Source organism: Apis laboriosa, unplaced genomic scaffold, assembly GCF_014066325.1.
Source record: "Apis laboriosa isolate Shangri-la unplaced genomic scaffold, ASM1406632v1 scaffold30_cov140, whole genome shotgun sequence".
Classification (NCBI taxonomy): domain Eukaryota; kingdom Metazoa; phylum Arthropoda; class Insecta; order Hymenoptera; family Apidae; genus Apis; species Apis laboriosa.
Window position 1 is genome coordinate 2,464,384 of NW_025222776.1, and position 72,089 is coordinate 2,536,472.

The 72,089-nt window shown below is 19.5% G+C and overlaps 1 long non-coding RNA gene across 1 annotated transcript; it reads left to right on the forward strand.

The window, feature by feature from the left end:
* The first annotated feature begins 16,026 nt into the window (after positions 1–16,026).
* Positions 16,027–45,811, forward strand: LOC122714511. The gene is made up of 4 exons (XR_006346655.1): positions 16,027–16,680; positions 30,950–31,251; positions 45,143–45,301; positions 45,678–45,811. It is a non-coding gene; the product is annotated as an uncharacterized LOC122714511 (long non-coding RNA).
* The last annotated feature ends 26,278 nt before the right edge of the window (positions 45,812–72,089 follow it).

Sequence of the window (72,089 nt, forward strand, 5' to 3'; positions counted from 1 at the left end):
CGATATGTGGTTCTTTAATACGACAAATATGTCAATATTCAAAAAGACATAGAAGAAATTGTTGAAGGGACCAAATTAGAATCAACACATAGCTTATCTTGTCGAGTTCAAAAACGCGTATTTTAATACAATGTCCACAATAGAAGATTTTATAGAAGATACATGCGTGCAAAAAAAAGAAAAGAGTGTCCCTTCAATAGAATCGAACACCCCTCTCTCCCATACCTAGCATCTATCTCCGGCAATTTTGTCTCAAATAAATTTGCTGACTTTTGACCGTTCTTCTAAGAATTGGATTAGTTTCAGAGATACGTTTGTTTTACTAGTTCAGAATAATGAATCTTTATCGGATTTTTTCATTTGTGGACATCGTTAAAGGATAAAGTTGCTCGCATGATCTAGTCCTTAGACATATCCGAAGCAAATTACAGGATGAGAATGATATGAGAAAATTGTGAATCTTTCTATTTTCTATTCAGTTGCACTTCTAGATCTGCCATCGATCAAAATCAGATCGTCCAGCGTTTTAAGAGCGTTTTGCTGATGATGCAAAAAATTATCTTCGCGCGTTAGAGAAATTAGGTAATACCATGATTGTGGGATAACATGATTCTGATAATTTTTGCAAGAAAACTAGATTTAGCAATATTAGGTGAATGGGAAGAGCGAGTGTTGATTTTAGAGCGCAATTTTCAAAGATTTTTATGAATTCTTAGAAGCATGGGATTTACAATCAGGACATCGCGTGAAGGCGTGTACGCGTCAACTTTGTAAGACATGTGGACGCAAGTATCACATGTTATTGCATCGAGATAATATTAAAATAGAAGAACTCAAGACTTCTTCAACGGAAAGTCTTGAGCTGGGAAAGAATAGTTCAGTAAAGAATCCCATCAGTTTTATCTTACGTCACAAATGTTGCGACCTATTCCTCTTCCAAAAAATATGCCGTATTATCAATCGCGGTCGTTTTTGTGAAGGATAATCAAAGGAAAAAACAGAAATGCCGAATTTTATTAGATTCAGATTCACAATATAACTTTATTACCCAGGAATTTTGTAAGAGACTGAGAATAAAATGCAAACGTACGAAATTGAGCATTTCGAATATCGGAGTTTCAGTTAATCCGGTTAATCCTCTATCAAGAGAAACAGTTTACATTTTTTCTGGATATAATTTATTCTGGTTTTAGCACCAGCATCTCTTGTTTAGCCACAGTTAAAATTACCATAGATTTACCAAATTTCTCACTGACGAAGGAAGATTTAAAAATACTGCCATACATTAACCGTACATTAGCTGATCCTCAATTCAATCAATATAGAAAAATAGATATGTTTATTAGGACATTTTGGGCATTGTTATGTGTAGGTCAACACCGGGCAAGTTCTCGCTTGTTGTAATAAAAGACTCAACTCAATTGGGTATTCGGCGGCACTTTCACTTGGCGTAACTAACTGGATCCGACACGCGTTAGGTGTCATCTAGCTAGAAACAATGATTTAGATACATAGCTTGTCAAATTTTGGGAAATAGAGAAGATATCCGCGAAATTTGCAAGGAGAAAATTATTGTGAAATCCACTTCTCAGAAAATACGCAACTGACAATAGATGGACGTTACGTAGTTAGTATACTGTTTCGAAATAACGTATTTCAATTAGGTGATTCGCGCAACAGACGGAAAAATGTTTATATTTGCTTAAGAGAAAATTAGCCAGGCAAGCCAAAATCTATTCTAGATTATTCCATTATGTGCATTTTTAGATGAAGATGAAATTATCAGAATAGGTAGCAAATTGCGAAATGCATTCATATACTTTCAGAAAAGATACCCTGTAATATTGCCCTCCAAGCATTCGTTTATAGAAGTCATAATAAGGAATGAACATATTAGATTATTACATGCGGAATGCCAATAATAGCGTTATGTCAAGCGATATTGGCCCATAGCCTGCAAATCCTCGGTAAGGAAAATCGTACGAAAATGCATAAAGTGTCAAGGCAAGGCCACGACCTTAGAATATGTAATGGGCCAGCTATCTCTGGCACGGCTGGTTTTCACCTACGATCTTGACTACGCAAGTCCGTTTTCAACACATGAAAGAACTCGTAAAGACTATAGTGAAAGCTTATTTGTGCATTTTCGTATGCGTTACGAGTACCATACATTTAGAGTTAGCCAGAGTTAGTCTTTACCAAGGCCTTTTTAAATTGCTTGCGTAGATTCATAGCTCGCAAAGAATTGTAAGACAATATTTTTAGATAACGGAATAAATTTCATAGGAGCGCGAAATAAATTTTATGAATTAGGTGTGCTTTTGAATAGTAAAGAGCATAACATAAAAGTGTCATATGCATTAGGAAGATACAGTATAGAATGGCATCTGAACCCTCCACTACATTTCGGTAGGAGAGTACAGTAAAGTCACCAAATATCATTTGCGGCGTGTCATTACTGAGCAAAATTGACATTCGAAGAGCTATACACTCTGCTAGTATATAATCTTGTCTGAATTTCCGACTCCTATGTCATCTGATTCAGAGAATCTGAATCCAGATCATTTCCTGATCGGCAATGCGTTGACCGCAATACCGGAGAATAATTTGCGAGAGATCAAAGTGAATCGTCTCGGCCGATATCAGCTAATTCAGCAAATGTTCCAGCACTTTTGGCAGCGTTGGAGTAAAGAATATTTACAGCAATTACAGTAAACAAATGAAACAAATCGATAGGCAATCTGCGAGAAAACAACTTGATAATAATACAGGAGGAAAATCTTCTCCCATTATAATGGCGCATTAGTAGAGGGACATCTTGGAATAGACGGTATTCCACGCGTGGCCACTGTAAAAACTGCCAGCGGCATCATCAAACGGCCAACGGCGAAGCTATGCATCCTGCCTATATATGATGACAACGGATCATCCTCAACGGATTCAAATAACGATCAATGAGAAATGGATTAGGATACTTCGTTCCATTTGGATGATAAGAAGACGTGGGTGTTATAGAGATATTTTACAGAATCAATGTGTTAGCGTTATTAGCATGTTTAGAATTTATTAGCTAATGATTTAAAGGTTTGCAACATATTAAGGACAGGGCTTGTGAAGCGGTCGGGTAACCTAGCCTATGTTTTCAATAATTCAAGTACCGTCAATAGCTTGACAATAACTTATGAGCGGGTATGGTTTAACGGGCATGATTTAGCGGGCATTCATTAGCGGTTTAAAGTTCAAAGAGTTGTGGTTCTTGATGTTGTGCTAATTCTTGCAGTTCCTATGTTTTTGTTATTTTTATATTTTTGTATTCTGAAGATCTTCTGAAGATTCTTGTGGTTCTGGCAAGCTTTTAATCATATATATAGGTATAATCATATATATATAGCTTCTTCCCCATACTCCACTCGTGAGCTTACGGATCTTGTGAGGGTATCTAACATAAGTATCTAATAATGCTGAAGACCAACCTCATAATTGAGCGATATTCTGGAAAAAACTGCCTAGAATAAGTTTGGAGACTATGCCATTGAAAAGTCCCTTATTTTCCCAAAAGTTTCTGCACGTGTTCGCATTTTTCCTCACGTAGAATGACGCTAATTGCTGTTGGGAATGACATGGCTATAAAAGTCGTCTCAGGTAATAAGACCATTCCAGTTATACAATTGTAGTTATAGAATTGTTCCTAAATGTGCAAAGCAAATGGTTAGCAATATTTCTCATAAAAAACAGTATTGTCCTTACAGCATTCTAAATTATGCAGGTTTGGACACTATCTGTTTAATGTCTGAACATATACTTATAGTTTCAAAAAAAATATATTATCGCTATGATAGTTCAGAAAACATAATCTGAGTCTTTAATCTTTCAATATGATTAACAGTTAAGAAAAGTTAATTTGAATCTTTAATCTTTCAATATCTCTTCCATTCATCTCCTAATCTAATCTAATCTAACCTAAACCTGAAATTTCTGCACAAAAACATTTATATCATTAGCTTTTCATGTTGAATACATAAAGTCATTGTAAAATCTATTTTCTTGCAGAAAATTAATAAAATCTATGAAAGATCAATAACAGCTTTTTTATAATTAGACAAAATAAAAAAATTACAAAATTATAAAAAATTACATTTTAATTATTATTCTAAATGATTATATAAAATAAACATAATAATTATAAAAGTAGTTATAATTATTAATCAAATAATTATCATTAAAAATAATCAAATAATTATCATAAAAAATAATTCAGTAATCTTGTATCACAATATTGATTTTGAAATAATATAATATTACAATATTGAAATTTATATCATTAATCAATAATTATGTGTTGTATGTATATCAATAATCAATAATCATTTGAATCATTATCATATATGTATATCATATATATAAAATTAAAATTTACAGAGAAAAATATAATGTATATTTTCAAAAAAGTAATAGCTAGAATAGTCTTAATTCATAATTTACTATAATATTCATCGATAAAAAAATTTTTTTTTTATATAACATGCTTTTGTTAACTTTTTAGTTTCGAGAGATTATTGTTAATAATAATAAATATAACAAAAATATATAGATATATTAGATAAAATATTGGAAGTTTATATTAAAATAAATTATATTTACATATTTACATAGACAATAAGGAATTTATTCTAATTATATTCCAAAGCATGTAAATAATAATTTATAATATTTTTCTAAAATAATTAAATATTATATTTCTTGTTATATATAAATAAATTACTTTTACTTATCATAAATATAATCATTTTATTATTAATGATTATTAAATTAATCATGATTTTTGATTGTAATTATTTTTTTTAATTATTATTAATCAATGATTACTTATTATTTACTAATCATGATTAATAACATGATTTCGCATTAATTATGATCTTTAATTATTAATAATTAAAATTACATTTTATTCAATTATATCTATAATCTGGAAATATATAGACTTTTATATAATAATTCTAATATTATACAAACGGATATCACTTCGAGCATTCCTTATCTTGTATTATAAATTATTGGAATTTTGTAAAATCTTATTTATTATTTTATTAAAAATAGAAAAGTAAAGCATACTGTTTAAAAAACATGAAAATGTAATATTGGAAAATTATCTATTTATAAAAAATAATTATTATTATGTAATGGCTCCATATTATAGAACTACTGATAACAATTGCTTCATATATTTAAAAATAACAAGATAGTTAATATTATTTTATATACGTATATAATTTATAATATATTGATGAATTTATTATTTTTTTTAATTATATTGTTGTTGTTCTTTATCTATTTGATAATTTAATTATTTGCATGAGGATGTTCATGCAATTGCATAAAATTCATTATTTTATTTTGATAATTCAAATTTATAATGTGAATATTTTTACAAAATGCATTTTTCTTTGATTTATTCTACATTGTTCAAATAGTAAATCAGCAGATTTTTTATTTTTTAGGTAGTTATTGTATGTAACATTATATGAATATGCTTTTACAATAAACTATACATATAAAAATATAAAATTTATTGATTTATTATGTGCAAAAATGAAAAATCTATTGATACATTGCCTGAGTATTATAATATAGAATCAGGCGTTTTTAATTTATAAATATGTTCACATTATAAATAATTTATTAGTTAAATTTATCATAAAATCATATATTTATATTTTTAATATCAATTTAATTTAATAAATTACTTATTTGAAAATATAATAGATATTCTATCGAAAGAAATAAATTTGAGTTAATTTATATAATTAACAAAAATAAATATAGATTAATAAAATATAGATCATTACAGTTAAATATATTGTTCGCGAGCACTTATCACAAGATTTATAAATGGCTTATTTAGAGAAATTTTTCATATAAAAAACTCTTTTTGTTCTTACTGCAGGCTTTTATCTAACCAAATGATATTATTGGAGAAAATTGTTTTTGAGAATTTAATCGACACTTATAATTATATATCTCTGACGTATTTCAAATCAGCTGAACTGATTCTAACTGTGATATATTCCAGACGCGGCTGATTTAAAGATAAATAACATTGTTCTACTTCGAAGAATTTATAAAAAAGATGCGCTGATCAGTTCCTGTTTATCGTGAGATCTTTATATACAGATGACCATCCAAGCGAGGAATTTCCTCGAATTTGGTGAGTGCCGTGAATCGGGCATCGGTTGGCGATATTATCGGTTATTGGTGTATCCTACCGGGAAACTTAATATTTATTGTATATATATATTTTTTCTGACTCTTCTAATTGAACCAAGAAGAGATTTTTTTGAGGGTACAAGCATCATTTGCAGTCATATCGTGATCATATCGTAGTCTGACCGCCGACAATTATACGACAATTAGATAGTTTGTGACATCGTGCTGTGATCGTCGGATACGATTATCTGTTGCGACTTCGAGAGATTCTGTTCTCTAATGTGCTCCGCACGAATAATTCTATTCTATAGTTCACTCATCTTAAAGAAATATTATTTGTTGCGAATCTATCGAACAATATTCAACAAATATCCAGTTATTAGCTTATATCCATCAAAATCATTACAATATTATAATTGCGGGCGCAAACACATATATTAGTGATATATATATAAATAATTATATATAATACTTATATATAATATACATTTCATAAATGTGATATTTAAATAAAAAATTGAAAAAAAATGATGATATTATATATATCATAAAGAGGAGAAGAGAAATTCTGAAAATATTATATACATATGCGATGTTAGAATCTCATTTATCGAATTACATTCGATATTATTAGTCCTTATCTAAATTGCTTATTTAAGTTTTATTAAAATCTTATTCTTATTTATAATTTTTAATTTTTCGAAAATAAATTTTGCTATGAATTTTTTTTCAATCATTTTTCTTATTTATTTAATCAATACAAATAGTAATAACAATTGATAATAGCAAAACTTGGTGAAGAATGGAACAAGCTTTTATGAAGTATCATTAAAAATATATTTTAATCTAAAGATTGAAGTTTGGAGGATTTTTTTTAAAATTGTGTAATATATTTTTTATTTTGAATTGTTTAATATATTATAATTAATTATAATAATATAATTTATGAAATATTGCATAATAAATAACGAAAGAAAAAAAAATGTATCATATATACATATTTTTTCGTCAAAGGCAAGAAAAATAATTACAAATTTATGTTATAAGCTAGAATGGAAGTTTTAATGCGTCATCGATGGAACAGTATGTTAATTTAAACAGCGGGAGACAAATAAAAATATATAGTATTTATATAGGTACACTTTTGTGAATTATATCATCTGTTATGATAACTATATTTATTGTGCGTTATTTATTCTGGATAAACTTTTTTCAGAAACAAACTTTCAATTAAAAAATAAATTTTTATTTAAGAAAATATTTTCTCTAATATTCAATTTTTCAATTTATTATTTATTTAAATAAAGAATATAATATTAATTGAAATATATTATTTATCAAATAATTAATTTGCAAAAAATTATTTTTAAATTATTATTTGAAATAAATTTCACTTAGAAATCTGATTCTAATTAACATTTAAATATCTTCACACATTAATATTTATTGTATATATATATTTTTTCTACATGTATTTATTTATGTATTTATTATGTATTTATTTATCTATGTATTTGCCTTCTAAGATTATAATAAAATTTAAATAAAAAAAAATAATATTTGAAATAACTAATGTAAGTTTAGATAAAATAATGTTAAATTAAATAATTATATGTTAATTATTAAATAATTTTTAATAATTAGAAATTATTATAATTTTCTAATACATTTTGAAAAATTATTATTTTTTTTAATAATTTATATATATTTTTTATATTTATATTTATATTTTATTTTTATATTTATCACTATGTGACATAAATCTTATAATATTATTTATTTTTATTGATCTATTTTAATGGTAATATTATAATATTTATAACTTGAAATATATCCAACACTATATTTTTAAGATCAAATGATTTGTGAAATATTTGTAATTTATTAAATTTTTTAAATCATTGTTTAAATTTTATTTTTTAATTTTGATTTGTATGTATCATCTGTTTTCAAGAAGATGAGAAGAAAATGTTTTTAGTAATTTTGTAGTCATTAGTCTGAGAATTAGCAAAAAGTAGATAATCATTCATTTATTCAAGGTAGACGACTGTTTACTTTTTGCTAAATTTTTTCTATTGATTGTGTGTTGATTTTATCCAAGGCAGAGGAATTCGTAAATGAAAAAAAAAAAACTACGTAAAGGAATATGATTAAAAAATATCTGAGAATTAAATAGGCATAAGTAAGTACTTACATATGTAAACTGGCGAGAATATAAATACGTAATAATGTACGTAACTTATATTAAAATAAACAACATAAAAATGTTTATATTTTAAATATATTAATAAATATATTAGTATTTTCAAGAAAGATTTCAATTCTGCATTATATGAAGAAATAGAAACAAATTTATTTAGTAATTAATTGTATTAAAAGTAAATATTTTTCTATTTATGCAATAAAAATATAGAAATGAGAATGAAGAAGCAATAATATATGATGAAAATTTTCATTTATAATTTGAATATTTTATAGATTAATATTATATAGGTTAAAAAAGAATTTAAAACTTTAAAAGTTTATAATACTCGCCAAAAAAAGCAAAAAATGTTTAATTAACATAAGTTTTATAAATTAATCCTTACGTTGGAAAATTGACTTTTATCATTTCGAATATAAAGTTTCACATTATTATTCACAACAATTTGTAAACTTTATTCATCAACAATGTGGATATTTTTAATGAACAACAAAGAGTATATTATGAATTGGCTATCGAATGTTTGCGAATAATATTCGCAATTGAATTGTTGGCTAATGAATACGTGTCTTTAGATATTGAAGTGAATTTTTTCACAACACATTGAATATAACAGAAAGATTGATTCCGGAACATATTAGCTCAAGGTTGTCAACTCAAGATTATATTTGAAGACATACAAGAAGATCCTTGATATGCAGATGTGAATTTTGCATCGCAATAGAAGGAAAACATATCAAACATTTACAATAAAGAAGGTTTTTATTTCGTTTCGATGAAGTAATAATCTCTAACGTTAGTAATAATTTCATGTTAGCAAACTTGAGCTAATGTAACTTCTGAATTGATTCTTTTCTTTACATTCAATGAAGAAATTCACTTACGATATTGAATATTCATAAGTGATAAAAGTCGATTTTACATCAAAAGAATTTATCGAAAGATTCATGTTGATTTTTTGCTTTTTTTGATAAATATTATAAAATATTATTTTTGTTAACACTTTGTGATAGAAACAATCATATAAATATGTTTTATATGATTGTCTTTATTTCTTTTCTTGCATTTTCATTTTCACATATATGGGATTATATATATATATATATATATATATATATTAATTATATATTTTATATATAATTAAAACTAATATAAATTGATACAAATTGATACAAATGTACCATGGATGTTGAAAATATATATTGAGTGTCTCCGAAATCATGGTACAAGCGATCTGATAATTTTATATGCAAAAAAGAATATTTTTTTTTGTTTAAGACTTGGTTTTTAAATAAATCAATTTTAAAAAATTCTTAAAATTACAAATGAAATTTGTTACTTTCCGATTAGAATAAATTATAAATATAGAAGGTTTATTTTATAATTGATATGAAAATAAATAAAAAATATAGAATAATTTATAATTGCTAATAATTTTCTATTTAAAAATTAATTTAAAAAAAGAAGAAAAAAATTGATTTTAAAAATTTATCAATTACATCAATTTCAAATATTAAATATTTATTTTTAATTTTGTTAGAAATGAAGATATAAAAGATAAAATTTCACTTTATATTTTTTACTTATTTTTATATGTATAATTGTTTTTTATCAATAATTCATTTGTATTCAATAGAATAATTAATTTCGCTATTTGAAAATTTGATTTATTTTATTTGAAACGTTTTAAACGAAAAAATATTCTCTTTTTTGATCACTTTTGCATGGAGAATCATTACGCCATTTAAACTTTGATTTCGGAAACATTTTGAATGATGTCAAATATATTTTTGCAAAAATAATTCTAAAATTTATAAAAATTTATTAAATAGATTGAGCATTTTTATAATATAACGTTTTGTAACAGTAAGAAAAGTTACTTATAATTAATGACTTTAAAAATAGTGATGAGTACAATTTAATAATTGAAGTTACAAATTAAGTTATATCAATAATTTATTATTTAATTTATTATTTATAATAATAATCAGAAATAATTGTAATGCCAAACAGTTATATGAAAAACGGATCAACTATAATAATTACGAATAAATGTTATTCAAACATTTTAATAAATAATTATTTAAACTAACTTTATTCGAAAATTTTAATTAATTATCTTTTCAAGAGATTAATGTCCAATTTGATAATATATTTCAAAATTATTGTGATCGATGAAATGTATTTTTTTAAATAATTAGCTGTATTATATTTAATAAATTAAAAATGATATATATATTATAGAATATATAGATATTATTTATTATAATATAGATTATAGAATATCTTTCGATTCGTAGTTAACTGATTAGCAAATAATTATATTTTATATATAAAAAAAGTAAAAAGAAAAAATAAATTTTATTATGTTCTTTTTTGAAAAATTTGAAGTTAAATATTTTTCCGGTACACATGTATTTAATTATGTGTTGATTTTATTTATCTTGATATAAATAAATTCTTATTTTGATTTTTTCTTATATTTAGAAACATAATAACATTGATCAGATATCATTCATATTGTTTTATATAAAGAAATAAATTTTGCATAAAAATATGCAAAATATAATAATAAATACAAATGCATTAAAACAAGTATTCAGTTAATTAATAAATTCCTAAAAATGTTATGCAATGGTATATACAGTTCAACTCTTGTACTAGTGTTATATTTTAAAAAATTTCAAAGATTCAAATTCGAATAGAATTTTTTCATATTTTTTTTTATTTCTTTTAAATGATTTTTATTTCTTATTTTTAAACATAAATAAAAATTAAAGTATATAAAAGTATATAATATAAGGAATATATTAAAAAACTTATATTTCTTTTCAATACAAAATTTTCGTGACTTTAATATTGTAATTAATATTATTAATAGTATTTTATACAATAAAAATTCACATAATATAAAAAATATACTTTTAGATTTATTTAAAAGTAATTTGATACATTTATTAATTTTAGATTTTAATTTAATTTGAACAAAATTTCTATCTCTTTTTATGTTTAATTAAATAATTAATTTAATTAAATAATTTAATTAAAATTATTACATTATTTATTATTATTTATTTTTTTCAATAAATATATGATATAAATCGTATAATTATTCGAATATGTATATATATATATATATATATATATATATATATTTTTTTGCCATTTTCTGAATATACTTGTTAATATTTTAACAATATTATAATAATATATATATAACAATATATTTTATAATAATTATTATGTATTATTTTATTTTGAAATTTTTTTTGAAAAATTATCATTTATAATTTTTAAGAATATATAATAATAATTAATTAATTACATAATTAAACTTATATATTATTTAGTTGTTAAAATTTTATTAAAAATTTAAATTTTATTCAAATTAAAATTAATAAACAAAATTCTACAATATTTTTCTTGAAATTACTAAAGTTACTGAACATATATACTTTTTACGCTAATTATATGAGTTTTAAATTAGTTTCAATTTTTTTTCATAATTATTATTTTGTGTTATAATAAGTAGTAATTACAGCACGGAAAAATATAAAAAATATACATAATTTAAATAATTTAGATTGCAAATACCAAAAGCAATAATAGATTTAGATTTTTTATTTCCAATCTATTTATCTAAAAATATTTCAAAAATTTTATTAAAAGAAGAAATTATGCAATATAATTAACTAAAATTTTTTTTCAATTATATAAATACAATTTTTTGCATTTTTAATTTTCTAATTTTAATATATTATTTCACTATCAGATTTATTTTTATTTCTTATATTTCTTTAATTATATTAACATTCTTATCTTTTAATTCCTTAGAAAGTAATATGATAGAATAATATGATAGAATAATATGATAAGGATAATATGATAAGAGTAATTGTATTAAAAATATTTATAAATAATATACTTTTATTATACTTTTATAGCAATATATTAATTTTGTTTATTAATAAGAAATTTCTATTTAATTATAATGCTATTATTTTCTATATTTTACTTTTCTATATAAAATTTTCGATATAAAATATAGAATAAATTTATTTATATAAGATATTTGATATTTATATATGATAATGATGTATATGATTTATAAAAAATTATTTTTATTGTATACTATTAATATCAAAAAAAATTCGTGCAAATCATTTAATTTGAATAAAATTTATTTCTTACTTGGTAAATTTTATTTCAAATTGAAATAAGATATAAGTATTCAAAATAATTTATTTCGGATATTTTAAATTCAATACTATTATTTGAAAGTTAGATTAAGATTATCATTAATTCATTTAAAACAATAATTTATTGAATTATTTTGTTATTCCATTATTTTAAATTCAATTCAAAGAAAATAATTCTCAAAATAATTTCAAATAGAAATTATAATATATATATGTGTAAATTTAATATTTTATAAACTGAAGTATAATATAATATAAAATAATAATAAAGTACGAATAATATTATTACAGAGTTAAATAATACAATATAAATTATATTGAATTTTTAATTATTACTGAAAATAAATTAATTACAGAAAATAATCATAATAATTATTATTAATCAATTAACACAAAAATAATGTGTAATCTGTAATTATTAATCAATAATTTGTGATCATTTAAATGATTATCACATACACATATATATATTGATTTTGTATATATCATATACAAAATCAAAATTTATAGAGAAAGAAAATCTAATATAGCTTTTTAAAGAAGCAATAAAATAATCTTAAAATAATCTTAACTTAAAATTTATAGAAAGATCAAGAAATTGTACGATGACAAATTTTTCAATTTTGAAAATGTCATTTAACTATTTTTATTATATTTTTTATTATATTTTTTATTATACATATATTTCGTTTGTGAATAACAATTAAATTTAAATATCCATTATCGATATCCAATATTTTTTTAATTATAATTGGCAAAAAAAGATTTTCTTTTATATAACATGCTTTTGCCAACTTCTCTTCACTTCGTATGGAGAGATTATTGTCAATAAATATATGTAATAAATGTAACAAAAATATATAGATTAGATGAAATGTTTAAAGTGAAAATTATATTAAAAGCACATTATATTTATATATTAAAGTAAATAAGTAATTTATTCTTTATTTATTCTATATTTAAGAATTAGTTAAATAATAATCTATTTCTAAAAAAAATATTTCTTGTTATAAATAAATTACTGATTCAATCTTAATCAAAAATATAATTATCTTTTTAATGATTTTAATTTGAATTTGATTAATAATTAATGATAATTAAATTAATTATTACTTTTTATTATAATATTGTAATTATTTTTCTTAATTATTAATGAATAACTATAAATAAACAATAATTAATAATATTAATTATGATCCTCAATTATTAATTAGATTAAATTTTGCTCAATTTTTTATGGATATTTATAGAATAACATTATTTTATATAATTATTTTAATAATCATGGAATGAACATTTTATATCATATAATATTTGAAATAATAAAAATAAAATTTGATATTTTATAAATATTACAAAAAATTATGAAATAAAAAAACATATTATTTATATACAATATTAAAAATAATGCGATTTTAAATTATATGTAAATCTGGATTTAAGATGGTAAGCCAATTGTAAATAAAAATTGAAATTGAACATGTCAATCAAAATTTATATTTTATGAATTTAAATTTAAAATAATAGATACAGTAAAATTTATTTGTAATGTTTATAAAAATATAATCCTTTATTTTTATTTTTATTTTTATTATTATTATCCATTTTATTATTATTATCTATTGTTTGACTTTTTAAACAGATAAGAAAGTATGATAACGAGATCAAAACAACAATAAAATATTTTTTATATGAAAAGCTCAAGATTTTTATAAGAATCGTATGTATATGTAGAATTAAACATTATACATATCACAAAATAAGTTTATATTCAAATATTGAATTATTTAAATAAAATCTTTATCTTATTTTTTATTTGCTATATTATTTTTTTATCTTAAATAATATTTCTTTAATAATAATTTATTTATAGAAATTATTTTAATATTAATTACTTTATCTTATACTTAAATATTTATTATTTAATTCCAAAAACAAAAAAAAATTAAAAATTTTCTATAGTGAAATGGAATTCTTATACGAATTATTCTTTAAAAACATTTCTTTTGTTTAAATATATTTCTTTTCATATTTTTTATATATATATAAATTAGCTTATAAATTTCTTGATCAAAAAATACTGAAAAAAAAAAGATATTATTTTAATGTTTTAAAATCTTTTTTGTAATTATTATAAAATCTTTTTTTTATATAATGTTTAATTATCTTATATTTATTTGTATAATTAGAATATATAGTAATTTTAGAATATTAATTTCATATTATTTTATTAATGAATTATAATGAATTATAATTATAAAGATTATTTATAAAAATAATAATTTATTTAAATTTTTCTATGATGATAAGAATGAAATAAGATAAATTTAATAAGAATTAATAATAAATAAAAATAAATAAAAATAATAAATAATAATAAATAAAAATAGAATAATAAAAATTATTATATTATTATATTATAATTAAAAAATAAAAATTATAAAACTTTTTAAGTAAATTAATTCTAAATTTTGAAATATGAGAATCAATTTTCTTGAATTATAATTTTTTCATAAGAAAAAATGCAAAATCATGTTAATAGTGATGTATAACTATACAGAGATGAAAAGAAAATACAAAGACAAGAAAAATGCCGCTTGTTCAGATTAATTCACTCATCGTCACATTGTTATATGATTTAATTTGTGTTTAGTGTTGGACTTTTGGCCAATACCTATTTTTATGCATTGGTTTTATCTGGTTTAAATGACCAGTCAAATTCACATATTTTCAAAATACATATACATACTTATATAATATATGAGATAAGCAAATATTAAATAAAATTCATTAGTAAAAATAAGAAAAAAAATTTTAATTGGCAATTCGGTTGAATTTGTTAGAAAGACAAAAGTTTTTTTTAACGAATATAAAATTTCATTTTATCATTGATAAATTAATTTAAATAATTTTTTATATAAATAATCATAGTATAAATATTTATATCATAACTTTAGATAAGTGATATATTTTAAAATAACTTATACTTTTACGATTCATTATAATTGTAAAAATAAAAATTTTTTTTCATTTGAAATGAATGATATATTTTAATATTTATAATCTATTCTTTAAAACGATATTAAAAAAATATTACTAAATGTATATAAAAATTAAATATATAATTTCTAATATTAATATAATACAACTATAACAATACAAATATAATGATTTTTATCTTACTGATCGATTTATTGAATTGTATTTTTCAATAATATTTATACATATTAAAAATAATAAATATTTTTCTATATAGTAAAATTTTAATAAAATTTTTATAATACATTGAGGTACTATCGTTATTGTTGCTGATGTTTTATAATATATCAATTAGAAAATTGAATACATTAAATCATAAATTTTTAATTTAAATCTTCACAGGTTTTCATGATAACGATTATCTTTTTCTCTATATAATCTAATGTGCCTTATAAAAACATCAGTTTGATATAACTTTATGTATAATGAGAGATATAAATATCAATATTTACACACATTATAAAAATTTATTTAAATATAAATTCAATATTACATAGAATCTGTTCAATTGATATTCGTATATGGCACACATGACGATTGACTGCGCAGTTTTAATGTACACATGCAACTATTCTAATACACATTTCAATAATTAATATGTGTGTGAAATATGGATAGAAAGAACGAGGCAAAGTGGCATCGTCCCCACGCACGCGATTTACATGCGCGTCAACTACCAACGGTAGTTGAAACAGCAGTAGTGCTATTGCTTTCCATTCGATCGGACTTGACTATCGCAGTGAACAAATGCGCATGCGCATTTTGTTGTTTCGTTTTATACGCCTGCGCGTGCCATTACTTCTTTTGGCGCACAATTAATAGATTTGTTGAACTATCAAGATATGACCGTGAATCATAAGTGAAAATAATCTGCGATTTCGATTCTGCAGTTTTTTTTTGAAACTGTTTAAACAATAGTGTTTGTTATTGATACATTTTGTTTGGAAATTGTTTGCATTTTTCTAACTTTAACGAGTTTTATAATAGGTGAATATTATTACGTGAAGAGAAAGCCGTTTTTTCATCATATTGTAGGTATTGAAACATGAAATAATAACAATTTAAGTTTGATTTTTATAATAATATATGATATTTATAATAATTGATATAATAAGAATTTTTGGAATATTCTATTTTATATAAAGATATTCATATAAGATATGTATATTATTATATTATTACATTATTAAGATATATCATGTAAGATGTATTATAGTAATAGAATTTGAACTTATTTCATTAAACTTTCGGTATTTTAAGCGATTTGATTGATGTTCTTGTTTTTAAATGGAATAGATGTTTTAATAAAACGATTCTATATGATGGGAATTTATAAATGTATATATATAAATATATATATAAATATATATAAAACTATGCAATTTATTATATATAACAGTAATTAATATATAATATATAATAATATAATTAATTAATATAAATAATTAATATATAATATATAATATATAATATAATTTTAATTGCATTAAAAAATAAAATACAAAATATTATTTTTAGTTAATATATACAATAAAAGGATATTATTTCTTTTAATAGTACTTATATAAAAAGTATATAATATTTAAATATTATTATTATGTAAATTTCATTAACATATTCATTATTTTATATTTGAGTTTTTTGTCATGAAATAATTAAATATTAATTAATATGATTTTTGCAATGAAATAGTAATAGTTTAAAGATTTATGTGTATATTTCCAAGAAGGAAACAATATCTTGCATAAAATGACTATTATTAATTACTTTATAAACGATTCATATATTACATAATAGATTTATATAAAATAGTATTTAAGTTATTTAATTGAAATATATTGTGATATAGTTATTTTTAATTAATAATATAAATGTAATAATACAAATGTAATATTTCGTGTTCTTATGAAAGATTTCTATTATTTTTTATATTATGTTTATTTTTATTTTTAGAGTTTCATAGAATTATAAATTCTATTAGAATAATATATTTAGTCTTATTCTTCTTATTGATAAATTTAATTAATAAAATAATGCGTTATAATGTTTAAAGCAAGTTTAATATGAACGGACACAATCAGTCATTTCTATATTAAGAATCTATAATTAGAAATTTATATCTATGGTAATCATTTCGCATAAATAGAGTAAATGCGATATAAGTAAAAAAAAAAAAAAAAAAAAAAAATATTCATGAAAATGTATTCAATTAATTTTTATATAAGTTTTATTTCTTTTTCTTAAAAAAAAACGCGATTTATATACTTTTTTCTTGATAAAGTAAAATATTATAAAATAATAAAAAAACTAAATAATTCAAAGTTCAAATATATATAATATATATAATCAATATATAATTATTTAACAAAGTAATTTTTATTGTATCATTTTTTAAAAGAATAAAATCTTTATAAAAATAAATTAAAAAATATTATGTATTTTACATACATTATAAATTTGTAAATTTATCGTGAATAATAATAATTCATTTTATTAATTTTTTAGTATCGTATATTTATCTTTGAAATATTTTTTTAATTATTAAGATTTTTTTTTATAATAAAGTAAAAGTAAAGTAATATTGTTATAAAATAGAACTAAAATATTATTACTTATAAATATGCAATTTATATATGTTTATACATGTTTATACATAGGTATATATTTATATTTATTGTATATGCACATATTATTAGTATATTTAGTTTATTTATATTATATTATGAAACATCTTTGGATATTAATTGTAGAGAAGAAAATAAATAAAAAATGTTATACAAAAATATTGCTTAAGACTTCTTTGTTAAGCAATGTAATTTCATGTGAGATGAAGAAGTGAGAATACAATACAACAACGCAATGGTACAATGGAGATAGAGTGATTTCATTCTCTCATTTCGTCTAATGTAAATTTCAGTTGCTTATAACTTAATAAATAAATTTTAATATTAAAATTTGATATTTTATATATTTTTTTCTATTTGTTTTTATTTCTAAAATCGACTTTCCAAAGGTAATATGATTTTAAAACATGTACATTATGTTGGTATTACAATATACAGAATATATTTATCCTAATATATTTATCATAATATTTTATATATATATTGTATAATAACAACATAATATATATGTTTTGAAATCATATTACCAATTGAAAAATTACATATATGAAAATCATGGTTTTGAACATATATTGAATATGTCTATCTTACAATCCATGTATTGTTTTTAAAAATATACGTGTATTAATATATTCTTATTTTATTATATATTATTTTTATTATTAAACTTTGGCATTTTCTTATTTTATTTGAATATAAAATAATTTAAAAATAGATAAGAAGAAGATAAGAATAGATAAGAATAAGAATTTTAGAAAACTATTAATCTAACTATTAAACATTTTTTATCTATAATAGTTTTTTGATGAATAAAATCAAAAAATATTAATTTTAATTTTTAATTCATAATATTAAAAAATATACTTTTAAAAATGCATATTATTGATGCATATACATTAGGTTATATAAATGAATTGTATCGTTTGAATCATTGTGGGATAAGAAACATGTTCTATGGCGATTTATTGATTGTAGGTATAGATTTCTAATTTTTCATGTACATTCCAACTAATATATTAATTGTTAATAAAATTTTTATTTGTTGAAATTAAATTTTTTATACTGTATTTACAATATAACCTGACAATTTTTCTAATTTTATTAATTAATTTTTTCATTATCTTGAATATTCTGTATCCAAGATCTATTCAATATTTTGTTATCTCTTAAATACTTTGTATCCAAAGATAAATCAAAATTAAATTTATCTTCAAACATTTCTAGCTTTTGATTAATATTATATAGTTTTATTTAGTTATATATTATAGACTTTTAAAATTAAGATTATTTTTTTTGTTAAAAAAGATTTTTATTAATAAAAAATTTCTGTTGATAAAAAAAGAGTAAAATTAATGGTTCTCTAAACTAAAATTCAATCTTGAAATAATGAATTATTTTAAATATTTTATCTTTTTATCTTTATCTTTATCTTTATCTTTATAATATCATCAGAAAAATAACTTTATTTCGTTTGAGATATACATAAATTATCTTAAAAATAATATTTTTTTTTATTTATTTAACATGCTTACCAATTTGAATGATCATTTTTGTTTTATAATTTACAATGAACATTATATGGTTTGTTTAAAATTAGTATCCATTTGATTGAACTAAACTAAATTTAATTGAAGCTTTCCTTAATATACAATTAAAAAAAGTATTATTATATTTTTTACACTTAGTCTTAAAATTAATTTAAAATTATTTCTAAATTATATATTTTTTAAAAATTGTGATTGCAGAATTTATAATACGGTCAAAATGACTGCTATTTTTCAAAGAAAGAACGTATTCGGACGTTTCTATCATTTGAAGCACTCAAATTGTATGTATTTTGGTATTATTTTTAAGTTAAGCAATGTTGCATAATTTTTTTATATTTTTAGTTATTTCAATAGTAGGATTTTATCATAAATTTAAAATTTTCTAAAATTAAATTGACAAAGATGGTCCATTGCAAGACAACTATATATTGAATTTCGCTATATGTAGAATGCAAAAATCCATAGCATTAGTCAAAATTCTCACCCTTCTTGCCTCTCTTCACAATAGATTTTTTATAAATATTATAATCATTTTTCATGAAAATTAATTTTTTTGGTCAGCTATTCTTGATTTCATTTAATCTATATTAATGTTAGGATCTTTACAATATTGAGTTTATAAATATATTAGTGAAAGAGAGTTTATAATTATAATATTAGAGTTTATAAATATATTAGTGAAATTTTGATTCAATATTCATATGCATCAAAGTTTTAATATTAAATTCCATTTTTTCATATTTTTTAAAAAAATACCGAAGTAATATTGAAAAATCATCAAATATCTCAAAATATATCCCCTCCCTCCCCCCCAAAAAAAATATATCCCAAAATATATCCCAAAATATATCAAAAAAATAAAAAAATATTGATACTTATTTAATATTTTATTTTTCATTTTTATATATTATCAAAAATAAATATTGAGCTTAGTTCGATAGAGTGAAAGAATAAATATAGAATAAATGGAACCGAGATAAGCGACTAGCAACGATCATCTAATTTTCAATAATTTTATCAATAATTTTATAATGTTTATAAATGGAAGTTAAAATACAAAATAGATATCAAAATCTTCGTAAAATATCAAAGCATACGTAAATTAAATAAAATAAATCATCAAATTTATATCGATATTTTCACGAAGAATCAAATTGATATCATCAGACGGTTTTAGGTGCAAAAAAAAATATATATTATTATTAAAAATATAGTATTAATTATTAATTATAATATTAATTAATAATAATATTATTTTAAGAAATCAATCATTAAATATCTAAAATTTTTACATTGATATCTTCTATTAAATATTTGAATAATCGATATTATTCGATTCGATCACTATTTATGATTTTTCTTTTTTTCTTAATTTTTTATTTGTATTTTTTACAAGAGAATTGTTGATTTATTAGATTTATACTTACTTCTCTTATATATATAGATTATTTGAATGTTTCATGTTTTTACGATGTTTGTGTAGTTCGAATTAAAGATTATTTAATAGTGAAAAATTAAAAGATTTAAAGATTTTTTTAGAATTATTTATGTCGCTTTTTCAATAGAAAAATAAATAATTATTTACAAAAATAATTATTTACCATAAATTGTAATATTTGTTTGTTTTTTTATACATATCATTGGATTTGTTAAATATGAGTTTTTTCAAGATTGAATTAGTAGAAGATGTGATTAGTTTGTGGCAATTACATATTACTTGCTATCTTATAAGTTCTAACAGCATTAATTTATTTTTCACTTTTAAAATTTGATATTGTGCTCGTGTGTAACGGTTTTAGTATTAACGAAGATTTAAATATATTGAATAGAGAAAGAATTTTATTTGATCAATAAATGCTCAATTGAATTTCAATCAAATAACTAATTTATATATATTTATTAATAATAAAAAAATCTGCTTCCTGTTTATTGACAATATAATAGAGCCGTTTTGCCCGTTTTATTTTTGAATTATTATTATTTATTATATTTTTGAATTTTATTATCTTATTCGTAAAAAATGTTTTTTTTTTCCCTACCAATAAAGCGAACGAAATTCGGAAAAAAATAGTTTACAATTTACAGAATACATGGTTGATAATATCGATTCTATGATATTTAATCGAATTTATTATAAGTGTTAGAGATTTAACTTGTTCTTTACGGAATATCTGTCGACTCTGATTCTGAGCAAATCAAAGATATATTCTATAAAACGAGATTATAAATTAAAAATTTAAATATTAGAAATAAAGAGAAATATGTATTTATGAAAAATTTTATTATTAAAAACTGAACATTGTTTATATTGGAATTAATTTAATTTAATTTTATTTAATTATAATTTATATAATTATAAATTATAACTTTAATTTGTAGCAACAATATTTGTTCACAAAGAGTTAATCTTTTAATTTAATTTAGTCGATTTTAAGTTTCTTAATATAATTTAAATGTTATTTTTCAATCAAGAATTAAATCTAAAATTTTTTTATTTTGTTTATGAGATATCTGAAATCGATTTTTTTTTGACTTTACGTAGCAATTGAATGAAACTGTTAAAAAATTATTTATTATGTAATAATTCTAATTTTATTATCAGTAATTTTTTAATGAATTATATTAACTGTTTTGAGAAAACTGTTATTAAATATAATTTATTAATTGAAACTTTAATTCCATACATTTTTATATAAATAAGAAACTATTATACTATATATAACTATATATTAATTGAAACTTTAATTCCATACATTTTTATATAAATAAGAAACTTTTACTTTTTTGAAAATAAGAAAATGTTGTAATTACAAAAATAAGAATATTGTGCTTTGAAGAAGTTAAAGTTATAATGATATACGGATTTCTTAAAAATTTGTATGATAGATCTGAAATTGAAACGAATGATAAAATTTTATTTGTATATTCATAGGAAAACGAAAATGTTAAATAATCCTTTGCTTAAAGTTAAAAAAAAAACATATTCTTAAATATATTCTTATATCGTTTACTTTTGAAGAGAGATTGTTATAACAGTTGTAATTATGATCCGCTTCTAAATAAATAAAATGAAAATAGCAATTTAATCAACCATTTCAATGTCATATCATATATTATTTGATATTCTTAAATAATACTAATTTAAAAAATATTTTTAATTTTTATTTTTTTATTTTAATTTTTATTTATTTTTTATTTATTATTTATTATTTTTTTTTATTTTTAAATATCTGTTCAAAAATGGTGATACTGCACTTTTATTAATTGAACAATTAATAAAACTGAACATTTATAATAAACATAAAATGATTTTTTATTGATATTTCATTTAATCTTTGGTTTTGCGGTTTTTAGAAAGTATTTTAATTCAGATTTGTTATTAAAGAATTTAAAATCAATTTTAATAGATTAACTGTATAATTTGTTAGAAATCGATTGGAGTGTTTCTTGTGTAACTTTTGTGAACAAACCACATTTAACTGACACTTCTATAGATTTACAAATATCATTTATTATTAGTAAAACTAAAGTTATGTTTAGAACAGAAATTTCATTTTCGGTTTCAGTAGAAAGTGATAAAATATTATTTATACAATATATAATATTAATATTATATAATATTATTATAATATAATAATAATATTATACAATATATAACGTAGAATATATTATTATCTATTTAAGAAAATTGTAAATAAATTTCAGGACTTTTTTTTTATTTTTTTCTTCTTAAATATATTTTGAATATTAATTATTCGTTTCTTTTATATCATCACTTATGCTTTTATAAAATTTTTTAATAAATCTAAATTAATTAATATCGAGTGAAGGTTTCTTCTATAATTTGAAAGTTTCTTCAAAATATGATATAATATATTTTATAATATATTTCTTATTAAATAGTATTTAGTACATATAATATTTATAGTTTTTAATACATATAATTTAGTATAATATTTGGTTTTTTTTATATGTTGATACGTTTGTAATGTATAATATATACCATTTAGATAATATTAAAGATATATATCAACATTATTAGATTTAGAATAGATCCTCATTGTTTAACATCTTTTTATTTAGGGATATATGTATATATTAAGCTATTAGATTGCTTTTATTGATTATCATAAGTTTGCACATAGCGCGTTAGAATCAGTATTTTTTGTGAAATTTTTATCTTTTTCTTGTTTTGATATTAAGATTATACATTTGATATTATCATTTCTCATTATTATATAAATATTATTGTATAAATATCATATATAAATATATAACTTCATCTAATTATATTATATTTAATAATTTTTTTTACATTTAAAAATTAGATTTTTTAATGTAAATTTGAGTTTCAATATATTTTAATATTAGTTAGATTTTTTTTAATTATAATTTCATTATGATATGTTTTCAGTTTAAGCAAGTTATATATCTTTTGCGGTCTAATAAAAAAATAATATTTGTTTAGTTTTGATTTGATTATTTTTACTAATTGTTGAACGTTGTATGAAGTCTTTAGTGGAATTTTTACTTGCTACAAATATTAATTGCTATTTTTATATTTTTTAATAACTATTTTGTCAGAATCGTAGATGATTTTCCGTTTTTTGTTTATTAAATTTTTAATGATGGTTGAATTTTTCTTTCCTTTTTTTTTTTAAATTTATTATAAATATATATATTCAATTTTGAAATAAATTAATTCATGAACTTTTCTGATTTTATTTTAATAATTATATCAAAAAAATACTCCTGATTTTAATGATCTTGAAATACATTATCATTCTGAATAATTTTTCCTTATATATATATATATATTACTTGCACCGATCTTAATTTACACGATATGCAAAAAAACTTTTTGTTGAACTTATCTTATAAATTTTTTTTTTTTATCTTATAATCTTATAAATTTCATGGCGTGAATTTTAACATAGATGGTCATTAATATATTTATATATATTATCTAAAGAATAAAAAAAAAAATTAATGGATTATAAGTTATAGATTAAATTAGATTTTATTGATTTGTTTTTTAATGGCAATCGCATTCTTATATATATATAAAATTAAAACTATAAGTTATTATAATTAAATTACTATTATAATAAATACTATGAAATTAATAGTTTTTGTTGTTAGAATAGTTTTTATTGTTTTATTAAAATTATTATATTTAAATTCATCATGGCGTGAATTATTTTTCTTTTCAAATTATTTCTTTAATTCTTTTAAAATTATATTAACTTTTTGTAGCCATTGCATTTAGAAATTCATATAATTTCATTATAATTACATTTCTTAGCATTTTAATTTATCTTATCATTTTTGCAAAATTATATACATTTATCATTTGCAAATTACTGACAAGACATTACGTGGAAAAAATATACAAGGTATCCCAAAAACATTTTTTTTTTTAAAACATTTTGCATATTAAATATCCAAATAATATATTTATTATAAGAAACAAAATAGTATTGTAAATCTAAGTTTATCAAAAATTTTTGGTAAATATTTTGATGATATGTATAGCAAAATTAAAAAAAAAATTATTCAAAATTATGTACCAAATAATGTATTTGAATCATCAAATTGAAGAGGAAAATTTTTTTTAAATAATTATCTTATTTTTTTTTATAGATATATTGTATACTTACTGCATATATATTTATTTTTAAATTATTATTATTTTATTGTTTTTTAGTTTTCTACATTTCTATTTTTTTTTTTGCATTTTATATTTTACAATTGAATTATATTTTAGTTGTGATTTTTGATTTTAGAATCGAGATATTAACATTTTGATTTATTAAATGTATGAAGTTATTTAATATTTTGTCTATTTTTTTCTTTTTTTTGGTAATTGATTTTCTATTTTTTTATTTGTTATGTTTGTTTAGAATTTATTACAATTTTCTTATTAATTATTATTATTTTAGAAGAAGATTATGACTGAATAATAGTTCATATTAAAAAATTTATTTATTAATTTTCAGTTTAAATTTTTTGCTAATGATATAAATAGGATTACAAAGTTACAATCTTCTCGATTTGAAACTTGATTGAACTCTGTATTTTTTCTATGTAATCAATAATGAGGTAGGATTTTTTCTATGATCTTAAATTCTAAATATTTTTATTTTCATCTATCTCAATGAATATTAAAATCAGTTAGATTTTAAAAACCATTGATATAGATGAAAACGAAATTAGATTATTATATAATTTAATAAGTTCATAATATAATATAATATAATTTAAGAAATAAATATATAATTTAAGAAATTAATAATATTTTCGATTTTTTTTATTTAAATGGATTATTTAAATGTTTATTAGATATAAACGATGTTTATTAGATATAAAAGATAGATTTATTAGATATTAGATATAAATTGAAAATATAATATTCACGAAATTGTTCATATACTATGTTATAAGGAAATTCATTTAAACTATCTAAATAATATTTATTTATATTTATTTATTTATAAAATAAATTCTTTGTGAATGCATTATGAAATTGAAATACAAATACAATAATATAGATGATATAGATATGCAATATAAATATTTTTAAAATTAAAACTACTATTATATTATATAACAGTATAATCATGGAAAATAGAAACAAGAAATTCTGGATCAGTGATAGGGTCAATGTAAAAAATAATTACTCGAAAAATCTTCTGATATAATATATATATGTGTATTCATTAATACTTCGATCCTTTTTTTTTATAATCTCTATTGTTTCTCTATTATATAAATACATAATATATATTTATTGAATATTACACTGAATATTATTCTAGATCATAATTTTCTTTTTAACGGCAATGATCAATATGATGGTTGTGATTCCAATATATGCAATATGACAGATAAGACGATGTCCATCATTTATTTTGCCAAACTATTTCGCTTTTATATTAAAAAAAAAAATGATTTTATTATATTTTTCTTCATATTTTCTCCAGCAAAAAGATCTACTTTATTATACGAAGTTAGATTTTGTTCTAGATTTCTAATTTTTGAAATAAATTAAAAAATATCAATGTCAATAATTTTTAAATGAATGTATTTTTAGGGTTTGTAAATATTGATCATTATTTAAACATTAACTTTTGACTAACTAAATCGATTAATTAAACTATGGCAGTGGGATATGTCTTTGTCTTCCAATGCTAAAAAACTATTTTTTAACTAATTCATCTATTTATTCCTAATTTTGTTTTGTGGTATTAGAATATATATTGATTGTATAATTATAATTATTAAGAATAATTATTAAGAATTATTTTTTAACATTATTTATAAATTATTAAAATTTGAGATATAATAGAATTAAGAATAAGAATAAAGAATTTTTGAGATAAAATTTATGTAATAATAGAATAATAGAATTTCAAAATAAAATTAATAAATATAAATATATAATATAATATATTGTATAAAATAATAATAATTTAAAAAGATTATTTTATAAATTTTTTTATTTAATTTCGAAATATTAATTTTTAACAAATATTAATTTTTAAAAAAAATTGTTTTTGATTTAATTTAAAAATCTAGTTTTCAATTTTTTAATATAATATAATTTTTTATTTACAACTTTTTACAACTTACTATTATGTAATATAAAATAAATACTAATTAAAAGAATAATTTTCTCAAAATTAAATCAAATGATTTAAATCTTTTGAGAAGTTAGAAGAATTACTATATGATATATACAAATTTTTTGAAAAAATTGCAAAATCAGAATTTTAAAATAGTAAAGAACATTTTTTCAAAAATTTTTTTTAAAAAATTTATTATATAAGCCAATAATGAAAATTTGAATATATTTTATATAACTGATATAAATGTATATTAATATTATATATATATATATATATAAAATTCATCAAATCATTTTTTTAATATGTATATATATATATATATATATATACATATTAAAAAAATGATTATAATATATATATATATATATATATATATATTTGTTCAAAATTTCATCAAAATCGATTAATATAGAAACGTGTGATAGATATCGAAGAATATAAAAATGTTTAAGATAAAAATTTTAAAAAATTGCGATTTTCATCATTTTTAATTATTTGTAGCTTATAGAAAAATTATCTGATTTCGATTTTTCAATACGTATGTAATTGATATAAATGCAAAATATATTTTTTTAATTTTCATTACAAATTTAAATTTAAATCATTAAAAAAGTTATAAGAGATGATTTTTTCTATTTTATAAATCATATAAGTAGTAAATTAATCCTTTTTGTAACTTTTCAAAAAAATTTAAGTCGTTTGTTTTAATTTTAAAAAAATTATTCTGTTTTTGATAATTATATTAATATTATATTAATATTATTATATTAATATTATTATATTAATAATTGATAAATTTATATTTATATCCGTTATTCTATTACTATTCTATACTAATTTATATATTATTTTAATAAAAATATTTTTATTTATTGTTTTTTCTTTTTGTTAATTTATCATATTCTATGTGCATTGTAGATTCTAAAAAATATTAGGTTAGATTTTTTAATTTGTATTTTAGTTAAATTTTTAGAATGATTAAATAGAAACCATAGTATGTCTATCTATTACATTTTATGTATCGTATAAAACTATTCGTGATATTCAAAGTAACTTAGGACAAAGTGATTTAGAGAACAATAAAAAAGTGAATTTTAAAAATTTATTATTTAAAAAAATTTAATATTATTACTATAAAAATTTTACATAAAAATTCTGATTAATAATTTTAAGATTGATGATGTATTATTCGTATTAATAATAATAAAAATCATTGTAGCTATCTCAGTAGCAGCTAATAGCAGTTAATTTTTTTTTTTTACTTTAAAGCTAAATTTCGCCCTTTATAATGATGCTAGAAAAAAGATTAAACTTTACTAAACATATTTTAAAATTAAGATTGAAAATAAAAAATATTAAATAATGTATAATTCCAAAAATATTAATAATATCAAAATGAAATTTAGTATAAAGGAAATATATATCTACACAGAAATACATACCAGAAATACATAGTACACTTACTTCAATTAAAAATAATGGAATTAAAAAAACAACAAAATTGTAAATAATAATTCTATTTTTTAGTAATTTGGAAATTGACTTTTTTAAAATCATGTAATTATATTGATAACTAAAAAATATGAAAAGAAATCATATCATATTATGGAGAAAATGTTCAATTAATTATCTGTATAAAATTTTTTTTATTTTAAGGGTACTTCTAAAAAAAGACTTTTTAGCTCTTTTGAGAGGCAAATAGTCCATTATGCGCCGCACTATAGCGATTTAAAAAGGCAAACACAAAGACAAAACAGCGATTGTATCTAATGATATCCAATTCATACGAAAATATAAAATATGAGTTGCATCCTAACGTTCGAACGAATTCATTTAATATTTCATAATATTTCACAATAATTAATTGTTGCTATAAAAGCATAAAAAGTTTAAAAATAATTGAATGAATATTATTATAAAAGCACAACAAAAAATTTTTAAATTTTAATTTTTTTTAAAATTGAATTTTTTAAAAATTGTGAATTTTGAAAAAAAAAGGTTGCAAATTTGTATTCAGCAGATTAAAATCTAAAAGAAATATGAATTATTAAAGATTATAAAACTAAAAAGATTAAAATTTATCATATAATGTTATTAATTTTAAATTGAATTATTCTTAATTTTATATTTATCATATCTAGAGAAAATTTCTTTAAAATATAATAATTAGTGAAAACATAAAATGATCAACTTTGTAAAATTGTATATGAAATTTTAAAAAATTTTTGATTTTTTAGTACTAATTTTTTAGTACTAATAAATAATATTAAAGTAATTAATATTAAATTATATTTATCATAATTAAATCATGAGCATTAGTTTAAATTCATATTTTTATTACTTTCATATATTATAGAATATATGAAATATATTCATATCATATAATTATTAGAGAATACATATATTATTAAGAAAAAAATATAAAATAAACATTTATTTCATTCATTAATAAATTGAATATTTTATTTTTATTTTATATTATTTCAAAAATTTCACGTAAATGTATAAATATAATTTAATTATAACATATACAGAATATTCTGTAATTATAATATATAAGACAAATATAAAATAAATATAAAGAAAAAATTATTGTAAATAAATATAAAATACAATTAAATTAAAAATATAATTTTTTTTATTTAATTCCATCAGCAATTTAAATTTTCAAATGTTGATATAAAGATTAAAAATTTATTTAAAAAAATCGATTTCGTTTTAAAATATTATATAATAATATAATATTATATATAATATTATTATTAATAATATATTAATTAGAGAAATTGTTATCTATAAGATAAGTTTATAATTGCAAATTGTAATATCTAAATATCAATAAAAAATAATTTATTTATTAAATACAATTTATATAACTTATTATATAAATATAATTATAATATATATAATATATATAAATATATTATATAAGTTGTAAGAAAAATTTATAATAATATGTTTAATAATAATTATAATAATTTATATAATTATAATAATTTAAATTATTAAAAGTAAAAAAATGAGATTTAAAATAATTTAAATTAAATTAAAATTAAACTAAAATTATTAATTAATTAAGTAATTATATAAATTATATAAATTAATTAAGTAATTAATGAAAACTAAAATTAAAATAGTCGGTATTTATTATAAAATAAATATTATAGTTTTATATTTATAATTTTCGATGTATATTATAATATAATATAAAGTAAGTATAAAGATAACCAGGAACCAGATTTTAGAAAAATTATATATGTTATTAATTTTTTATTTAATTTAAAAATTTGTTGATTATTAAAATATCAAAATACAACAGCGAAAATATAATAGAGATTAATTTATTTAATTTATTTATTTATTTAATTTATATATCGAAGAAAAATGTTTATATTTTAATTGATTAATCTGAACGAAACTTTATTAATTATTTATAATTGATATTAATTCCATGATTAGTTTATTTTATTTTGACCACTCAATGTTTTTGATTATTATGTTTCAGATAATAAATTTCTTCATCTTTGTATTAAGATGACAGTTGTCTATTCTTCACCGAAAAAAAAGACAGAAAAAAGAAAGAGAGAGAATTAACATGTCGTTCGATAATAATTAATTAAAGAAAAAAATATCTATCGTGGCGGTTATATTTCGGAAATATTTGTCGATTAATAGTTTAAAGGTCTCATTGGAATCATTGGATCCATGCGCACGTGCAGTGGTGCTGCATCTCTAACTCTAAAATGGAAGATCAATCGCAGAATATTAAAAGATTATCAATAAGCCCTATTTCATCTTTCATCGACGGTGAGTGACTTTAATATTATCTCTTTTTTTTTCTTTTTTTTATTTTTCAATCAATTTAATGAAATATTTATTTAAAGATTTTAAATAAAATTTGTTTGATAAATTATGTATAAACATATGTGTTTCGTGAAATAAATTTTATTGAAAAGAAATGCAATAATAATAAGAATTGAAAAAATTCTTTATGAAATAAATTTAGTCGATTTTAAAATATTTAAAAGAGATTTTATTTTTTATTTAAAAGAGATAAAAATAATTCTTTGGTAAGGTAAAAATAAAAAAGAAAAAAAAAACAAAAATAAATTCATATCTAAAATTAACACAAAGTTTTTTTTGAGAAATACAATTATTATTTATTGCGCATCTTTCTTGACATGATATTGAAATAAATTTCTTTTTGGCGAAAACGAAATTTTATAATTTAAAATCACTGTATAATGTATAATTGTTAATTCTTACTAATAAGTAATAAAATATAATATAATGTAATATACTATAAAAATATAATATAAAACAAATGACAATAAAATATCTATGCAAAAGTAAATAATAGATTCATTTATATTATTACAATATAATTTTAAGTGCACTAAATTTTAATTTAGTTAAAATTGCTAAAATCAAGGAATATGTTTACTTATCTTATGTTTTTATCATATCTCTTCTATTAATTATACATATGATTAATATTAAATTTAATTATAAATAAAAAAACATTAAATTTTATTGAAATATTAAAAATCAATATTTTTATTATCAAACATTTTCAAATATTAACATTATGCATATTTCATATTTTCCCTCTTTAATAGAATTTGTTTTCATAATAGAAATAAGTATTTCATCATTTGATAATTTAATTATTTCTTTTTTTTGCAATTACTAAATCTATTTTTTATTTTTTTATTTCAATTATACAAATTAATAAAATATTTTATAATAATATATATTGTATATTATATAATAATATATATTATAAATAATTATTAATAAAATAATAAAATCTAGAAGATAGAAAAAATTTCATAAGACAAAATAAAATGTTATCGGATTACGAATGATTTTATATATAAGTTTACCCTGAAAATAAAAATATTTTAAGTATTTCAAAATTATGAAAAATTTAATTTATGAAGAAAAAACGCAATATTTTTATTAATTTATTAAATTAAATTATTAAATATGTTTATTTTTTTTATTATCTTTTTTTTTCTTTATCTTTCATATAAAACTAAATTATGAACTAATTGTTTTTAAACATTTAAATACCTTTTTTTATAAAAAATAAGAAAATTTTTTATATAGAAGAAACATTTCAATTAAAAAAAAATGGACTTTGAAATCTTGATATCATTTTTTTATTCAGTATATACTAAGTAATATATTATTAAAACTTCTTTTTATTACAATAAATATAATTTTTTTCTATTTTCTATTATTTAGTCTGAATAAATGAATATATAATGAATAATGATATTTTCTTAGTTTTAAATTTCATATTTTTTTATTTTGCTAATAAAGATTTTTATGTCAATTTTATTGCGTTAAATTGACGTAAGATATTTATATATTAAAAATATTCAAAATATGTAATATATAAAATATAAATAGTATAATATTAATATTTTATAATGCATATATGTATATTTAATAATATTCTTTGCAATTATTTCAATACATTGAAATTTGCATTATAAATTGCATTTTTTTTAAATTTAATATTAAAAAAGAAACAATCACTTTATGTTATATGATATTATAATTGGTGTATAAATTTGATATCTCTTATATAATATTTCGGATATCTTTTAAATTTGTTTCAATATTGTATCATACATTTGTTAATTTTGGTGCTCTTGTTATTTCAAATATTTGAAATTTTTAATATTTTAATAAATTTTATATTTTTTTTCTATTTTCTCTTTTTTTTTTAATTTAATTCTTTAATATTGCACCTTTTATCTTAAGTAACCTTTTATCTTATATTATTAGTGAAAAAATGAGGAAGAAGAAAAAAATATCTAAATTTATATTTTTGTCATGATAATATTACTACTTATAATTCATATGAAATAAATGCTACAATTTTTCTTTAGAATTATTAAATGAATTTTATTAAATTCATTCTTATATTTTAGAATTTCGTAATAGCATAGAATTTTTCTTATTTTCTATGATGAATCATCATGTTTTGAAAAGTATTTAAAATTATAGGATTTTAATCTTATATATTTAATTTATATTTTTTTGATTCTTAAGAATTTTATTACTATACTGAGATTGTCATTAATTTAACTAGTTCAAAATGTAATCATTATAATATTCTGATATATATAATATTATGATATATATTTTCATATGATATACGTGATTTATTATATTAAAGTTAAATTATACACAATAATTCATTTAATCCATAATTTCATGTTGTTGTTCTAGATTAATAGTATATTAATAGTAAATTTACATTTGCTATTAATATACTATTATTGTTTTTAGAATGTTATTTTGTTTTTAGAATGTTAAATCAAATACATTCATTTCTGTTTATATAAAATTTTCAAGATAATAGAAGATTATTCTAAAAATTAATTTCAGTTTTCTTCAATTCTTGATTGTTAAGAAATAATATTTAATGTTTGTGAAGTATCTGTTACTATATATTACTATTGAAAAATATTCCAGAATATTCTAAATTAAATATATATATATATGTATGATATAGAAAAGATAAGTAATGACTTTGGAAGAGTGAGACTCTTGATAATATTATTCTCTAAGTGGATTTAATTAATTAATCTATTTGTGGCAATGATAATAATTATAGTTGTTGTTTTATTATTATGTACAAAGTTCTATTCTGTATTTTTACTACTTTTACTTAAGGTAAATCCAAATTTTATAATTGAAAATTTGGGAGAAACAACAAATAGCATTCGTTGTAGTAATTAGTCTTGTAATTTTTGCAATAGTCTATATATAATTTTTTATAATTGTTTCATCATCAATAGTGTCGATTAATTGTTTCTTCTTTACTTGGAAATGAATTGTTCATCGTGATTTTAAGATTTTATCTTCTGTACAGAAGATGATTTATATCAAGGTAATCATGAAGCAATTATCCACATTGAAGCACATACTGCGATACATAGCATAACATAACAAGAATATTATGATTGGCAACATTGATTGCGAACAAATGTAAAAATGAATGATCGGTTTGATCGCTTGAAAATAATTGTATATTCTTTTCTCTAATATCAAGTATTTTTTTTTTTAATTTCTTTAATTTCTCTCTTACAATCTCTAAAAATATTTTTGAAGACAATCTAAGAATATCTTAAAAGAATCTATAATCTAAAAATATTAACATATACATTTATAATATATAGATATATAATATAGTTATAGAAATGAGCTCATTTCACGAATTTTGAAATATGATATTATAGATTTTATTTTGAATAACTTTTTTTTATATATGTTTTATATATGTTGTCATTTGGTTTTAATTTGTGATTTAGATACAAATGTATATTATATGGAATATATCGTATTTCTAATAATAATATTCTTAGTATAGACTTTTTAATTCGAATTAGATTAGGTTTGAATTTGATTTATATTAAATTATCCAATCAAATTAATTTAAATCTAAAATAAATCCAGCACATTAATCTAATTAAATAAATAATTATTTTATCATATTTTTTTTAATAAATGATAATAAATAATAAATTCTTTTATTATTAACTGGAAAGATTTTTTTCATTATATTAAAAAATATTAATATCTGATTATCAAAATCATATTTGAAAAATTTTATTAAGTAACTAACATAATGTTCAGTTTGATTTTTATATCATAGAATATTAGCTCATATTTCAAATTTTTTAATATAATGGTGAAAATATTTTTTATATAACTTATAAATTCAATATAAGACTTAATAATGGTTAATAAAATTTAAAATATATTTGAAATAAAACAACAGTCATGTGTATATGTATATTTGTATATATGTATATATGTATTTATGTATATTATTTATGTATACTTTTTTCTATTCTTACGCATATTTTTTCCTATAATTAGCTTTAATAATAATAGATTAAATAGCATCATTTATTATTATCATTATGAATTTAGGTTAGATTATAGAAATAAATTATATAGAAATTAGATAATGATAGCGATTTATATAAACCATAATATTTAGATAACATAATTTTACTTTTTTTTTGTTCTTCATTTATGAGTAACAAAATATGTGTATCTAAATTAATAAATCAAACAATAAACAAAAATAATGATTTTTCTTCTAATTCTTTAGAACATACTTAATAAGTAAGATATGTTACCTAATCCTTACAATTTTACTATTGCTAGAGTTTTACTATTATTATTATCATTGTTAAGACTTTTATGTACAGAAATCCATATACAATGGTCTTTAATATTTTCTCTGATAATTTGTATACTTGAATGATATTAGTCATGTAAATAATTTTCTTGCAGTGCTGATTTATTAAGAATAGTACAATTTACTATACTTTAATATACCTATACTTTCGCAATATAAATGAGAACACAAATTCAATAATTATAATATTAATAATTATATTAATAAATTAATATTAATAATTATTTGTATATAATAAAGATTATATACAATTTCTAATCAGATATCTATTTCTCAGTATATCTGCATTTTGTAATGGTCAATAGTGAATTTTCTGACTGGTCGTTCAAATTTTGCCAATTATTAATCGATCAATAGATTTTTAAATTTTTTTTGAGAACTGATTGACAAGTCTCTATTGACTTGATTAATTTCCAAGTCATATGAATATTTTGATTGAAAATTTATATATATATTATTATTTATATATATATTATATATATATTATTATTCAAAGTTTATTGAAGCAATTTACTCGGATCACAATTCAAATTAAGTTTGTATAAAATTCTTTTTTATATATAACAATATTTTTATAATATATTAATGCATATGCACTTTTCATATTTTAATATTTTTTATTGCAAATATGACAATAAATATTTTTATCATTTTCGTTAAACAAAATTGAAATTTTTAATTCAATATTATATTAATGCTTTCCTATTTTAGAGAATATTTTACATTTTTAAAAAATTGAAGATTACTTGAATGTATACACTTTTTTTATATTAATACAATTAATGAATTAAATTTATAATTTACATTTGTGCGATAATCAAACTGATTATTTGAATTTAAAATGCTAAATTGTTCACATCTAAATTATACACAATTCTCAATTAATAACTCTAGATTATAAAAACATATTTAATGCAGTTTAATAAGATTTATAATTCGTATTGATTACATATTATTGATATACTTGATACCAATTATATATCATATTATGATATGGTAAATATTAATTTCTATAATAATTCTATATAATAATATGTAAATATTCTACGTAACCATATATTATGCATATTTATAGTAAATAATATATACAATAATATATTCTTGTATATTCTTAAATATGTGCAAAATATGTGCATTATGTAAAAAATGTAAAATAAGAAATATATTTTTAGAATTCTCTAATCATAAAATATATTTCTAGGTCTTTATTTCCTCTAAAAATATGCATTTGGATAAATATCAGCAATGTAGAAAAAACAAACAAAAATATATTATGAAACCATCGTAAAAATTCGAATTTGTATGAAATTTGATGTTTTATATAAATTATGGAATTTGTATGTTTTATATAAATGTATATTATGTTTATCTGTAATATAGTGAGTTTTAAAAGCTATAGTTTCAATTGTAAAGTATATATATATACATACAATATACAGATTATATATAAGAATATTAATATCATTCATGAAATCTTTGAAAAATTGATATCAAAATATAGATTCAAAATATAGATTAATTTCTGTCACACTGTTCCATCTCTGTTTCTATTTCATTTCATCTAACTCAAATTGGTCATAATAAGTAAGAGAGGCATGATATGAAAAAGAATTTTGTTTCGAACAATATATGAAAAAACTAAAAAGTTTTTAAATTATATTTTTAATTGATAATATGAAAAAAATCAGTTATATAACTAATAAGTATATGTGATTACTATTATTTTTCTTCTATATTTAAGTATCTCTTTTTAAAAAATATATTTTATCCCTTTTATAAATTATTGTATTGAAAGAAATAGAAAATTCATTAGAGGAACAGTTTAATAAAAAATACAGTTTAATAATATTAATATTATTTTATTAATTATTATTTTTATAAAAATCATAATATTATCAATTTATTTCGTCAATATAAATAGTATGCTTATCAAGATAATATTCTTTTTTTTTAAATAAGTTATTGAATGAATTCAGAAAACTTTTTTTTTATTACTTTTTTTACACATATAGCATACTGATATATTAATTTTCTCTAATCTGAGTGGTTAATTCGTAATTCATTTTTGCCGAAAATTTTAAAAAAGACAAGATTTTTGAAAGATTCTTTGTCCACAGATAAATATTCTTCTATTACTAATATTTCATAAATAAGTGAAATAGTTTCTAAATTAATCTAAGTTTTTAATCTATCTATTTATATAATCGGTCTATTTAATGTTAACAAATATAATTTAAAAAAATTTAATTTAATATAAATATAATTTGTATTAAAAGATTTTCTAATTAATTTTATTGATTATTGTCTTTCTGTATTCGTTTACCGCTCTCTTATATTTTATTTGCATTAATACAATTTTTTATTTGATATATTTGAATTGTAAAATATTCAAAATAATAATTTTTTAACATATAATAAGTATATATTCATAATCGGAGTAAAATTTTAGAAAGAAAAATTATAAAATTATGATGTCCTTTTTTCAATCATTCGTTGTGTTTTTTTTATAGATTTAGCAATTATTAAAAAAGTTAATTATATAATATTGAATAAAGGATATCAAATAATTCATGTCATTATTCTTGAAAAAATATCTGTTTAGATATAAAAGAATATATATATAAATATATATATATATAAATATAAATAATAGATAAAAAAGAAATTAGTTTAGTTACTATTACAATTAGTTATTATTAATTATAATTAATAAAAGTTTATAACAATATTTTGCAAAATTTTGTAAAAAATCATCAATAATTTTTATTTTTGTCGAATATATTCAATCATGTATTACTATTGCTTAATATGACAAGGATTATAAACTGAATGCAAATGAATATACTCAAATATTGCTAGAAAATAAAAGAATGATCCCGAGAATTGACATCTTTAAAAAATTTACAACTTTTTTTAATGTTTTTTTTATGCCATTTTTTTAAATTAAATTGTGTATAATAAATAAGTCTCAATCATTATTTTATATAACAATCAAATTTTATATATTAATACAATTTTACATTATACCAACATTTCATGTGTACCAATTTTTATGTTTGTTTTCGTTTTTGGAATTCATCTAAAGGTATTTCATGAATGTATTAAAATCCTATATACATATACATATACATATTATAGTTTATATAAATAATATATGTAATATATGTATATGTATTATATATATATATATATATATATATATATATATATGTATAATGTATTGTATATACATTATATGTATTATATATATAAGTTATATGTAAATAACAATAAAAAAAACAATATATAAAAAATTACTTATATTTTCAAGTAACAAATATTGAATAATATTGAAAATAATGATTAAAATATATTATAATATTATTATAAAGCATTTCAAAATATATGTTAACATTATAAAGCATACATTATTATAAAACATAATCATTTTTATTTCAGTTCAAATAAAATTTATTGCTGTCTGAATATATAGTATAACACAATATGAAGTATATTTATAATTTCCATAAATATAATATAAATAAATATAATTATATATAATATATAATTTCCATAAATTGTTACTAATATTATATTATATTATGGTATGTTTAATTCTTGCACATTCCATAATATGACGTTCCAACATATTCATTATAAAACTAACTATCTGAAAAACGAAAGAAAAACAAGATTCAAGAAAAATTTCCATACAAAATCGATTTTTATTGAAATATCATTGATTTATTAGTGAACAGATTACACTTTAATGTATTCACCATGATCATTTGTAAAACATTTTTATTGTTAACTTGTAAATATGCTAGTTGCTATTTTATAAGTATATCAATAAAAATTCAATTTTCTTGTTTTGTCACACTATTTTTCTATATAATATTTTATATAATAATTTTATATAATAAGAATTCAAAATAATCTAATCTAGAAATCCTGAAATTTTTTAAAACTCAAAAGTTTTATATTCTTAAAATTTCTTGAAATTTTTTATTGTTTTTGTAATTTAAAATTTTCGAAATCCAAATGAAGAATAATTTATATAATTAACTTACGAGAATATGCCAAGGTAAATTTATTTTTAATTAATAATAATATGATTAAATTTTATATATTTTATTTATTATATATATTTTTTATATCATATATATTTTAACTAATTCACAAATTCATTACGATATTTCGAGAATATAAAAATTTAATTTTTTATATTCTTAAATTTTATATTTTACAAAGTAAAGAAATTATTATTTTTATTGTTGATTGATGAAAAAAATTGTTAAATTTAAAAAAACAAATATCAAAATTTATTAAAATTGTAATCTTTATATATATATTTCTTAAAATACATATTTCTTAGAGCAAAAAAAAAAAAAAAAAAAAATAAGCGTTTTGGATTTCAAGAATTTTGAGATTTTCCTAAGAATTTCCTTATAAAGGAAATATTCTTGACTTATACAGAATTCTTATTTCACGATTCTAAAAACTAGATTTCAACTTGTTTCTAATAAAAATATTACTACATTCATAACAATGTTTCATTAGAAATAATTTAAATAATGACAATTGTTATCATATATACTCATACTGATTAAATATGTTATAAAGAATATAAAAGAATAAATTTTTAAAACAACAAATAATATAAAATCTTGATTTGTAGTGCTGAGTCTATATTAGCAAACAATTCGCGAATATTAGTATGAACACATAAACAATTATTTTCTAACTTAAAATAAATAAATAAATAAAATAAATAATCGTTATTTTTTACTTCATTTTTGTTTAAAATCAGCTACAAAATAAGAGATTCAAAAATGAGAAATCTATAAAAATATAAAGTTACTATGTTGTTTGGAATTGACTTACAAGTTTATTATTTGCTATTATTGCTATTATTGAATTGAAACTTTTGCGAAAAAATAAATCGAATTTAATTTAATTTAAAATAAATTTTCTCGATTAGTTCGATCAAATAAAACTATTTATTTACTTAGAATGTACTTTATATATAGGAATATTTTAAAGAACCAATTTTAAAGATGAAAATACAAACGTTTATATATAAAAATATTGGTTTAGATTAGGCTATTTTTATTAATCACTGATTATTAAATAATAATCATATACAATAATAATCATTAATAAAAATCATAATTATTATAATCAAAGATCATTATTAATTTAACAATCATTAATTAACATCATTAAGATAATTATATTTTTGATCAAAATTGAATCAATAATTTATTTATAAGAAGAATACTACAAATTATATTTATTGAAAAATAGATTTTTATTATTTACATAATTTTAAGACACAGAATAAATTATTTATTTTAATATATGCAAATATAATTTCAATCTGCAAATATAATATTTACTTTTAATATAATTTCATTTCAAATATTTCATTTAATAATTTATGTGTTTTTGTTACATTTATTATTGTTAACAATAATGTTTTGTTAATAAAAACTGAAAACAAATTGATGGCATGTTATATAAAAGAAAAACTTTTTCTATATACGAATTAATATTGATCGATAATATTTAAATTTAATTGTTGTTCATAAATAAAATGTACAATATAATTTAAATGATATTATTCTCAAAATCAAAAAATTCATTCGAAACAATTTCTTGGTTGATTTTTCAACGTATTTTGAGATTGTTATAAGATTATTTTAACTATTATTACTTTGTGATAATTAATGATTTTAATTAATAATTAATTATTATAATCATTTTCTGTAATCAATTTCAATAATATTTAAAGTGTACTTGATTATTGCTCAACTCTAGTTAAAGTTTATTTATAAATTTTAAACACAATAATCGAAATTTGTGTTAGATGAAAGACAGATATAGAATAAGATTGCGATAGAAGATAAAACGGTTTCTATTCTCTCTCCATCTCGCTAATGTAAACTTATTTATAATTTAATCTTATAATTTAATAATTTAAATAAAAGTTTTAAATAAATTTTAAATAAGTTTCAATCGATATATTTGCAATCTTTACATCAATTTTATATTTGTTTAATCTTTAGAATTAATCTTTCGAAAATATCTCATGAATATATTAATACTGTAGAAAATGAATAAAAAACTATATGATAGACTGATAAAGATTGTATAGCATTATACAAAGTAAATTATTATATTATGTTAGAAATATATAAAAAATGGTGATTTAAAAAAGTCAGAGTTTGATTCTCTATTTTTCGCATATTAATTAAGATTCATTATTCGCATATTAATTAAGATTCATTATTCGCATATTAATTAATTTATAAATATAATAATTTATAAATATATTAAATAATTTATAATATATTAATTAATTTCACAATTAATTAAGACTATCTCATATAAATATCCTTTATCATATATGTAATATAAAAAAATTTAAAATAAATTTCAATTATATAATAAAATAATTTATTCAGATCATAAATTTAATTTTTTTTTTTTTTTGAGATTTATACTAGTTAAAAAAAATAGTCGAAAATCTTTCGGATTATAAAATATTCGGAAAATTCAAATAAATAAATTTAAGAAAACATATTTAGTTTTTATATATTTTTTTTATATACATATACATGATTTCATTTATGAATTCTTTAATATTAGTTATTTTTGTCGATATAAAAAATTGTCAGAATAAAGTTGTTTGGAATGACAAACATAGTGATTCGTGATATTTTTTGTAATTTCTTTTTTTTTTTTGCATTGATTTTAGATTATCAATATTTTTCGCATAATAATATATGTTTTTTATAATGCAATATTATAATAGATATCAAGAAGATATTGTAATTATAATATCGACAATATTATAATAAATATCAACGCTTTATAGCATCATGATTTTAAAATAACTTTGAATGAATGAAAAAATCATGAATAATTCAAATGAAATTTGGAAATTCAACATTTTTTATTTTTTTTTTTTGCAAAATGTTTGTCTACAACAAATATTTAAAATGAGAATATCTAGTTCAATATGTAATTATATAAAATACTTAAGGATAGAACACGTAATGAAAATCATTTTTATTGATATTTTAAATATAATATAAATAATAAAATAATAAATATTTTAAATATAATTTGAATGATTTCAAAAAGTATATAAATAGTTTTTTTTTTATGTTTTCTAAGTAGATGCATAAAAGACATAAAGTTAAATGTATTTTTTTAAATGAAGTTATGTACATTTATTGTATTGATAGTTGATTCTATTGATAATTTTTATTAAAAAAATTATTAGTATTAAGAACATTTTACTTTGAATTTTACAAACTTAAAAATATTTATCAAATTAATGGTTTTTTTAATATGAAGAAATTATTACTTATTTCCAGAAAATTATCAATGTGATTAATTAATGTAATAGAAAATATTAGTTAATAGATATATATATAATTATAAATATAATTTTATTTGAGAAAAATAAATTTAAATATAATATGTTTTTTGTGTATTTAATTATAAAAAAAAAATATTCACGAAAAATTATATTTTTTTTAAAATCAAATTTTTATCTACAATTTTTTTTACTAAAAATATTAATTACAGAATATGTGAATATCTGTAATTTTGAAATTCAAATATTAATTCGGAATTCGAAATTCAATTTGGAAAATGTCATTAAATTTTCAAATTTATCTTAAATTTTTTAATTTGAAATTGTTTTCATGTTATCATGTATAATTGTATATAAAATGTAGAAATCTATAAAAAAGGAAGCAATACACATATAATATGCAAAAAGTTGTTTTATTTTAAATTAAAATAAAGAAAACAATTTTTTCAGATTTTCTTATTATTATAAGTTTAATTCTTTTCTTATAATTATTAAGTTTAATTCTTTTCGTTAATATTATAAATACTATAATATTTTATAATAAGTCATTTGCTAATATTAATAATAATTTATTATCATTGTAAGTATATGAAAAGTTTTCACAGAATTGCATAAAATTATTCTTTAATTTTGTCGTTTCTTTTATTGAAATATTCTAAAAACTTTATTCTTATAATAGCTTCTATTATCTTTATTTCTTCTTTATTTTTTAAATTTTCTAGTTTAAATCCAATATTATGTTACGTACAATTGTTATTGTTATTTATTTAAAAAATAATCTTTATTTGAATATTATATATTTCAATTATAATTATAATAATTGTTTTATCAATGGTTTTAATTGTCATATTTCATTTGGAGATTACAAACAGTAGCATTTATTGTATTTTATATTTATTTATTTTTATAAAATATTGTCAAACGAATCTTTTCTTTCATTATTATTATTTTAATTCACATTTCATTTGTATATTCTATTTTTCTCAATAATATGATTCATAATAAAGGCTCCAAGTTATGAAATATATACAATGTTTAAGAATATTTCCAGTTAGTCATTTAGTTAAAATTGTTTACAAATTGTCACACATGTTATATAATATCACTGTATTAATTTATTTGATTATGCGATATCATGTAGTTTGAAAGTAGAGAATTCATATAATATAAAATAATATAATATTGTAAATTACATATTAAAATATTTTATATCAGTGACAAGAATAATTAAATAATAGTAATCTAATTCATAAAGAGAAAAGTGTTAAGAAGAAAAATTTTATGTGGCAAAATATTATAAAAATAATATATTATTTTTATAAATAATTAATATTTAAATAATTATTTTATAAAAATAAGTCAATATAAAGAAAAATATATTATTTGTGATCGGAAATTTCAAGTGAAATATGACAACACGAGTAATTTTTTTACAATTTTTAAATATTATTATACTGAAAGAATAATTACAATATTGAATTAGATGATTAATAATTAAGAAGAAATGTGTTATTGTTTGCGAGATTTATGTATTCGGAGAAATTTCTCGTATAAAAATCCTTTTCTGTCATTATTTTGCTCTCAGATCTTTAAACAAAGAATGATGTTATTTGAAAAGACTATTGTTTTTGAGAAAAATTTAGTTGACATATATAATATTATATATTTTTGACTTGAGCCTGACTGGAGTAGAATCCTACATATTCCAGACACAATTGACTCAACATCATAATTCGAGGAAATCTATAATAAATATACGTTGATTAATTTCTGATTATCAGCATCTTGATATTTTTGTATATTGATTACTAATCTAATTTGAAGAATTTTTCTTTTACTTAGAAGTATTGCAGGCATTAACTGCGATATTATTATCGTGCTCCACTGGAAAAGTGTGATTCTCCTGATTGAACTAGAAAAGGATTTTCTAAGGGCATTGAGCTTCACTTGAAAGAAAATTTCATTGTGATCAGATTACATTCTGACTATCGGAAGAGCATTCTATAAATTCCATCTATTAGCTTCCATATTATTATTATCACCATCCTATTATTATCACTACAATAATAATACACAAGCACTAAACATTAATTCTTCGATAGTTAGTAGATTCAAACAAATACAAGAATGTTGAAGAAACCAGTTACTGATTCGAGATCCCTACTACAAGTGTACATTCCACGAGAGAAGAGCCACTTCACTTTTTTGGAGGATAATGCTCAATGGATATTGGATTCCTGCAAACAACCATTGATTTCCAGGTAAGGAATGATGAGGATTAATCAGGTGATATCCATCTTTAATCCTACCTATTTTCGGTGAATTGAGTATTTATTAAGCCTTATTTCTTAAAAGATGATATACTCAAACGATGAGCTAAGAAATTAATTGATGAACGTAGCCGGTTCAAATCTAATTTAACAAAATTCAAAAATTGCTGTGATATATACATGAGAAAATTACTTCAACCGACTCCTTTCAGAAGCGGCTGAACCCAAACGTAACATTAAGTGAAATTTGAAGTTACAAGATTAGAATCACTAATAGCGATTTATGGATAAAAAAACGCACCATTTTCGCGAAAATTTCAAAAATTTGTATATCGACATTATCAATGAAATATATGGACACTTACAGGCACAGGCGTAGTCAAATCCATCTATCAGACTCACAAATGCATCATCAGCGATATTCGAGACATCGGCTCTACTTCGGTCCCTCTCTGCCAAGTTTTCATGGCGAATGGATCTTTTTTTGTGATAGCTTCGAATCAATGAAATAAAACATAATGAATCACCAACATTGAGAAATTTTATTATTTAAAATTCGTGTTAAAGGGAGAGGCTGTCTGAATATTAAAATTTTTGACGATAATTATTTGATTGCGTTGAAATTATGTATGAACGATACGGAGAATTAGTTGATTACAATTGAATTAGTTGATCACATGGGTGCATTATTTCAACTATCTCCAGTATCGATAGATTCGGCGAAATGCCTTGCACCAATTAATAGATGATTTTACTAATAATGTCTTTGAAATCACAATAAGAACTCGTCGATTAATGGAACTCTTTTGGCGCATCTGCTAGAAATAAAACTAAATTCAACAAGTGATTGAATGGAAAAAGCGCATATGCGAACAGGTTACAGAAAAACTTTAAGCGATCTTCAGACTTTTCTCGATATAAATTTTTATTTAAAGTCATTTCAAGTACTATTACCGCACTAATAATGAAATCCACACTCAAAAACTGTCGCGCTAATAACTGCCAAAAAACCAGCATAGCCGTTTTGCTCTTCGTTACACTCTCGCAGTGCAAGGAGTTTAAGGCTCTCGCAATCAGTAATCATCCATATCAAGGAATTGAAAGTTTATTTTAATTATCTTCGAGTGGCACATAGAGCTAAGCCGCAATGCAACAATGAATTTAGACAATGTTATATTGAACATCACACTTTATTATACATTACTAAATGACTCACATCATTGAGGCTGGGAAGAGAAGCATGCGCACACAATCCGCGTATTGTGCTGACAAACAAATCATTTCGACAACTATCAATTATATTAATTATTAACAACATAGAAAGAAGACATGAATGTCAAGCATTATTAGATCAAAGTTCTCAAATAAATATCATAAAAATTTTAGCGAAGCGTCTCAAGCTTCCTAGTTCATCCTATCAAATTTCGGATGTTGAGACTATTGACGTGAATGATCCATACATGATAGAATTCGTATTGAACTAGCTTTCAGATGCACACATATGTGTTATTGATGGATAGGGTTATTTCTAACATTTCTAATTTCAGAATTTCTTAAACATCGATCTACATTTCATCTTTATATTATTTCAGCAGATTCGTAATTCTATGTTCCATTTGTAAGACATTAGGACAATATAGATCGCAATATAGATTAGAAAAAGGTTTATCTATTCTTATTAAATCACAATTGAAATGAGTTTTCAGTTGTTCCAGATCCAGAGTTACAAATTTGCAACATAATTACGAACGACCAACTTAATAAATAAATAACGCAGAAGTTGAAAAATATATCGCTCAATGAAGAAATAACTAATTACTCATGTGAAAGTCATTTTATAAAAACGGTTATACAGGATTCAAATAGGCGAATTATTATATTATATATTATATTGTTAATATTCCATTCATCGAAGACATTCACGGATTGGGCGACTCGCGCGACTTGGCGCGACTTGGCGAAAAAGCGATTCTGCAATTTAGAATGATAATTCTCAAGATCATGTGCGTTGCAATATGTGGCGTTCATGCAGAAATATCGTATTGAACCACTTGACGAAGATAAAAATTCAAATTCGCAATACAAATCCCAATTTTTATTTACCATATCATATCGTTATCAATACAACCACCAAAATATGACTATTTATAATATTCAATGTATTCAATTTCTGCGAAATTATCAATCGAGCTGACAGGAAAATCTCTTATCAATTTTAATCCATTTTCACATCCCCAAATGTCAATATCGAGAAAATGTTTTGATAAAAATGCTCCATTCTCTATAATCCAATATATATTATGGAGAGATATCCCTTAAAAATCTATAGCAATATATGAGTTAAATATCGTGACGAATGACACTGCATGGGCTTCTTATTTAGCTACGCGCGTACTGCACCAGATGGGATTAGATAATATTGCAACGCATCTAGCTATGAATCAAGCGATATTACGCGATTTTTATATTGACTTTTTAACAGCATAAAAAAGGCAACCACAATTAAAGAAGAAAAAGATGTTTTTCTACGATCGGCTAGATTAGAATTACGAAAATGGGCTTCAAACGAGTCCTCAATTATCAAAAATCTTGTGGACGAGTCTATATTCGTTGCCCTCCAAATTGATAAGAATCCTCGAACTTTTGGCTTATATTGGGAACCAACTCTGGATCACTTAAACATTGAAATAAACAATCTACTTGCTTTCCGAATTACAAAGAAAACTATTTTTTTTCAGAAATAGCACGAATTTTCGATTCTCTCGATTTAATAGATGTTCTATATGAAATTATTAATCTGTCTAAAAACACTCTGTCAATTGGATTTTGAGACGAATCGGTGCTCCAGAATATTTTTACCGAATTCAAAGAGCATCAATCAAATCTTAAATTCTTGCAACATATTACCATATAATCTTTCTATAATACGCATTAAGTAACGGAAACATAGTGGAATTACATGGATTTTGCCACGTCTCAAAAAGAGTTTATGGCGTGTATATATATTTCCGATGGTTTAGAAAGCGCAACGCTCCGCTTACTATGTACAAAATTGTGTGTTGTTTTTAAAACAATTAGTTTGCCACATTTGAAATTATGTGGAGTCTTATTGTTGGCAGAATTAGCAAAAGATACAGACCGTTTCACGAAGTGAATGGTGCCCGAGGAAAATCCTGTTACTCTCTTGTCGTGAAAAAAGCGATCATTTGTTTTGCAAAATGTGCATCTTTGATAGAACGATCCATACTGATTATTGCGGAATTGTCATGAAAGACCTATCATCAAATCATTGCCATTGGAATTATCCAAGGAACGGACCTCAATTTGTATGATAATAATAACATAGCGCGACCAGAATTTCTTGCTTTCCATAAGTATTCAAATTTTGCGCGACAGATATGAATAATCGTATATTGCTTAAGATTCTATTGGTCGGTTTGCGCGTGAATTTCTGATTCACAAAATTCCTACAATATCGACCAGTCAACCGAGTTATCTTCTCAGTATGCTCCATCTTGATCTTGCGGAGAATGAATATCTTAGGTTATAATCGCGAACATTTGCGATTATATTATAGGAGATCGGGAATATAGATACGGGAAGAGAAATCGCACTGTGTAGCATATTATGGTGTCTCTTTGTCGACAATCTTCAGACTTGATCGAGTAAATATGAATAGCGATATCTTATTATATTGTCAAAGAGAGAGTTTATTACAAAGCTCATTATGCGAACACAAGCGATTGTTGCATATTGGTTGTGAATTTATCTTCAATCTATTATTAATCCATAGACAATGTTGGCCATTTGCAGTTAGAGCATTATATGAGACGTGCTAGTAGTATGTGACCAATATCGTTTATGTATACGATAGGTATACGATGCATAGGACAGAATCCAGGATTAAGACAAGCTACCTAATGTGCCAACTATTCGCAGCTAGGATTCGAATTCAGATACCTTTTTACAACACGGACATGGATTATGCTGTTTCTAATTAAAGATGTGAACGCGCAAGATGACAAAAAAGATCTATTTGTGCGTATTTATTTGTTTAACTACTAAGACAGTTTATCTAAAATCACCACGAATCTCACAATGGAATATTTTTAAAACTATTAGAGTAGATTTCTTTCGCGTAGATGTCGATGTCGCGAAATTTCTTCTAATAAAGAAACCAATCTTGTAAGCGCTCGAAATGAACTACAGAGAATCTACGAATTTTTTTGGTAAAAATCAACAATCAATTTATGATTTCGCAATCGCGGAAGGTATTGATAGGCGATTTATATCATCACACGCTCCATAAATTTGCTTTTTTTAAATGGAGGATTCGAGCTCACTTTGCAGAAATTAAAAGCGAATCAACCCATCAGGATCCACATTCGGAGAGCAATAATAATTAATTTAAGGACTGCAATCATTAGTTATATTTATATTAGTACATATTTATAAGGATTATAATCATAAGAATTATAATTGTAATAAGGATTATAATTATAATAATTGTAATAATTTATTATTATTGAAAATTTATATAGATTAAAAATTAATCAAAATACTATGTAAATACAATGGACAATATTTTGTAAGCATAATTTAATTGTACATTGTAAATATTATCATATTGCAAATTAGAACACAAGCCATTCAAGGTGACATGTTCGCGAGCACTTATTGTTTATAAGATTTGTGAACAGTTTATTCAGAGAAATTTCTCATATAGAAACCCTTTTCTGTTATTATCTCTTGCAGATCTCTATTAAGTTAAATAAAGGATGAGTGTATATTTTTGACTTCAGTTTGGCTGGAATAGAATTCTACATATTCCAGGCAATTTTTTAGTTAATTTAACGGCAATTAATATTATAGTTTAAGGAAATCTATAATAAATATATATTGATTAATTCTTGATTATCAGCATTTTGATATTTTTATATACTGATTACTAATCCAAATTGAAGAATTTTTCTTTTATTTAGGGGTATTGCAGACATTAACCGCGATATTATTATCGTGTCCCGAGAAACTGTGATCCTCTGATTGAACTAGGAAAGGATTTTCTAGGACACCGCTTCATTTGAAAAAAATCTTATTGTGAACAGATTGTGCTCTGATCGTCGAAACGATTATCTGCTATGACATTGTGAAAGATTCAACTCTCTTATAGATATGCGCATTTGTATCGACTTATACATTGCATTTATTCTGAAAAAATATATCACTTGTTACGATATCTATCGAAGAGCATATAAATACCCATCTATTAGCTTTCATCTAACATTACAATAATAATATTACGGGCGCGAACAAAATGTATAATACTTAAAAAAATACTTAAAAAAAGATTCTAGTATGCAGAATAGTAACAAAGATAACTGCATATATATAATCGTATCGTATAGTAGATAATGTTATTATTCAAAATTGCCGATTCGTGATACAAAATCACTTGTATTACAAGTTTTTAATTAATAATTTAAATTTTTAATATTATATTTAGAATGTATAGAGATTTACGAAATGATATCAAAAATAAAATAAATATGAATATAGATAGTAATTGGTTAATATTTTCATTTTCATGAGAATAATCTATATATATTTACAATCGATGATTGGATTCGATTTGTAAGTTATTTGTCATTGATGATATACTAATTAAAGATTTTGAAATAAATAAGATTGAAATCAAAAATAGTAGGGAATAAAAATAACATTATACAAATAATTCAAAATTTATTATAATCATTATTGGATATATATTGCAAAATTACAATTGAAATATATGTATTCATATTCAATTTATATAAATATGAAATTATATAAATATGTAATTATATATAATGATTAAAATAACTTTTCGAATATCTTAAAATAAATTTTTATATAAATAGCTTAAAAAAAATTATAATATAAATATTTTTTGTGTAAGTAATGCTTTTTTTTTCTCTTAATTTTTAATTTGATTTTTTAAATATAATAGTGATACTTAATACTTTTAAATAATTAAAAATATATTGTGTTATTAAAAATTTGTAATTTAAATTTTAAATTATAATTGGAAATATGTGGTTGTGTAATATTTTCAATATTCTTATAAAATAAAAGTAAAGTCTCAAGAAAATTATAAGAAAAAGAGAACAGAAAAACACCAAAGAAAAAAGAAAAAAAATTATAAAAACAAAAATAGAATTGCAAAATGAAAAAGAAGATAAAGAATATTGTATTGTATATCTCGATCTACGTAGTTCTCGTAAGTCAATTAAAAAATGGGTGTAGTGCATGGAATCTACGATTAGCCACATGAAGAGTTTATTAAACAAATAACAAGTGATTATAAATATGTGATTGTGAAATTGAATTATTAATTAGGTAAAATTATTGTAATTATTTCAGAAATATAAATTTAATTTTTTTAATATATTTTTTAGATTTTTATTTCTTATTATAATTTCATCTAATAAATATAACATTTTAACATGAAAAAAAAATATTATGTTATATAATCTTATGCCGTGTTACAACTGCAGTTGTAATATTTTATCTGATTCATTTTTTATTAATAAATTAAATATTATTTATGTTAAAGACTTGTGAAGCGATCGGGTAACTTGGCCTGTTTTCAACAGTTCGAGTACCGTCAATAGCCTGACAATAATTTATAGTTTTCCCATTTTTCATATCTCTAATTTAAACAAAGATATCACAGCAACGACCACTTCACGAACCACATTTGCACACCATGCGATGGACCACCGTGAAAGCGAGTACAAAAATCCTAATCCCCACGTGTTGCGACACAATCTCGCGAAAGTCCATCCTTCCAGATTGCCCTCTAGCGCGACCATTGGTCTATTTAACCCCCTCTGTTTTTTCCCGAAAAGCAAGGATTAGAGGAAAAACCAAGGTTCGCGATAATCTTAGAGTTGAAATAGAGTTGAAATAGAAATAGAAACTAGAGCAAATAGAATTCGACGACGATACAGTACATATCAAAATACAGTTAAAATTATCACAGTTAGCCGCAAAGAAACTACCAAAAAGTACTATTTGTTCACTCAGAGTTCATAATATAAACGAATATACAATCCCGGTAGTAGATAGTTCTTCGAGCAGTAACATTAGGCAAGTTTAGGCATCCCATTTGTACAATATTCAAAGTCATTCACCAGTTTCGATTTTAACAATTTATTACTTCGATTGCTACGACTGAATAATAAGAGATAATTATATAGTATAAAAAAATTTATTGAAAGTATAATAAATAATTTTTGTTTAATAGTAATTCAAAGTCAAATTTTAATCTCATATTTCATTATATGTTAAATTTAAGACATTTAACAAGATACAAATAAATAACTAAATAACTAAATATATAAAATTCACTACTGACGTCTTTCAATATATGAGGATTATGTACTAATACTAAGCCTATTTTCTTTGTGATAGGGATAATAGTCGCAATTTTGAAAAAGCAATTGATACAAATAAAAAACTGAAATCGAATTCCATGCTTTGCTTATATTTTACAATTGATAATGAAAGACAATGAAAAAGTTTGAAGATTTATTTTGTGTTGCGAAATAAATAGAACATATAATACTTGATTTTTTTCATAATCAGCAGAAAGAAATTTTGATAAATACAAAAAGAAGTTCAATTAATATAGGATATGAATACTAGATGGAATTCAATAAATGATATGTTAGAAATGTTAATATTGCAAAAATTTGTAAATATACGAATAACACATACGAAGAATGGAAATTTTATAAAAGTTATTATAAAAGTTATATCATAGTTCATTTCAATCTATCAAAGAAGCAGCAGAATTAATAAATGAGCAAATTTATCCAATTCTATCACATTAACTTCTTATATATATAGATTTAATAAATGTATATTCATCATGATAATTAGTTTGCTGAAAATAATTCTGAATATTTGAGTTGTATATTGAAGATAAATCACTTTTGTGTCAGAAAGATCGCAATATTTCTGCATTTATAAATGCATTTTGAATATATTATAAAATCAAAATATTTATGTATACAACGTTATTGGATTCAAGTTTTGTATCAATACAAAAAAAAAGAATAGAAGCTATAGATAATTTAAAAATAATTTAAAACAAAAAATTCGATAGAAAAAAAAATAAATATACTGATAATATTTGAAGCACATCGATTACTAGACATCAATCTGATAATATTTAAATTGTTTCAAATTGTATATTTAAACATATTAATCACTGTATATAATTATATTAATTAAATCAACAGTTTTAAATTTAAATTTTTTTTATTTATAATATTTGCAAATAAACCAATTTAAATCTAAATTACATCAAATTTTTTCACAATCTAAATTCTAGATAGATATCAAAACGCAAAAAAAATAATAAACACATTTTTTTTCTATAAATTAAAAAATTGGAAATATTTTTGTCAGAAAATAGTAGAATTTAGAAAAACTAATATCATTGATGGAACATTAATAATGTTACTAGATTTTCATAGCAAGTTAATATTCCAATTTTTCAATATTATAGCAAAAGAATATTTCGCAAAATTTAGCAAAATATTATTTCTACAATATAATCTAACGAGCGATTGTTTTCAGCGTAAAAAATAAATTAATATTTATAGAAAATATGGAAACTTTTTTATGTATTTTTATATATTTTTTCTTTATGGATTCCTATCCAATTATACAAGATGTTTCAAAAATGTGGAAATATCTAATTTTTCCTTTGCAAAAACTGAATATTATAGTTTATTCATTGTTCATGATATAATTTGATATAATTTTTTATCGATAAAAAAATATTTGTTATATTCAATGCATTTTTGATACATGTGATTTGGATATGGTTATACTCATAGCTAACACTATCATCGCTCGATTAGGCTATGTGTTCTGTGATTCACCAACTGTGTTTTTTGTTAAAAACTGGTTAACAAAACTGTAAAAGTTTTTGGAAAAAAAAATATTACTTGAAATTATTATAAATTATCTCAGAAATTTCCAGTTAATAAATTCTCACATTTTTGGGATCCTATACACGATAACATATGAAAACTTTTAAACTTAAAAGTCTAAAGTAAATTTGAAAAATCATGTATGAATGCAATGACAGCTTTCAAATTGAATTTCTATATCCAAAATTATAAATTCAGGATATTCGAATTTATGTGCTGGATAAATTTTCAAAATCCAGCCTGGGTCTAAAAAAAATTTCTGATTCCGAATTCGATACGAATTTTTCTTCTATTACGAAATAATTGCTTTAGTGACGTACTTTATATTGTATTTTATGAATGTAAAAATAATATTTAAAAAATTATATTATATTATGATAGTGTAATATAATTTTATTATATTAGTTATTATATATTAATAATCAAAAAAGCTTTTTACGATGAAATTATATGTACATATTTTGTCGTTATATCATTCAATATTTTACTTAATTTAAAATCGTTATCAGTTCATATATAACAGCTATAAATAATTATTTTTTTGCATTTCAAACTAAAATTTTTTCTATTTTTTCGAAATGTTTGAAATATCTTTGATTGATTTTTTAATTACTACATTTGATCACATATATTTTTAAAAATAATAATATAAGTATTTTTTTAATGCAGTAACAACATAAGTTAAATTTCTAATGTTGTCATATTTATGACATATAAGAAATTTACGAATGAAATAATTTAATTAAATTTTCCATTTAATGCAATCAATTTGTGAATAAAAATAAAATATATTTTTTTAAAAAATAAAGCAAATAATTTATTCCTACGTTATTATATTGCTATAAATTAGAACTAGAATAATAATTTTGTTCTTTGTTACTTTGTCCTAAATAAAAGTATCTTATATCATTTTTTGTTTATTACTATATATAATATAATGTAAAATTTTTAAAATTTATAAAATTATAAAACATTAGAAGAAAAAGAATAAAATCAAAAAATATTAGACAAATCATTAAAATTCTCGTTCATAATGCTAGAAATAATAATATAAAATAATAAAATCAGATGAAAAAAAATGACATAATTGATTAATAATAAATATTAATTAATAATATGAACTAATTTAATTTTGTTACAGTTTTCAAAATATTGTATCCTATTTCTTATTGAATAAGAAAAAAAATATTTAATATTTACAAAAAAAAACAACAATAATATTTACAATAATAACAGTAATAAAATTTAACAATTTTCATATTTTTTTTGTTAAATAATAAAAAAATTCAATCGTATCAAAAATATATAAAATATATAAAAATAACTGAAGGATATAGCAGGGTTAAACAGTGATGTTTAAAACTTTTATATCGATGAAATGTGCATTCAATTTCAATACATTAGCAAGTTTTCAAGTTTATTATAAATAATTTATAATAAATTTATAATATATTCGTTCTATAAAAAGATGATGAATATTGATTTTTGTCATTCATTAATTAAATAAATATGCATTTTTGTAATATTCATACAGTCATTTTAAATTGATTAAACTATTCGAACTTATTACTATATTACTTATACTATATTGTAAGATTTATTATATTTTTGTTTAGAACAGCTATTTTTAAATGATGTGTTACTGATATGTCGTGAAAGATCTGCAGGAATACCTAAAATTTTTGTATGTAAATTAAAAAAAGATAATAAATAAGATGTTAATAAATCTATTATATAATTAATTTTATTATTATAGTTGATAAAATTTTAAATAACTTTGAATATATATTTTTTTCATTACAAAATATCATAAATAAATAATAAATAAATTTTTTAAAAAGATTTTTTAAAAAAGTTTGATGAAAATTTTTTTACAATATTTACAATAGTTATTGAATTTCCAATTTAGAATAAAAATTGGAAAAAAATATTAATTTTTTATACGTCATTAAATATACATTAAAGATATGTACTTTCTTATCTTATATAAAAAAATATAATATATAATATTTAATATTTAATATATAATATATAATATTTATAATTAAATATAACACATTTTTTAGTCATTAATAATTAGTTTGTATTTATAATAATATAAAAAAAGTTGAAAAAAATTGAATTCAGATTATGATTTAATGATGTTATGTTAATTAATTACATTTATTTTAAAATAATTAATTAGATCACTGTACAAAAAATTGAAGATTTAATATGAAGTGAAATATTAGTGATAAAAAAATTTAATAAATTTCATTATATTTGATAGTACAATTATTAACAAATATTTAATCCAAATTAAGAAAATATACATAAGAAACACAATATAGAAAATATTCGAATAAAATAAGTAGAAAATTTAAAGAATGATTTTAAAAATTAAAAAAAATATAAAAGATATACAAAAATATTTGGAACTTATTTATTAAGTTACAAATAATTTAATTTTATACTAAGCAAAAAAGACGATTTTATTTTTATTGCAATTTATCTTCATTTAATGTAAAATTAAATTACTTACAATTCAATAAATATTTACCAAATGACATTTTTATACACATTTATACAAAAATTATAAATTTTTCTAAAATAGCTGTATAAAAATTTTTAATAATTATTTATTTTATCTATAAATATATATATATATACATACTAAAAATAAAAAATGATAAACTTGTTTATTCTTTTTATTAAAATTAAAAATTTTATTAATAACAAGATTACTAGTAATAAAATATTTTTATGATTAGATTTTAGAAATTTATTTCAATTAAGAGTTTAAAACTGTTCTTTATGTATTCTTTATGTGAATTGTGAAATTACAAAAGTATTTGAATAAATATTAAATTTTTGCCTCTTCAAAAGTAAATACTCATATAGAAACTAATATCGTTATACAGTTTAAGTAATAATTGTAATAAAAAAATTTTGTATTTTTTAATAAATATTCTTATATGATTTTATTATGACTAATTCTTAATCGGGACATAATTTCTTTTTCTTTTTTGTTCATACTATTGTATTGATAAAAATTCTTAAATATACAACGAATTTTAGTTTTTTTTTCAAATTAAATTTTTTCGAAATTTAATTTTTCTTCAGTTTAATTGTGGAATTCTTTGAATAATATGGGAATTTTAATTTCATTTGGTGAAATTGGTACTTCTTTAGCAATATCTATTTTTTCAGTATCAATTATTGTATTGTTTTATTGTAACATTATTAAATATAATAATATATTTTGATAGAAATAATTCAATTAGTTTTCATTTCGATGAATTCATTATAAATTGCTACGATATTTTCGATAATTATATTCTTATTTTTTTTTTTAAGTGAATTTGATGAAGTTTAGATTGTATTCATGGAATTTGTATAGATGATATGATATACTTAGATAAATTGCGTGTAAGTAGATTGAATATTATTTATATACATTTTAAGACATTGTAAATTGTAAATTTAGCAATGAAAATGAAAATTTATTTGAAGAGACGATAATTTTTTTATTTTTTTTCTACGATCTATTTTTAATAATTTTATTCTTTGATCGATGCGTCTATATATGATATCTATAATAGATTTCATTATCTATAATAGATAATGAGACTATAACTGTAGATTATTTTAAGATTTATTGTTTAATTTTGGGAATTTAAATTTATGCTCAAATTTGTATTTCTAATTTCTTAGAGAATCAATAAAATTTAAATTAATTTATGAAATTATAATAAAATCGAAAAAATTATCTTATTTTGTTTACATTAAATAATAAATGCATTTTATATTATATTTTGATATATTTGAATATTTGCTTATTCTAGAATAAATTCAAATATTTAGATCTTTTAATAAATAGAATAAGTTATTTAATTTTAATAATTTACTTGTAAATTGTTCGTTTTAAATAAACATTATTTGCTATTAATATAATATGTGACATAATAATTAGTTTTTACTTATATTTCATTTTTTTATCGATACATAAAAATCATTTTTAGTTTTTAGTTAGCAATTATAATATTTTAATTAGCAATTATAATATTTAATATTTGATTATACGAAAGAATTTTCGAAAGAATATTTATTAAATATTGAATAAAAGAACTATTAAAAATTCTCATATTATCAAAATATTCATTAATTGACTTTTTATTTAATTATCTATATCTATAAAAATATATAGACGATCAACCAAAATTGATTTGAATTACTATTCATAATAAATATTTTGCTAATACAAAAGTTTTTAATAGTTTTTATACTTAATTATATATTTAGTACATATATATGTACATTGTTGTATTATTTTCACATGTTTTTCCTCATCATATTATATACTTTTAATCATAGATGATTTAAATAAATTTCATATTTAAATATGTTAGATCAAACAATGTGTGCAACTATGTTTATATGATGATACAATTATCAGATATAGTTCTTAGGATTTTATAATTTTTAAAAATTCGATTTTAAGTATCTAGAGAAAGTTGAAAAATTTCCTAATTTATAAATAATTAATAATATATGAAGTCAATTATCCAAAAATTCATGGGTTCTGGTAATTATTCTCGATAATTCCAGGTACCAAGAATCTGATATGTAGTCTTGTGGTCATTTATCGAGGATCAATTCTTTCCTTAAATCACGTCTGCGAAAGAGGATGATTCAGAATGGTCTCCCAAGAAATGAATCTATTTCATGAATTCTATTCCTGGTTTTTTTTGCAATTTTGAAGAAGTCTGAATCAGTATATATATAGAATAGTATATAGTATAGTAATAGTATAATAGTTTGCATATTAAAATATAATAGAATATAGTAGACTCTCGTTGAAATATTTATAATAATAGACTCTGAACACTTCTAGATTTAGAAGATAGTCAATATTTTCTCCAAACACTTTTAAATTTGCATAGAATTCTTTAAATATCTTAGAAATATTTAGATTAGCTTAAAATACTTAGAATATTTTCGATCTTGTATATTATTCGCATTCGTGCATTAAAATATTTTGTATAATAAACTCTAATAAATTTAATTCAATAAAATTGAATTATTTTATTTCTCCAATATAAAGAAATAAATTCTCAAATCTTCTGATTCTTCGAATTAATGTTAAAAGAATTTTAATCTGTACGTGCAAAGAAAATAAATCAAGTGCAATATTTATGCAATATATAATAGCATACTTGTACATAATATGCAAAATATCAATTGTGCTGAAACTGCTTGTTAAAATTGTTTATAATGATAAATGTGAAAATAAAGATTATAATATTTGATAAAAAAATGAAATTAGAAATTGATTTTGTAATAGTGTCAAAAAATTAATTTTATTGTCAATTAATATATCGATTTGTATCGTAAGTATTTTTTTATTTTAATGTATTTTTTCCATAATTTATAGAGCATATTTCTGATACTGCATTTTTTTTAAGAATGAAGAAATATCAATTCTATCAAAATATTATTTGAAATTTGAAATTTCAATAGCATTAGATGGTTCAGAAATTTCTTAATTGATTTTAATTCCTATTTAAGTATATAATTTTTAATGAGCTTTTCTGTTAGATAAATGTTAGATAAATGTATAATCATTTCATCTAGTTTTCTAAAGAAGATTTATAAGATTTCGATCTTTTTTTATTTAATATAGTCTAATTTAGAAAATTTGAATCTTATATCATTTATATTTTCAATGTCTAACGAGTAGTTTTTAAATTTCAAAATTATTAAATATTAGTAATTCATACTTAATTATTAATAATTTAATATTAAACAATTAAATATTAAACAAGTAAATATTTAATTATTAATAACTTAGATAATATCGATATTTATTTTCTCATTTATAATATGTTTATGAAAGACATTAACATTGATCAATTGACGAGAGTTTCTTTTCGTTATGTATCAAAAGAACATTGTTTGTATATTGTATATTGTATATTGATTTTCTCTCATATTGATTTATTTGCATAAAAAATTAAGTAATCTAATCTATGTATAATTATAAAAATATAATGGGATAGGATTTTCATATTTAATATACAAATCATATTACGAATGAATTTGAAATTTTTTTAACATTATCGAGATTTATATAAACTTATTTTTTGAAAAATATATATATTATATATTTTTTAAAAAAAATTATATATATATTTTATTTTTAGAAATAATATATAAATATATAATATATAAATCATATATTAATATATTATTAATATATATTAAATTATTAATATATATATTATTATATAATATATATATTATATATATATATATTAAATTGAATATATTTTTTTATATCAAAATATGAAAGAATATTGAATGAAATAATAAAGTACCTTTACTAACATTAAATTTAATATTTAACGAATAATCTTAGTTTGTTTCTTGAAAATTTATTTATATATTAATATTATATAATATTAATATATTATATACAATATGTATAATAATAAGTTACAAATTCAACATCATTACAGATTTTTATAAAATATTTTGTAAAATAATGATTTTATTTTTAATTTAATTTTATTTTATCTCTATTAATTAATGTAAATGATATTCAAAATCATATCTATTGATGTTAATCTATTAATGAAAAAAATTATATTGAATAAGTTTTTGTATTGAATATAATGCATAAATTATTTTTTTCATATATCATATCTTCTATATTATTGTTATATATCTGGTATGTTTTTAAATATAGTGTTAGATTTGATTAATTTTTATTAATCTTAGATAGAGAGCAGAAAAATCAAGTTTTTTTTATATGAAATCCGAATTTCTTAAATAAACATTATTTTAATTTTTAGTTATTTCTTAAATAGATATTATTTTAGAGATATAAAGATAAAAATTTTTATAAGTTATAAGATTTTAATTACAATAAAAAGAAGATATAGTTATAAATATAAAATAGAAATTTTATTTATGATTTTTTATGTACTATAGACATAAAAATATATTATTGAGTGAATCACATAAAACTGTTTTTGTCAAAACTATTATAAGATATAATACAATTATAATATATAATATAATATAATATAATATAATTATAATAATAATAATTATAAGATATAAGATTGATATATTTTTAAGACAATTTTTGGAAAATAAATTCTAAAAATAAAAACAAGTAAAAAAGTTAGTATATAAAAATTCGATTAAAATATATTAATAAAATTAAATTACTTATTTATTTAACTTTAGTGAAGGTGTTTCATTTAACACTAATTTAAATTATCTATAAATAAATTATTTAATAAATAATTATCTGATATTTTTGTATAAAAATTTTTATAACAATTTTTATAATAATTTATATTCTTTATCTCTATAAAACTAATAATATATTTTTAATTCGTTAAAATCGTTAAAATGTTTCTCAATTATTTATTTAATTAATATGAATATTTAAAAATATTTTATAGAAAAATTGAATATTTTTATGTTAGTTGTATAAGTGCATTACTTTTTAATTAAGTAATTGCTTAGTTTTTTAATACAAAACAAATTGCTGAATAATTTCTATTTTTTGTATAAATTTTTGTATAAATTTTAATATATTATATAATATAAATTATATTATTTAATATAAATTATGTAATTAAAAAAAAAAAATAATAAAAAAGAGCTTATTTGAAAAAATCACAAAAAAACAAAATTAATTTTACAATAAATCATACAAATTGACTATTTGAGTAGAATTTTTATTGACGAAAAGATATTTACTTTAAATGATTTTTCATTTTATTAATTCTTTATTTTATTATTATAATTTAATAAAATTTATTCCAATTTTAATAAATTTCATAAATAACATAGAGTCATTAATAATTGAAGTTTTCAAGAAATTGACAATTTACAAATTATAAGAAGTTGCAAAATATAAAAAATATATATAAAATATTTTGAAATATTAAAATTGGGAAAAATACAAATAAAAATTTTTAATTTAATAAACATAACAATTGAATATTATATTAATATATATATAATTAAATTAATTAAAAATTGATAAAGAACAGGAAATAAAATATATAAGTTATTAATATATAATATAATATAATATAATATAATATAATATAATATAATATAATTATATAATAATATAATATAATATTATATATAATATAATATAATAATAATATTATAATATAATTATAATATACTAATATAAGACTGTCGTCACTATTATTGAATTTGAACATTATTAAAAATGTTTGAAAATATTTTATGTAAATTTATGTTTGAAAATCAAAGTAAATTTACATAAATAATCATATACACTACAAATAAATACCAAATCATATTTTTTATAAAAATGGTAAACATATAAATAAAACATATTTGTAATAAAAATATTGTTTTTTATTTACTACGAGTTATTCAAATGACGCAAAAACATTTTTTTCTATAAAATGTGTGTAATGAATTTTTTTATACTAAAAAACAATCATTCAAAACAAATATATATAATTTCATTAAAAACACTTTATTATTGTAAAAAATATGTTAATTTGAAATTAAATTCAAAATAATATTAAAAAAATATTATTGCGTTTAATCAATATTTGTAAAATATATATAAAAAAATTTTTTTATTAATGGAAAATTATAAAAATGTGAAATTAATTTTCAAAATTTCGCCATTTTTAAAAATTTTGTATCTCTCAAATAGAATATCAGAATTTATTCACAAACATTTTTATTTTAAATGAATTTATTTTTTATCTTATTTAAACTTATAACTATATATTTATTATATATTTATATATTTTTCTTGGAAGGAATAGAACAGACTTTTATTAAATCGAATATTCTTAAATATTGTGATTATAGTAATTATAATAAATATTCTTAATTGTTATACTTTATTTTATGCTAAATTTTATGCCAACTGATATATCATTTTTACAAGTAATTTTCTAAAAGCACTTCTTCAGTAATCAAAATGGTAAAATGATTCTTAGATTATATAGTTTGTGAAACTATATGCTTTGTGAAACTGTTTGCTTTAGTACAAAATAATTATTCGCTAAAAAGTATTCAATTTTAATTTTTATCAGGTAATTAGACTCGTACAAAATATTAATAAAATCATGTGATATTTTTGAAAGATCGATCCTAGAGATCAAAACAATGACAAAAGTTAATATCGATTTATATAGTATATATATCATAAGTTATCAAAAGTTAATTTTATATTAAATAAAGCAAAACAGATATGATATCTTAAAAAAAAATCATAAATTAGCATTTATATTATTCTTTAAAAAAATGTATAAATTGTCATATAGAGTTTTTGAATTATTTCCTAGGACTAGGAATTTTTTATCACAATGTTTTGCCATCATTGCAACTAAGTCAATCCATGGCTATTGCTTTCTTTTTGCCTCTTCAACAATTTAATTTAAATACTTTAATCAATTGTAATTAAATATATACTATCATTAATTATCTATACTAATTAACAATTAAATAAAAAATACATATTTATTTTATTGTCAATTTTAATTAAAAATAATTATATTGTCACAAAAAATTGATATTTATAGAATATAATATATTTATAGAATATAATAGAATAGAATTATTAATATTAAGTATTATATTCATTAGAATATAATACTTAAATTTAAGAATTTTAAAAGATGATAGATTGATATGAAATTGATAAAGTGAAGGTTCTCAAATTATTATTTTTATTTTTTGAAATTAAAATTTTTAAAAACGAAATAAAAAATTTTCAGCCTTATACATTGAATATCGTAACATAAGTAATTAATACATTGATTGCTATCTATTCAGCAGATTTGGATATATATCTGGGATTACATTTTAATTTTTACTATAATTGATTATAGTAAAATAATCAGAATAATTATAATAATTAATCGAATAATCACTGAAAATAATAATCAAATAATCTTGTACAACATTGATAATCTATAATCATAAATCAATAATCTATAATTATTTGAATGATGTCATATATGCATACAAAATCGAAATTTAGAGAAATTTAGAAAAGAAAAAAAATTTTTTGAAGTTTTTCAAAAAAGAAATAATAGTTAAAATAATTAAAATTCATTAAAATAAAAAATTTCATACTATTACAAGTTTTTCGATTTTGAAAATAATTCAACTGAGTTATAATTAATAAAAATAAAGTTTCTGAGTTATAATCATTTTTTATTTTATGTATTATATATATTTTTTATTTTATGTATATATTTTGTATATGTATTAATATTAGTATTACTAATATTTAAAATTAATTTATTTATTAAGTTCTCAATATTTACAGAAAATGTATCATAGATGATATCTTTATTTTATTACACTTGGCGTTTTTTTAAGGCTTTGGAAACTTTTTTGAAAATTTCAGATCTGTCGAATTATTTGACTAATATGTGTTGTATTTGATTTCATTAAATAATTTATCGAAGAATACGAATTTCTGTTATGAAGTATATATAGAAATTGAATAAAAATATTCAAAAATATAATTTATAAACAAAAACATTCATGTGACATATAAAATTTAATAATAAATAATGCTAACATAAAATAAAAAGTAATTATGTTTTCGAAACAATTGAGTTTTCGATCTCAACCGTTTTTATTCAGTATGTTATGAATCTTGAATAATTTTTTTGAATACTGTATATCTTAATCTAATCTTTAGTTAAATCTATAGTCAATGACGATATTTAATTAAATATGTTTCTAATTGTATTAATTTCTTGAATGATTAAATTTTTTGAGAATTAAAATTAAAATGTAATATAACATAGCTATAAAAAAAATAACAAGAGAACAAAAACTATTAAAATAGAAGTAGAAATAAAAAAATGGAAAAATCATATAAGTGTAAATATGTAAATAAGATATACAAACTTCTTGAAGACGGAAAATTATAGCATATATAGGTATGGTGATATTTTTATATATAACTACATGTACAATTTATAATATCTATCGTTGAAATTTTATATTAATACAGAGACTGATATAGTGTGCCATTACTTACTGGGTAAATGATAACTATTATTGTATTAGAAATTGTATTAGTAACATATAGAAAGATTTCAATGTAAATGTATACATACGTGTAAACGATTAAATGATTAAACTATATCGGTATGTTCTATAAGTAAAAATAAAGAAAGAATATTATATAAACATAAGTTCGAATGTTTTATAAAAAACTTATAATAAAGATATAAAATATATCCGGCACATTATGCGAGATTTATTAGAAAATAGTTGAACAAACATTTTCATGAAAGATGGATCGGTCAAAAGAGATACATTGCTTAGTCCTCGAGATTGCCAGATCTTACATCTAGATTTTTATCTGTAGGGAACAGTGAAAGCTATTGTGTATTATTTAAACGTCAATTCGCGACAAGAATTAATAGAAAGAATTAATAATGCATTCATTGAACTAAAGCAAGATAAAGATGAAATTCGTGATAAATTCAGTTTCCTTAAAATATTAAGCTTATATTCGTAACGAGGGACATTTTGAAATGAAAACATAAACTTTTTTTCAATATAATAAAGTACGATAATAAAGCGTTTACAGACTTATGTTTATATAACATTCTTTTCTTATTTTTATTCATAAAAATATTGCAGTTTGCAATTTGATCGTTTAATCCAGGAATATTTTATATATTAATATTATATTTATATTTAATGTATGATGCTAAAAATTTTTCATTAATATTTCAGAAAATAATTTACCTTTTTCCTCTCCATCTCTTTTAAAATTTGTATTGATTAAACTATTGTCTAAATTAAACCAAGACTTTATCAATCTTATCATTCTATCAATATATTTCAATATTATAATCAGAGAAAATATTATTGGTTGAAACAACGTTCTGGAATGAAATGGTCCAATTTAGAACGTTTTTAGAAAGAATATTAGAGAATATTAGAGAGAGAATATATAAATGATTGTAAACTATATATTATTAAATTTTTATTACTTCTTCTATTTATATTTTGATATTTAGAATCATTAATGTTTTGATTGTGTGCTTATAATAAAATTAGCTAACTAAAAATATAATTATCTTTGATAGAAAAGAAGTTTATCATGTTTAAATGAGATAATACAAGAAAACATATGCTTTCTTAATAAAAAAAAACATGTATTTTCTTAATAAAAAAATAATCCTCGAAAAAAATGATATTATAAATATTTCTCTCGGAATCCTTTCTTTAAAATTTATTCAAAGTTTAAAATTAATTTAAAAAAATAAATATTATTGTATTGATATTGTCAATAACATTCTGAAGAATTTTTTTTATAATTATACACTATATATAATCGTCTTAATTTCTGAGATATCAAAAAATATTTTTAATTTTGCGTATTCTAATATTTATACATAGATATAATTTAATAATATTCAATTTTTATTTATTTCATATATCAAGTGTTCTGTTTTTTATACAATCATTTTGATTTAATATTATTTCTTTATTAAAAAATGTATATATGAACGCAAAATTGGATATTATTGATTTTATTGAATATATTTTAATATTATTATAATTAATATCAAATAATTATGTAATATTATATAATAAAATTATATAATAAATTATATAATAAAATAATAATTATATAATAAAATTTTCATTTCAAATCATTCATTCAATTTTATTCTTTATTTATAAAATCATTTTATTCTTTATTTATACATATCTATATATGTTATTTTATTTTAAATAATATTATAATATTATTCGAATAATACTGTACTTGAAAGATAAATTATTTTAAATTGCGATTATAATGGGAATATTTTCTGATGAAAACTTAATATTCTCACAAGTTAGAACAAATAAATAAATAAATTAAACAATGCTTACACTATATTATATTCCATTCTTCAAATGTATCATGAATTTATTTTGTAAACATTTCGAATTTATTCGTTAAACGATAATTTGTCATAAAATGCATTATAATCTTAATATTTATTATTTTGTTTAATAAAAAATTTTTTCTTTTATTTATCAATATAGATCAATATATATACTTTTTTTTATAGATTTTAACTTACGAATATAATTTCGGAATAAGTAAATCTAAGTAATATTAGTTAAGTGAAACCAGAGAATTAAAAGGATTATAAACTATGAATAAAAATTGAAATTTAATTGAAATATTGTTACTTGAATATAAAATAATTATTAAATTAATTGAAATATTGGATACATTATGGCATAGATTTAATTACTTTTTAATTGCAATTGTAATTTTTAATCAAAATCTATAAATATTAAAAATTTGTAAAAAATTTTATTCAATAAAAAAATTCAAATCACATTTCTTTAAAATATTTTTTAAAACATTATTGCATTTTTGATTTCATAGTATTTCATGTAGTCAAGATAAATTCAATGATCTTTTATACTATGAGATCTTGAAATTCAAAAATATGAGATCAATGAATGAAAATATTTTAAATTTTTATTTTATATTTTTTATTATAAAAGATTATTTTATTGCAATTGTTATGGATAATGTTTCCTGAATAAGAAAAATTCTTCGTATGCATTTCTTTTACATTCATTGAATATTAGCATTATATTAATTTTTGCTCATTATGAAAATATTTTTCGATAAGATGAGATTGAATTATTAAATATTCGAATAATAATATTTTTTCACTTTAATTACGCATTATATCTCGAAAATAGATATAACTTTCATTCTATTTTGAAAATAATGGAAGTTATTTGACTTTTTCTTTTGTCATTATGAAGTACAAAGATGTATGTTGCAATAACAATTCAATAACCTTATGGTATTAATAATCATTAACAAGTCATTAATTAGGAAAATATTGGTAGTGTGAATCGATTACGCAATTAATACAGACATATTATTGATCAATATGTATGCTTGATTGTCAGACTTGTGTCTAACAAAAATCCAGCGTGAAACGGAGCACAACTCACAAATGATAAAGCTTCATCGCTATATACTGTTCGAGATAACCCGAAGACCTCGCTCGACTGCGCAGTTGCAAACCTGAATTCATTCGTGTTCATCTTTATCCTCTTTATTAATAATAGAGTATACACGAGTAGGTTCATTTTAGATTTTAATTGTAAGTTTCAAAAATTTACAGTTCATCTATATCGTCTTTTACTTTTCTTTTATTTTTTATGGCAAGATAATATAATATATTATAATAAGTAAATATAGTATGTACATATGAGTAAATATGAATAAGTTCATTATTGATTTTTAATTGTCAAGTTTAAAAATTTACAAAATTACAATTCATTTATATTTATCTATATTCTTCTTATATAATAAAATATATACATATAAATAGATGCATAGGTTTTTATTATAAACATAAAAATTTTCAGGATTATTTTGAAAGAAGAAAATAATACTTTTAAATACTCTTAAAGCTGAATGACAATAATGTAGAATTATTTATAAATATTGTGATAGTATAATATGAAAATAAAAAAAAAAGAGAAAAAACAAAAATAAGAAAAAAAAATAGAGCGTTTTGGATTAATAAATTCATCAATAAAAATTATTGGAAATTTTTAAATATCAAAATAATAGAGGCAGAAATGTATTTGAAAAAAATATATAAATGCTGAATACTTATATACATACTCATACATATATCCTTTTTGTAATAAGAATAGAAGATACTATTACAATATACTTTGAAAAATACAATCATTATACAGAGATGAAAAATAGCAATGACATTTGAAAATTGACAAATGAAAAGTGATATTTTTATTTACATGTATTTTTGAAGAATACAAATGAAATATATTAAAATGGATTATAGTAGAATGATAAATAATGAATTGAAAATCTACATTGCTGTAGATATAGATAAAGTAAGTATGCCTATAATCATAGTATGTCTATAATCATAGTTTTATTATATTATATCTTATTATATTCTCTGCGAATTATGCAATACGATTATTAAGAATGACTATATTGAAAAATTTATAGGACATCAATTTATTGTGTTTAAAGTGAAAAAGTTAAAGAAAAAATATAAAGATAATCTTAATTTAATTAAATAAAATAAGACAATAAAATCAGACACGTTTGATTTTTTCTTGGTTTTACATACATAAAATATACAAATATATAAAATGTTTTTAATAATTTTTATTAATAATGTAATAATATAATTCAATTCAAGTCAAATTGAATTATAGCATAGGTAATTTTTATAGATATTATGTTTTATAGAATATATAAAAAATAAAATTAAAATGTAATCTAATTTTAATTTAATAATTGCGAAGAAAAGATGCAAAGAAAAAAATATTATCATAAGGATAATTTTACATACATTTATGTGATTATTTATGATAATATATTTTTCAATGAGTTAATAATTACATATCATAAATATGGATACATATGTACATTTATTAACTGCAATTTTTTAACTGCAAAAAAAAATGAATAAAAAATAATTAATTTTCAATTGGATAAGAATTCAAAACATCGTTATGTAATTTTCAATTTGATAAGAATTTAAAACATAACATTACATAATTTTTAAAAGTTCTTGAAAATGCAAAAAAAAAATTTTACAGATAAATTTTAAATCATTGAATTGAATTGATAATTAAGATTATTATTTTATTATATATATTCAAATTTATAAAACTACATAAAATATAAAATATAAATAGGTAAAAAAATTTTAGTTTCAAATTAAATTAAAAAAAGCCAATTATAGAATTCAAATGTAAAAAATGCATGATTTTAAATTAATTCAATGAAATTATGATGAAAACACAAGAATTTTTATGCATATGAACAAAATAATTGTTGCAATATGTTTATGCCTAATCCATATTATTCATTTGCTTAAAATTCGCTCAAGATATATTCATTTTGCTCTTGCTACATAAAATATCATATTGTATTATATTTTAGATTATAATTATTTTGTATTTATATATAATTATTTTGTATTTTTTTTCATATTATTTAGACTATAATATTACTTTTCAATCTTAATTCGATAACATCTTAACGAAGATATTGATCTATTTTTTTTTTTTTTATTTTGTACTTTTCACTTTCGTTTATTTTTTTTGTTCAATGCTATAGAAATTATAATTAATTTATTATTCAAAAATACTGCCACTATATAGAAAAAAATGATTAAGAACTCTATAGCATACATGATAAAAAAATTTACTTTAAAAATAGATTATTTTTCCAGAAAATATAATCATGTTGTCATGATTTTAAACATAAACGTCTTCATAACTGTATAATGATCTAATTGAAAATAGAATATAAATAAAACAAGAATGAATTATTATAGATTGGATTTTATAAGAATTTATACTTTTTCTTAAATCTAATTATCAAAGATTTAGTTAATAAATATACAAAAATACTAGAAAAGATAGATTATTTAGAAATAGTAAATCTATGTAAATCTATGTATTTAGGTTAAAATATATATATTTGAATATCGACTTTAAAAATATACGTATTATGATTTTATATAATATATGATATTTTATAAATTAAAATATCTAATAATTTTATGTTACAAAGAGTTTAATACTTTTTTATTTTTTTATAGAAAATAATAATAATAATAAATATATAATTTAATTTAAAACGAAAAATTATAAAACGAAAATAATTTAAAAAACGAAATTTTCTTTCATATGTCCTCTATATATTTATAAAAAAAATTAATTATATTAAATTTTATATTTTTTGAAATTATTAAACTTTTATTCAAGATATTATTTTGCTCATCGATAGTTTGATATTCGAATAGGTTGTATATTCTAAATTTTTTATTTTGATAATGAAAAATGATCAAAATTAGAATCCAAATTAATTTTTTTTTTATTATTTTCTAACATTTCTATTGTGTCAGAGTCTATATGAACTAATTTTTGAATTAATCTTTTAAATTGTAAAAGTTAAGTAAAAAATTTTTTAGATTGATTTTATTTAATTTCATATATTTTTATATGCTGAATAAAATTTTCGATATATTTATTAAAAATATGTTAGAATTCTTTTTTGATGTCAATCTATTATATTTTTCGTCTTAATTACTCTAATTTTATATATATATATATATCGAAGTTAGTATATATATATTCGAAGTTAATTCTTTCCAATTTATCATTTTCTTAAGAAAGTACTTTCTTTTTCTTCAATTACAAATTTTCTAAGTGGAGTATTTTTATATTTTAAGAAAATATGATTATGAGTTTTATTTCTTTGTCATTTCTATATATCTTATAATCTCTAATAAAAAATTTATAAAATCTATAATAAAAAAGTATAATTTTGAATTAGTAGCTGTTCGCGAGCATTTATTGGTCGCGAGATTTATAAACAGTTTATTCGGAGAAATTCCTCATAGAAATTTTTTTCTTAGTTCGCAGATCTCTTAAATTATAATAAATTAAATCTGAATAAGAGATGGTATTGGGTAGTCTGTCATTTTTTAAAGTTTAGTCAATCTTTATAATTATAAAAATATATTTTGACATAATCTAGTCTAGCTAAAAAAAACATATTCCAGATACAATTGATTCGATAACTAACACCATTTTTTGTTTAAGAAAATTTATAAGAAAAATACACTGTTTTGTTTCTGTTTGTTTTGAGATTTTTGTATACAAATCAGTACCCAAACAAGGAATTTCCCCGAACTTGGATAATATTGTGAATCGAGCACTACCCGCGATAT